We start from the raw sequence: 72,089 nt of genomic DNA, 5'->3' as shown, positions 1-72,089 counted from the left end.
TGAGAACTTCCATTTTTATGTTACCTTGTGCATTGTAACTTGCCCTCTGTTCCAGATTACCCCCTAAAATTTCTCAGGATTCTTCTTAAAAATAATTTTTAGTAAATTCTGAAGGGTTAGGACACCAACCTAGAATAAACTTATGTAATAGCATGAATGTCCTATTCATCATTCCTCTTTATTGTTTGCTATGGTCTGCAGAGTTAATCTCATTCTTCACAGGTTTAGAAGCAGTTAGTGAGCTAACTGCTGCTAGAGGTCCATCAGACTGTCTCAGTGTGTCTGTTATTTTACAGGAGTGATAGTATCAATTTGAAAATAGCAAGCATTATTTATCATTGCTTTACTAGAAAAGTATAATACTTCTTTTTATCTTCTTTTAATTTCATAGTAAATTTATTTTCTGAACTATTAAAGCCTGTGTTTTCCTTTTTGACAGAGAAACTCATTGGTGTCCACTGTACTAATGGAATTAATAGAACCGGCTACCTTATATGTAGGTAAGGGTTGTATAAAAGCAAAAATCAGTGTTCAGAAAGATAGTGGCTTTATAGTAGTCTGTAAGCCCTTTGGGACAATGATCTAACCATGTTTTTCTTCAGATATCTTATAGATGTTGAAGGTTGGGATCCAGAGGCAGCAATCCAAGGTATTTCACACACTTTGAACTAAGGCAAATGTCAAGTTGTAATTCACAATTAACTACAATTGTATTCACAAATACTATAATTCTGTTTTACTATCCTTAGAATTATCTCATGTGCTGACCTCCATAGAAGATTTCTCTGACTGTTGATTCTGTTCCAAACAAGTTTTGAGCTTAGCAAATTGCACCATAGGAGGATGTTTCAGCTGCTTAACATTTTTTTTTCTTTTGCTTTGAAGGGGTTTTCAGTCATAGGTTGCTGCCACTACTAGTTTTGGTTGTTTAAAATAATAAAAAAAATAAAATAAAAGCTACAATGATCACAGCTTGCTACACTATTAAATACTTCAGCATTAGTATGACTGCGAATTACTTTTTTCAAATTCAGAATCTCGCGGTCAACAGAAACCTGCCTTTTCATATTTTCGTGGATCAGTTTGCTTGCGTTTCATTAGACTCGCATCTCTTTTTCTTTAGCTTTTGGTGATGCCAGAGGTCATCGAATAGATGGTCTTGTGTATCTCACAGATCTCAGAACGCAACCAATGAGAAGGTAAGCTAAAGCTTTTAGTTGCATGCTTAAGATTTTCCTGTATGTTTACTGGTATTTTGAAGAATTCACTTACATTCATAAGCCAGAATTAACCCCCTCTTAAACATTTAATATACAACCACACATATTTTGCAAGACTTCTGATATGAATAACATGAAATACAATGTACTTCCTTTGTTTATCTTTTGAGGTTCAAAATAGTTTTGAACTAGTTTGTACTATTGAGCATTGTTGTAGTTGTATCGTACTATTCCAGCTATACCGAGTCTGTATTCTATCATTATAAATTAAAAAAGAGCCACTGCATAGATTTCATTACAAGCACTGGTCTGCCTGCTGTTGTTGGTAGAATCAGGTATTTAAAAAATAATATAACAGTTCTAAGGGGAAAATACAGTATGGGAAAAACTACTCAGAGTGGCAGATTGTTCTCAGCTCTGTTGCTCATAGTAGACTATCCTGATGCATAAGAAATATTTAATTTTTATCATATCCACACCCTACTGTACATAAGAACAGCTAACCTTTACATCTTACTAAGTTACTTGTACCAATGATATCTTGTAGCATTAAATTGATTTTAAAATAATATGTGAATGATCTGGGTTGTCCTAGTTTGATTTGAATGCCCTTTGTTCTTGTTTTAATGCTATCATTCCTTTATAGACTTAAATCATAAAGTTAGTCCCATATCATATTTTTGAATACGTATGGTGCTTGTCTCATATTTTGGATGTTGTTCCAAATGTATGAAGTTTAGGTATTCTTTTTGCTTTCTCTGCAGCCCTCCCCCAACTAGTTTTACAAGACTGAAGTTCTTTAAGAAATTCATGGATACCTGTAGCTTTAATTTAACCAAAAATTGCTGTAATTCTCAGATGAATAATCTTTGTTTTTTTTTTCTTCTCTCTCAGTAGTATGTTTAAATAAATAAATAAATAATAATAATAATAAAAAGCTTATATGAGCTGTTTTTATTCTTCCTAGTAACCTTGGAATGGATGTATGGGATTCAGATGAGGATATTGTGCCTCCTCCACATGCCATGGAAGGACCTGTGGAACGATTCCCAAATGAAGATTTTCAGGGGTAATAGGCTGAAATGTGAAATTAAAAGCCAAAACTCCCCAGAGTGGGAAAGATAATTATTTATTACTATGTGTTGTTTTTAAAGCAGCAATTCATTACAATATTACAAGAAGGTCAGCTGATTTTAACAACTAGGTATGGTGTTTTGAAACATTGGAAGTACTATAAATATTGTAATTTAAAAGACATTTTATGAATATAGCCTACTCACGCACATTATATTTACGGAATAAGAAAAAAATTGAAAAGATAAAGGGAAGACAGGGAATGTGTTATTAGAAGTTGCTGAGTAATCAGTTTACTTGGGAAAATTTTAGAGTTCCTTCTTTATTATTCTGCAGTTGTCTGCAATTATTTTTAGTTAATTTGGAATCACTGGTTTTGCCTGTTGAACAAGCACTATAGAATTACAATTGAATGCTTGTCACAGCTTCTACTATGACATTGTTTTAAAGTTTTATAATCTTTCTTACTGTTTAGATTCTTAGTAGCTGTGATACATATATATATATATATATATATTACTTGCAATGTCTTTCATATCAATTCTTAGTTAAAAAAGCTTACTGTCATTAATAACTTGTACTTAGGAGTATAGATGTTCTATTTAAGAAAGAAATTCTTTACAGGTCTGGGAAAAGATTAAGAGCTTATGATGAGCACTCTCAGAATGATTTGCAAGGACAGATACAATTGAGAGATTTCGATTTCATTAATAAAGGAGCTGGACAAAGACGAAGATCATTTAATGGCCATCAGACTCAAGATGATTTAAGAGCACCAATGCAGATGAGAAACTGGGACTACAATAGGGAACCAGGACAGCGGCGAAGGCCCTTTCCTGATCACCAATTCTATGACAATTACCAAGAAGATACGCAGCTGAAGGACCTAGACTTCAGTAACAAGGGAGCTGGACAACAGCTGAAACCTTTTCATGGACACCAGTTCCATGATGATTTACAGGCAGAGAGACATTCAAGGGACTTTGAATTTAACAGAGGCCGTGGACAAAGGCAGAGATCTTTCCCTGACCATCCATCCCACAACAATTTGCAGGAAGATATGCAGTCAAAGGAGTTTGATTTTGGTAGTAGGGGCCGTGGCCAGAGACGAAGGCAGTTCCGTGACCACCAATCTCCTGACGAATTTCAGACTCCAATGCAGTTAAAAGAGTTAGATTGTGTCAACAAAGGTCCTGGCCAAAGACCGAGACCTTTCCGTGACTATCAGTCCCATGATGCCTTACAGCCACAGGTGCAACTGGGAGATTTTGAATTTGTTAATCGTGCTCATGGACAGAGGTTGAGACATTTTCATGATAACCAACCGCACAATGACTTGCAAACAGAGACACAACTAGAAGATTATGATAATAAAGGTGCTGGACAAAGGCGTGGGCCTTTTCATGACTATCAGCCTTATGATGACTTACAGGAACAGCCTCAGTTAAAAGATTTTGATTATGTTAATAAAGGGCAAGGACAAAGGCCAAGACCTTTCCATGATCATCCTGGTCATGATGACTTGCCACGTGGATGGTGTTCAGACAGGTAAATCACACTTTAGTTGTAAGGCCAGGATTAGAGAGAAAAAGTGTAGAGCTCAGCACTTTTAAAATAAATTTCAAATTAGTTCTTTGATATATAAATATTAAGAAAATAATAATTTGAAACAATAATCCTTCTAAAATCATATATGAATGATCAGTTAATTACCTCTTTACATTTTGATTTATGGAAGGATCTGATTTAAGCTGGAGTGTTGTAATTTCGAAAGCCAATGTTTCCTAAACTAGAAGATTGTATTTCTTTAAATTAAAGCTTATGTTTTACCTTTTTCAGACTTAGCTTGAAACAAAACTTTGTCCCACTTTGTTTTGTATAGAAACTTAGATTTAAACAGCAATTCTCAAGACAGAAGAGGACACAAAATTTTATTTATGTCCTCAGTCAAACTGAGATAAGCACTAATACTAAAAGGAAGTCTTTCACTTATTTCATGAGTTAATAATTTCCTAGAAATCCTTTTGCTTATGAACTTGCATCATATTCTCCCAAATACATATACCACTTATTACTAAACCTGCTGGATTCAGTAGTTAAGTTTCTGACATAATATTTAAAAATACTTTTTTATCTTTCAGAACATAGTTCAGATATTTGCCAGTAAAGCCTGATTTAATCATTTTCATTGTACTGGTGAAACAGAGGACAGTGTATCATTACCAAGAAATATTTTGACATGGTGAACTAATAAAGTTAAGATACTTCTATTAAAATTTCATTTGAAGTAATTTTAATTAATACTTTTCAAAGGCCTGAAATCATTTGTATTCATCTTAATGTGCAATTCTTGCAATTATTTTCAGAAGTCAATCTTTTTCTTCCCATGAAAATGTACTGGAACCTCATTTTTCCTCATCTCCTTCACTTCATAGAGATTACGGGTCTGATAATGATGACTTTAACAGAAGCTATAGGTAAATAATGGATTTCATATGTTGTTTTCTGACTTACCTTTATACTCGAATCCCTTCAGAATCCAACCCCCCAAAAAATAACTGCACAGTGTAAAAATTGGGTTTACTTTTTTTTTTTTTTTTTTTTCTTAAATGCAATTTAAACTATTGAATCTGAACACTGAGCAAATGACGTGACTAAATTGTGGTCCATCCATATCATGCTTGAATGTCATTATGAAACAGTTTGAGAATCCCTAATCTGAGTCATTAGCATGAAAAGCACATCTCAAACTGACTTACTATAAAATACAAAAAAACTATTTGCAGTAAGCACGTAAGTTGAAGTACAGATGCTGTATTTAACTCTTAAGTGCTGTCTACCACACAATACTACCACAATATACTCTACCATAATGAGAGTATAAAATGAACTGTTTTATTTGTAAAGACTTCATTGTGCATGTTTGCTCTTCTTACAGTAATCGAACAAATTGTCCAGAAGACAATAGAAGAGTGCATCCTTCGGATGAATTTAACAGAGGAAAAAACAGATTTGCACCATATTCTTCACGTACAATGCATCCATCTTCATCTGTACACCAGGAAGGTAGTTCAATAGACTATGAAAGAAAAACTTTTCAAGGCGAACCTACCAGAGAGATTGAACAAGGCAAAAGATTACCAGTTGTAACAGTTGATTACAATTATGGTCTGCCATTAGATTATGGACCTGAAGAGGAAGAGAGAAATTATGATTTACCTCCAAAAGACTGCTACAACTGGCACTGAATACAAAGGACAATGTTTGCTCAGCTTAGACTTCCGTTTACCTATTTTGCTTTGTATGTGGACTTTTTTTTTTTAAGTTAGGAAAATGCAAATTTCAGTAGTAGAGAACTGGTCTCTGTTGTAAGATCAATTTCTACTGATGTTTGGTTCTTTATATTTATTAGAGTGTATTTGTTCACTGTGTTTGTAGACAAGGTCTCAGTACACACGGAATGAAAGTAGTCATTCCTTTAAGCAAAGTTGGAGCCTTGTACCTTAAACCATACAACTTTGAGTGATTGTAATTGTCTTTTGTGTTTCTTTTTTTCTTTAAAATGTATGTAATTTCAGGATGCAAGAGGCATAATAAAATACTGCACCGTCAGGTAGACTAGCACTGAGATTACAAAAAAAAAAACACTATGAAATGAATGAAACAAATTTATGTCAACTTCATCCTTTAATAATAGCAGTTTGTTATTGTTGCTAACGATTACTGCTAACCTTTGTGACATTGCAGTTTAATTCCATTTTTTTGTACCATCAACTGACGTAGGTGTGCTCTTTTCCATAGCAGATTTCTTCCCAGATTGCTAATAACTTGGAAGTAACTGGAGTTTGAATAGTCTAAATGTAAAACTTGCTTTTCATCATTCTGAATATCTCATACTAATTGTGTATTTTTTCCTGATCCCACAGATTATAAATGCTTCAGAATAGCCCAGTGCAGGTGAATTTCACAATTTTCTCAGCAACACATCCAAATGAGGCAGGTCATGTATCAACAGGTTGCCTGTCTCAACTGGCCAAGATTGCCTGTGCCTTTGTGTTTACACCTTCCTGTTTGTCAGTCAAATGTTTCACTCTCCACTTCTGTTTTCTACTGGCTTCTTTTTTACAGCACAGCAGAGTAATCAGAATGGAAGAATAACCTCTTTAGGTAAGTTACTTTTAGAGTCGTGCATTGGAACAGTCTCCTCTGAATTGCCATTTCTTTGGGTCTCAGGAAGGTAGCGCAACAAACAGTAACTGAATTCATGCCAGCTGCTGCACAGTAGCAGCAACAGCTCCTACTTTTGTTAAGCACATCTTAGTTCATAGGACAGAAAACAGTATTAATGTAATGCTTAAGTGAACCAAAATTTTTACATTTTTCAATATTACTCCATTTTAATAACTCAGATGTTTCTAAAATGATACAGGGAAAGCAGTCTAGGTTCATCCTATGACATTAAGATAACTGAAATGAATGCTAAATCCTCAAATTACACAGTTAAGAAACTGCCTCAAAAGCTATATAGCTGTGAAATGTAAAGCTGGAGGGTGGAAGTATACACTAGAAAATTCAAAAAGAACAGTGTTCAGAGCAAGAGCTCCACAGACCTTTTTTGCTTTTTAACTAGCACCATGAAACTCAGATTTCTGGTCTATGGCTACTAAGTAAGGGCTAGACTTGAGAAGTGTGGAACATCTGGCAATTCCCATTGACTTGTAACACATGCAGAAAGTTCCAAAAATCAAAGGATTCTGTGGATATAAATTCAAAGTGCAGATACTTCATTGCCTTTGCAACTGGTACAGCAACTTTACTTTGTATAATGAACAAAGCCAAATTGTTCCCTCATTTTCACAGCAGCTAGTCAATAGTATTTCCCATTAAATCTAGGATTGTGAGCCTCATTAATATGCTCTCAGGAATGAAGTTCTCTATATGTAACCCAGTTTTGGAACTAAGCACTAAATGTTAAGAAAAAGGAACTTTTTTCCTTCATTTACTCTTTTTTAAAACGAGGGGTAAATAAAGTCTATGCTTCCTTATTTTGGGGCAAGGAAGATCTGCAACATGGGTTACTATATTGCCAGATTAAAAATAAACCAAAATCAACCAAAAACCTTCCTGTTTTTTGTTTTTTTGTTTTTTTCCTGTGAGAGAACTGAGAATTAGGGACTGGTGTTACAAGCATTTGTTCTCTTCTTACACTATGTATGTTCATAATGTGAATAAAGAAGAGATACTTGCTCCTTATATTTTTGGTTTTGGATTTGAATTAAGCTTTTAGGATTGAAGTAACCCTACAGTCAATCTACACTTAATTCAGGCTGGGGCTGCTGGGACTCCCTGGATACCTGAAAAGCTGATGGACGCACTGGAAAGAAAGTTCACTGCAAAGAGAAATGTGGCAGGTCTACAAGGAATTAGGAGGGGTGTTAGCTATTACCAGTCCTTGGTCAGTTCCTGCAGGACTGAGAGTTTGCATGCTGCTCCAGTGTTTGGGAGCCTTTTAGCTATCTTCATCTAAAAGTTGAAGCTGCCTTCAGCTGTCCATCTGAAGAAAGCAAAGGGCTGTTTCAAGCCCAAAGCCAAATAACCTTTCTCAATCTCCACTTATGTTACTACATTAAATATATCTGGAAATGCTCCCAGGCACTGAGGCCAATTGATGTGAGATGAGTAGCACCTCTGTGCTAGTTAGTTCTAAACCACAGTAAGATACTTGCAATTCAGGGATGGTCCCTGAAATGTGTCTTATCTCCTGAAATATCCCAGGAGTTGTTGGGGAGAGTGTTAGTGGCACAGACCAAAACCTTCCACCAGTTTGCTAGTACTGAGTGTTGTATTCCATTGCGAGGAAACATGCTGTGATTACTAATACAGCCAAGACATCTTCACCAATGGAGTCTCTGGGTGGTTCTTAATGTAATCAGTGCACATGTAGCTGCTTACTAGTGCTCTGGACACAGCACCTACAGCAAGTTACACCAGAACCACATGTTCTATGTGCACAGTGCTGTAATTCAGAAAGCCTCCCAGAGCACAGAGAAGTGATCTACCACAGACTACCTTCAGTTGAAGCTTACGAGCTTGGCTGGAGTACAATTGACTACGTTATATGAAAAGAAGGTGCTAGGTGCTCCTAACGTTGGAAATTTATGTGCAGATGTACCTGAAGTGGCTCCCCTTGACAGGGCTCCATGCCACACGTGCTGCTTCCATCGCAGTATAACAGCTGGGTCCATGCTGCCCCAGGTAGCTGGATCTGCAACCAGATGTTGACAATAAAGATCATCTGTAAAAATCACATGATTGTGCATAATTAATAGTTTGGTGGCATGGTCTTCTTCAAACTAGGAGCCATTGGTACAGAAAGCGTAGAAAGTTAACTAGGAAGGATATTCTCCTTCAGTACAATGATGTGTGTTCTCTTTTAGGATTTACAAAAACTTTTAGACTTATGTAGTAAGTAAAAGATGCTTGTTTAGCAGCCCATGTTTTTTCTATAGAGTATAGTTGCTAGTAGTAGTTCATTTAGTGTTTTTTGTGTCTAAAATTATTTCGTTATAATTATTACAAAAATCTGTGGTTCTATATTTCTGCAACTATACTTGATATTTCTCATTCCAGTTATTTTCCCTAAAGGGAAATAATGAAGACTTAGATACCCCTGCCAGCCCTAATAGTACAGGATGTTTTATAGAAGACAGCACACAGGATCCTGAGCAGCTTCTCTCTGAACTAAGAGAGCATCTAGCAAGTAGGTATAATTTCAGTATCCCTGTGGAGACATACCGGGCATTTCTGCATCCCTGGTGTACTTACTCAGAAATTCTGCCCAACACCCACGGCACAAATTGAGTTTACTGTAGCTTGAGGAGGACTCTGAAAAGCCATGCTAATAATAACAAACAGATGATGTTTGTACCACATGATTTTACAAATGATTGCCCTAGTAGTTACCCAGCCATGAATGAATTATAAGCCTGGTGGTTTCCCCAGATAGGTAGAAATGGAAATTTATACTTGAATAATTGTGCTTACTTTGACAAATATGGAATCAATACTGGCTAAAATGCCCTTTCAAGACCAGCCATAAAGAGGGCAATGGATTTAAGACATCTGCCCTAAGACAATCTTTGAAAGTTAGCGTGGTATGATAACAGAGCACTTGAGACCAACCCTATAGATCCAAGCAGTCAGATGGTGTAACTCCTGCTATTTGACAAAATAAGCATCACTTTAATAACTATGTTGGATTCCTCTTTTCAAGCAAAAATAATAGATAAGATGTTTTCACAAATGGCTTTGAGATGACTACATGGAAATAACCAAAGGTGGTTTTATATATATATTTTTTTATAATTTAGGATAAGTCTTTTCTCCCCTATTGTTCCTAACAGAATGAGGCAGAGCTAAATCCACATACATTGCAAACTGCTACTGACATTTATCTCAAATTCCACAGTTGAGTCATCCCTGCATATTAGCATCTGTAGTATTCAATTACTAATTGATCCACATGGTAGAAAATGAAATTAAATGAAATATTTTTTTAACTGAATATTGTTTTACATTGGCAGTCATTAAAAAAACAAAACAAACAAAAAAAAAACCAACTTCTTCTCTTCTATCGTACGTAGTTCTGTAGTAACATTATAAAATCTTGTTGGACTCTTTTATGTATGCTCTCAATGAACCTAGAAATACCTGTTGTACTATGATGTAGCAATAAAAAGTGGGACTTTGATGGACAGGGTCGGTTTCCCACAGCATCAAGTGTGAAATCTTGAAGAACACAACTACTCAAAAAATCCAGAGGTAGCATACAATAATATGAAGGATTTGTAAGGGTTTTAGTATCTATAACTATTAAACTCTGACCTCACATAAAAACTCCTTTACTGTTACTGTCCTGAAATGAAGATTTAATTGACAGCCTGATTTGCATCAGGCAATGAAGCTAAGTAGAGTAGAGCTAGAAAGGCTTGCATGTGACTTTTTCTCTCAGCTGGAGCAAAAGGTAAATGACCTGCAAGTCACAAGAAGCCCCAAATGCAATTAGCATCCTTTACTGTTTGTAAAGTAGCTGCTAGCAAGCTGCAGACTTTTTTTTAATGTGTGAAAGTGATCAGTGATGTGATAAGATTCAAATTTTGGGTGAACGGCTACAACCACTGTGCCAATACTAGCTGTTCAATGACCTGGGCACTCACTTCTGAAAATCAGGTCCTTCTGTTGAGGTGTGTCACATGAGGCATGCAGAAATGCAAACACTCAAAGAACGTTTGTGAGGAAAGAAGGAATGAATTCTCTCAAAGGGGCTCAGCAAGGGGACATGAAAACCTGGCTGTTGAATAGCAGCTTACTTAAAACATTTGTGCTTACTGAAAGAAATTGCTTTCATGCTGTTACCAACCAGTGGTGTGTGTTTCCCCTCCAGGCCAACTTGTGTTTGATCCAGTTGTCAATGGACCGCTCTTTACTGGTTCCAGTTGCTAGCAAGTACCAAACCTGCAGATCTCTTTCTTCTGCTCATGGAACCAGTCACCAGGAAGCAGGTGGGGAAGCAACCTGGTTGCAGGTCACAACATTTCCCTTTCTCCTGAGGTGAGAAGGCAGTAGGGGTGGGGCGTGAGGACAGGAAAAAAAAAAGAAAAAAGAAAAAAAATGCAGAGGGAAAATGAAAATGTCAGGGAGTAGAGAGTTACTAGTGTGAGGGAAGAAATGTGCAAAAGGTGTAAAAAGCTCATGAAAGATTACTGAGTATAGAAAGAGGGTATGCACTAGAGAAGGAGTTCCTAGTAACTTCTTATCTGGGTCTTCTAGCCTGTGCCTTTTTATAAGTTCTGTACTGATGCAAGTAACAGCTATCAGAAACACACTGCAGCATTCAGACCTCTAATCCTGCAATAGAGTCATGTGGGAGATTAAAACTAATGAAGGCTTTCCTTTAAGCTTTAAATATAATCTAGGTGTAGTGTAATGTCCTGAAGATACGCCCTGCAGAATCCAATGAGAATTTCAGACAATCAAATATGAAAGTGTGCCACAGATCTGTTTCACCCATTAAAAACAGTCAAAACCAGACTGTTTTCTGGATATCAAGAATCCGATCTGTTGAGAAATTTGAGACTCCTATCTGACTTGTTTATTACAAATGCATACCTGACATTTTGCACACTTCTAGGGTAGTATCGAAACACTATAAAGTTGCTATCATTGTACCCATCACATAAATCTTACACTTATGAATTAGTTAAAGTGTAACATACAAATTTGAAGTAACTGCTTGTACAAAAAGGCCAAGAAGGAAGCCAGTGCAGACTCATACCGGAAGCAGGAGTCATTTTCTTCCTTTATGAGCAATGTTGAAGCCTGAATGTTCCACAAAGGAAGATGAAAGAGCCCCCAAGATAAATATACTTAAAAGCTGACACAGACAATGATGATTTTCATGCAGTTCTTCAAACAAGCTCTTTTAACATAAACACAGAAGTTTTCACTTTGAAAGTTACACTGCCAAACAAAAGTCTATAAAGGAACATTAATTCCTTAAGGAGAAGATGAGAGAGCACAAGCTAATGCTGATATCTGTTAATCCCATCTCAGCTGGAGTGTTTTCTGCTCTACGTTGAAGCTACTTAATAGCAATGGTAAATTCTGATTTTCAATAGTTAAACACCAGAAATCTTTAATAGGCCTAAAATATATTCTGAGAAGTTGTTTTTACAAATTAAAAGAAAAACTTGAATTGATTCATATCATTTAATATAGTAGTTAGAATAAAATAGAGAGCAAAGAGTATGTTCATATGTTCACCCAACTTGTTTTTAAATCTAATTTAAGCTCAGTAATTGTACAGAACTTGTGACAGTAGCCACAGATTAGCCTTCTTTTCTGTCTTTATAAAGCAACAGCTTTTGGAAAGAGCTGGACTAGATGTGAAACCTCTGTCCCTGTTTATTCAGCATTATAGTGTGGTTCTGCATCCTTATGTCCCTGATGACAGACGTGCTTTCCTATTTATGTTGTTTGTATTCAGTTTGTGCATGCTGGAATTATATGCACTCTTTTTTAAACTGCACAGGCTAGTGTCCCTCTTGCCTTAGCTCATGAAAAAAGAACAATTTGACTTCTGAGATTAAATAAAAGAAAAAAAATGTATAGCCACACAAGCATAAACAATGGAAGATCTAAATAAATGGTCACTTTGTAGCATTATTTGTTTCTACTCATGTTATTTTCATGCTGTGTAATTCTACAAGCCTACATAGAAAGACCTGCAGATTTATAGAGTTTGTCCTCATTTCCATTTCTTCTTGCTTCTGTGGCTTATTTTTGCCTGTTACCTTGATCAAAAAACAAAAACAAAAGAAAACAAACAAAAAAACACCACCCACCACTTAGATATTTGAGAAGAGCTTTTCTCCCCTTCAGTCTTCTTTCTGGGTATGAAATATTGTTATTTTTTATACATGTATGTGTGCATAAATGTATGCTTGAGTGTATATGTATTATAAATGTATATATTTATATATAGTGTATATATATAAATGTGTACATTTATGTATGCAAATGGAGATCTAGGCTCTCCTGAGTGTCCATAGTGAATTATTATTGTTAACCTTATAATACTTCAGAGCTCATAAGCCATGTTTAGTGAAGGTACATGTAGTTTAGTCACTTCAGTGACATAAGAAGAGGTGTAGTTACTAGTAACACTGTTCAGAGAGGGGTAAAGAGAGGGAAGATTTAAATGTAAACATAGAACATAAAAGTCTTTTTGGAAAAAAAAAGAACAACTCTATGAAATGCATAGATTATTTCCTAGAAGCCATGCCACAGGAACAATAAACTACCCAAACTATTAAATATTCATTTAAATCAAGAGCATGGATAACATCTAGACAAAACTGAGGAATTTCTAATCTATAGATATGAAGTGTGACCAAACAATATCAGTAATTTAAAGGATATGTATTTATCTATTATAAAATAGGGTGGAAAGTAGAGCTAATTTAGAAAATGAGAGATTTGAGATCATGGAGCTAACTGCTGGAAAAAATTACAGACCTCGGTTATTAAAAATGAGGTTACAGTCACTTGTACAGAAAACTGTTTACAATGGACAAAGAGCACCACTTCTGAGCAAGTCTATACAATCTCACAAGATAAAAACAAGTGGCAATGACTTTGCCCTAATTTGTCTCTTGGAATACCTCTCAGATACCATTTCATTGATATCTCTGCGGTGTTTTTTGGACTGCAAGCGCTATCAGTCAGCATCCAGTCTCTTGTATGACACCACTGCTCTTTGTGAAGAACTTCAAATGAAGACCATGTGCAAGCTGCCACATATTAAGGAGGTTTTCAAGAAGGCTGTGCAGCTAGTCAAAAATTTCTATGGGGTAAAAAATGAAGCAATTTAAATCACAAGTGTTGGTATGGAAACTAATGAAGTTTAGATGGAAAAAATAAATAAATAAATAAATAAATTGCAACCCTAAAACAATAAGCACAATGTTAATAAAAAGTGTTAATTAGCAAGAAATAAGAGATTATTTAACAAAAGTAAATATCTTTCAGCAGTCAGAAATCCAATGTTAGCAACAGCAGTAAAAGTGGGTCTAACCTAAAACCTATAAACCTATAAAACACACATTTTTTTTTTTTTTAAAAAAAGGAATGCTTGAAACGGTTAGATATCTACAAATAAATAAGAATTTTAAAGAATTTTAGAAATAGCCAAGAGGATAACTGGTTAGTTTGCTGACCTCAGAACAGAAGACATGATTAAGGAATGCATGTTGCAAAGAACCTGCATAATTCACCTGCATCAGGCCATAATACATACATTTATCTTAGAACAACATTTTTCCAGATAATAAATTAACAGCAGTGATTAAGACACAAGCAAAGATGTCTCCACAAACTGCTAAGCTTCTAATACTGGCTTCTATTCAGACAAGATTTCCAGGGGAATTTAAAAATCAAATTGAGAGCCACTAAAATACATGCAAACAATTACTAAAATCTTCTGTTTTACCAGACTAGGAAGAATCAAATGTTATATCTACAGCTACAGAGAGGTAGGTGTGATTCTAAGCAATACAAATCTTCAGGACAAGAAAAATGAGCTGGAAAAATAAAATCAGAAGACTAGAACATGGTATGTCAGGTCTAATCAGGAGGGATTCCACCAGTGACACTGTGCCTCTTTCATCTACTATTTGCGCAGCTAGAGCACTTGAAGACATGTAGGCATACATAGTAAATAAGGCAGTTTCAGTTGCTGTGGATGTGCAGACTAAGCAGAAAGAGTTCACAAGTCGACACAGTTGGCAGGAGGAGGAACACAAACTAAAAATAATTGAGATCAATGCAAGAAGTTATGATCGGAACCTGTGAACTGACTAGAACTGACTGAGTTTTATCTAATTTAGGAACTGGTTTTAGAGAGTAAACTGGCATACAGCAGATTTGTAGAGGGGATTCTTTTGTATATTCTTTTATGTATTCTCTATTATTTTATATATTCTCTATTATTCTCTACATATTTCATTTTTGTTTATATACAAAAACAAACAGGAGAGAATATGTGGCTACTTCAGAAAAATTGGTCAAAAGAAAACAAATGTGCAAAAAGAATTGGTATGTCTTATGGAGCAGGTAGTGGATAAAGAAGAATTGTTTTTCATAATTAAGTAAGAATCTGCTTTATACAAACATCACATCAAAATACAAAAATATATAGTATGAAACTTGAATCAGTTGTGTTTCAGTCCTGAATGCCTGCTATCAAATAAATAACAGATCATTTGTTCTGTCTGTTGCAGATCATTTCACTTGGACTGCAGTTTATCATCATTTCAGCAAGTACTCAGTCCATAAGACCCACCACCAATATTTTCCCTGCGCTTATTTTTATCAGGTAAGATAACTGCTATGGAGCTGTTCAAAACAAATTTTATTGTATTCTTGATTGGCACTTTGCCTTAAGTGCTATTAAAACAATGCACAAAATGTTTAAAGGAACCTAAGAGGAGCCAGGATGTTAGAATTACATGGATATTGGAAATAGCACCTGAGGGTCATTTCACTAACATCCATGGCAGGAAAGAATAGCTTCTGATTCCTGGCTAAATGAGTTTGGAAATATTATCAGGGATGTTTTTTATGCATTCTTGTCGACAGCATCTAGCATGCAAGAAAAATATGTATTCACTCCCTGAGTGGTTACTTCTTGGTTCTACATTGGCAGAGGGGAAGGTGTGAATTCTGATCCTTTTGGAGTACTGTAAGAGGTTCCTGGCCTCCACCTAAAGTCATTGTTGTTTTGTTTTGTTTTTGTTTTGTTTGTTTGTTTGTTTCGATATCCTGCTACAGGGGGCATATTGTACTAACTAAAGGTAGTTCTTACATCAGAGCCATGAGAGGGAAAAGGCATCTGGGTCACTGAGCACAGCACAGTGACAGAAACTGTCTCTACCACAGAAAATGAAGCCTGTGGTTTGCTTTGGCCACATTCTGTGATGCGGAGGCCTTGGGCTGACTCACGCTGCCGGTGCTTGGTGTTTCTGAAGTGGCCACTTTTAACGTCAGTTCCTCATCACCAAGGAGCTCCTGCCAAAGGACAGGAGAGGGAATGGGTAGGAAAGAGGTGTTCTGCTTCCTGGCGTCCATGTGTGTGGGGGGCAGGCTTGCTAAGGACTGGTGTGTAAGCTCGACCTGAGTGTGTAAAAGATTGAAGTATTACACAGCAACATCCTGATTGTGGAGCTATAAAGAGGTGGTGGAGGTGGAATGAAGTGTGTCTACTTGGTGTGTGAGTGTTCTTTAGGAATGGATGAGTGAATACATATTTGAAGAGTTAACTGCTACAGGGGAAGGCGAACCACTCATCGTGACGGCAGGGGGTGAGCACATCTCTACGGAAAGGTTTGGGACGCTCTGCGCACCTCGAAGGGGTTGGGATGAGAACTTCCCCGTGCTGGAGCATGATGCAGATCCGTGCATTTATGCAGGGTTATACCTAACTCCCAGGGCAGAAAACCCCACTGTTGTGTTTTGAACTTAGCCCACGGAAGGCTATGCGCGCGGCTCCCTTCGCAGCGCAGGCTGGGCCCGGTAACGCAGGGACTGCTCGGGCTTCTCCGGCCCCTTCCCCAGCTCCTTTCCCAGGCTCCGACTCGCGCAGACGCCGCAGGGACAAGGGCACGGCGCAAAGCGGGACCCGACGGGACGGGACCGGGAGCAGCGGCTGGGAGCCGCCCGCAACCACGGGGCTCGCTGCCGCCTCCGCAACCGTCGGGGCCCGAACGGGCCCGGGCCGGGCCTCGCCCCAGCCCCCCGCCCCAGCCCCCCGCCCCGGCCGCCAGGGGCAGGCCAGGGGAGGGTGGGGGCTGCCGCCAGCTGCGCCACGCGCGGCCCCGACGCGATGCGCGGCGCGCTGCACGCCGGGACTTGTAGTTCCCGCCGGGCCCGGCGGCCTCGCTGCAGCGCCGGGCGAAGGCCGCGGGGCAGCGCATGTCGGCCGGGCGGGGGGAGCGGCGTGAGCTCGCCGAGCCGCCGGCTGCCCCCTCTCGTCTGGCTGCCGGCCGGGAAGGGACGGCCCGCAGCGGAGCGGCACGGGAAGGCTCCTGTTGCACCTCCTCCTGCCTCTCTTCGCCCCGCAGCGAGGGGGCAGGACGCTCGCCTGCAGGCCTCCCCCCCCGCCCCGCCGATGGTACGCGCCGCCGGAGGCCTGCGCGCCCCCCCCGCCCGCCGCCGGCTCGGCAGCGCCATGGCCGCTCCTGCTCAGTCCGGCTGCCGCCTGCGCCCGCCCTCCCCGCTCTTAGAAGCGCCCTCCCCATTGGCTGCGGCGGGGCGGCCTTGCCAATCAGGAAGCGGCTCTCATGGAGGAAGGGAATAAATACAAGATGGCTGCTCGTATAAAACCAGGCGTTGGGCTTCGCCCCGGCGATGGGAGGCTAGAGCCTTTAACCCGCGCTCCGAGGGTCGCGCGCCGCTGCCGCCCGCGCCGCCGCCGCCGCCCCGGGGGGGAGCGAGACCCTGACCGCTGCCGCCCGCAGCCGCGCTCAGCCGCCGATCGCCGGCGGGGCCGAGGCCGGGTGCGGCGCCCGAGAGGCCCGAGCTAGGCCCCGCGCCCTCCTCCCTGCGCCCGCCGGGCCCCGCGCCGGGCGGCCATGGCCGTCTCCAGGTCGGTAGGGACCGGGGGGGACGGGCGGGAGGCTCCGGGTCCCCGTGCGGCCTGGCTGGGGCGGGGAGGGGACGTTGGGGAGCGCTGCCCCGTTTCCCCGCTGGGCCCGGCAGCCCGGCCAGGCCTCGCTGCGGCTCCTCCGCCTCGCCGGGCCCGGGGGTGGCAGCGGGCTCCTGGGCCTGGGTTCCCCTCCTGGGCGCGGCCCTCAGGGGAGCCCCCGTCCTTCTCCCTCCCTCCCTCAGCCCCCAGGGGCTCCGCACGGGGCGCCCCGGGCGGCCTCTTGAACGCGCCGCCTTGGTTTTGTTGGCTTCGTCGGGCTAAAACAGTGGGATTAGTGATACCGAGCCGCAAAAAACGGGGAGAAACCGGTTAGCCTTTCCGACCCTCTAGCTGTAAAGTAACAGGAATAAAACAGGCTTCCGTGGAAGAAAGTGGTTAGTCTGCTCTTGCTCTGCCCTCAAGATGTTGGGCAGTATCTGCTTACACACATGTGCGCTGGGGTGTGCCAGTGTTTGAAGTTATTCACTGATACAGAGGTAGGTCTTAATGGAGCTGTTCTATTAAAAAACACTGAGCTCAAATTCCTGCCATCTTTATTTTGTGTGTGAGATGGGCATGTTAAGCTTCCATACAGAATTGTTGAAGAGAAACCACAAATCCAAGTTAACCTTGTGATAGATTAGCCTCGAGTCACATGCTGGTGGATCCTCTGTTCTTCAGATACATCATAACAAAAATCAATTTCTGAAGCTGTGTGTGAAGCTTAGTTCTGTGTAGCAGAGTAAAGGTGTGCACCCTTAGAATTCAAGTCCATTATACATCAAAATGTGTAGTAGCAGTACACCTTTTAAGACTTCTTGTAGGGGTACATTAGTTTGAGCTTAGTAGATTCTTCAAAATATCCCTTTATCTTACTCTACTCATGCTTCTTATGAGCCCATTATTTGTTGGGATCTGCTCCTAATGCTGTCCATAAGGACCGGTAAGCGGTAAGAGATTGCTGTAACAAGACTACTCTGTACTTTAATACTGTAAGCAGTTGCGTAAAATAGAATAATATACTAATTTCATTAGATGTGGGGCAGTCTGTTTAAATAATGGTGCTGAGGTATGAGTGATATGGGGCTAAACTGGAGTGTTAAGATAGAACTGAAAAGTTTGTATGCTGAGGCCATGTCTATTGTAAAGATCAGCATCAAATCGAGTTAAAAATGTTCCCGTATTCCTGTAAAATTACACTGCTTTAGTGAAAAGCACTAGTGCTCTCTGCAAGAAGTTAGATAACACCTGTTTGGTCTGGTAACTGATAGGAAGACAAACTTCTGTATTGGCTAAGGTTCATTCTTAAGTCTTGCTGTGAAGCACAAAAAGTTGGTGTGTTAATAAGGTCATGTGATGCATTGCTTCAATGTCTAGTTCAACTTGTATCATAATTTGGTCTTAAAACATAACGATTTGAGCTTTAATAAAAGTGCTGTGATACTTGTGAGTTGGTATAGAATTGTTTTAATTCCGCACATAAATCATGTAAAAGAACTAATACTTCGGAATGCTGTAACATCTTGGCTCTTCCTGGAGAACTCCTAAGTTTCTCTATAATTTGCAGGTGTGGTATTGTGTAAATTTGGCCTCAGATGTGTTTTTGGATAGAGCAAAACCCATCCATATCCCTTTGAAGTTACATAGCAACTCTTGGCACATGAACCTTTGAACAGCTTGACCATTGATATTATAGTGTCAATATTGCTTTTGGTATATTCAAGGAATCTTGTCTTCACCTTTTATTTCAGGGCACTGAATTTCTAAGATCCTTTCTTTTCAGACTTACAAGTGTTCAGGACAATTATTTGTAGTATAACACATACCTATGTTACTGTAGAAGGTGTGGTTGTTCCAGTTTTTCTACCAGTTCCATTTAAATGTAGAGATAGGAATTTTTCCTTTAAGATGGTTACCTTTTTATGTATTTAAAGGAACAACGTCTTTCACTGCTGAGTAATTCAAACTACACAACTATGGGGGGAGTGAGGGAGAAGTTGATTCAAATTAATCTTTCTTCAAGGACCTTTACTGAGTGTATACCAAACTTTGATATTAAAAAATATATATATCAAAAAGACACACACAAACCTTCACTAGTGTTAAGTCTGTATTGGAACCTTATTAAAAAAATACATTTGGAGGTGTATGGGGTGTGTGGTTTTTTTTTTTTTTTACATTCTCAAAACAAATTATCAAGTGTTTTTCCTCCCAGTAAAGTTTAGTTTTTGCTCTTTAGTGAATTGCAAACCTTTTTTAAGACTAGTTTGGATCACTCTGATCAGACAAATAGAGGGAATTTAGAAATTCCCTCAAATAGAGGGCTTTGAAATACCTCAGAAAAACTAGATTGTGAATTTGCAGTTCTGCTGTTAATAAGGTCATCTTAAAAATAATTAAAGCATCACTTACTTGTAATTCATTGACAAAATGGATTCTGACACTTTAATCTATTAAATAAAACTGTTAGTTTTGTTTCATTCTGCTGTTATATGGACTAAAGATACACTCCTATGTAGCAATTCTGTGATAATACGCTAGAAAATGCACCTAAAAGAAGAGCAGTGGACACCTCATACCAAAAGATGTTGTAGACATCAGTTCCATGCTGAGAAGACTAAACTACTAACCTACCAAACAGCAGCCTCCCCAGAAGGAGGTACGGGTGGGTGGGAAGGTTGACGTTCTTTTTCTGAACATGCAAGTTAATTTGCATAGGCATTCTCTCCTGTTTCTGGTCTAAAAGTATACGTGAAGTAGCATCATATTTGCATAACTAATAAAAATAATTAAAATTCTTGACAGTGGAACTGAGAAGGAAAAAAAAAAGGAACTGAAAAGTTTTTGTTTCACCATCATTCCTATGAAGTTTACATGAATAAACACAATGCCTTACTAATAACCTTTAGAGTTACTTTTGGTGAAAAAGTAACTGCCAATTTACAGAGAACAACAATCATAGATTACTCAGTGATTGAGTTTCAGCAGATGATAAAGTGTTGATGGTACCTTTCGATATCCAATATAAAAATCTTCTCAATTTCTGTGATGTGTTTAAAGGCAGCTCATGTATCATCATCATTCTAACACCAAGGCAGCTAGTGGCTTTCTCATGTTTTTTGATGGCCTTCACAGTGTGGGGGGGAACAAAGATTTTAAAATACAGTGATAAAATGCATGAAGCTGGTAAGATGGTTTGGTTTTAATAGGCATGTCCCTAAGATTACCCTGAAATAAGTTTACCTGTACTTTCTTAAAGACAGCCCCTTCAGGATAACTTCAAGACATTCCTAAACAAGTATGGGGGAGCATAACAGCTGGCTGCTGTTGCAAGCTGTTCTGCATTTGGTCCATATGATTTTAATACTTGTTTCTAGAGTTTTCACTGTCTTCATTTGCTTGGATTGCTATATAACTGAAAGAGTATAGAACAGAAACTGAGTTTTCAATTTAAAAGAGAAAAACTCATGTCAGAAGGCTGTGCTAGTAAAGCCCCTAGAAAATAAGTGGGTCTCATATGTTGCTCTTGGCTTTTGAAGTATAGGGTGGTGACTACCCAGTAACAAAGGACTGCACTGGGTGGTATCGCTATTTATCTAAAATTTTAGGTTTGATATTGCATTGTTAGGGGGCCGAAGTTCTTAGAAAATGTCAAAATTATCAAGAACTTTTGTTATGGGCCCTATACACCTTTTAGAACTGTTCCTTTGGGCTTACCACAAACTTTTCCAGAGAAAGAACTTCTAGATCATTTGGAAGCTGTTACTTCATACATGGAAAGCAAGAGTTAGCCTGACCAAGAAGCAAGCTTTCACTCCTACTTAGAGGAGTATAACTACTCATTCTGTCTTTCATAAGCTCTTGTAGTCTGCATCATACCTACTCCCCTGCTACTCACCAGGCAGATACACTTAACCAATGCAATTGCCAGAGTTTGGCTATAAAGCCTGGGGGAAATAGGGAAACTCTTCTCCCATTGATGGAGGCTGACAGAAAGACCCTGACAGGGGAGCTGCCTTCCTGGCTGCAACATGTGGGAGGGAGGCAGTGTCCGTGCAGCCCTAGTGAGGGGGGAGCAGCAGTAGCATGTGCGCTGCTGCTCAAATGAGATAGAGCTGTAAAATTTCTCAGACACCTAACAGACTGACGTGAAAGTCGAAACTAAGGATTGCACACTGATAAGGACTCTAGCCCGTCCCAGCAGCCAAAACTGGAGTGCTTGCCAAGGTGTTCTGTCTATCACTTGGCAATGCACTTGTTGTGTTGTATTAGTGCATCCTTATGTGCCTGTCTAATTTCCAGTGCTATTTTCCCACTGTTTTTGTAATGGAAGTGGTCATATGTATTGCATTTAGGTAGATATGTATATAGTAGTTAACAAATGTGGGAAAAGACTTCTTTACTGTGCAGGTGACAGAGCAGTGGAACAGGCTGCCCCCAGAGGCTGTAACGTCTCCTTCTCTGGAGATGCTCAAAGCCCGCCTGGATGCTGTCCTGTGCAAGCTACTCAGGGTGTTCTGGCTTGGACCAGGAGATCTCCGGAGGTCCCTTCCCACCTCAACCATTGTGTGAAATAAAGCTTGTATAACCTAATAGTGCAGCTCATATAAGATATGAAATATGCATTCCTTAAGGAGTAGTACTAATTTTAGCATTTGGTTGGCCTGTGTGTGCAGTATATAATACTGTCACCAGTGATGATGGAGCCCTCATTTCATTTGAGCTGTTCCTTTCACTGCTCTGTAGGAATTGAGGATTTCTGTTCTCCACAATCCCACCTCAAAAACCATTTACTCCACAGTCTCTCACCTTTCAACTCATTCTTGATGTATATCCTCCCAATTTTTGTTCTGAAATCTGATGATTTTCTCTTGCTTGCTGACTGTATAATGGAAAGCTTTTCTTGATTATTTAACATTTTATATATGCTTTAACAAGGGGTTAAGTTTTTGAACTGTGCCAAAAAAACTGGCCAAGCTGGGACTGAATAGTGAAAAACTAAACAAAGGTTTATTAGGTCAACAAGAAAAATTAAGGCACCTACATTAATACTTAGGCTGAAGTTTGCAGTGAGTGTCAACCCCTGTCAAATCTACATTTTAGTTTGGTGAAATATTCTAGGTTTCTGGGCTATTTCTGTGCTAAGAAATTTCTGGCTCGTGAAATGCGATTTATAGTGTAAGAGTGTTCCCTTTCCTTCTGATGGATGCCAACTTGCAGTCTTGCAAAGAGCAAAAAGTTAGAGCGCTGCACGGATCACCCCATGAGGGTTTTTGTATGGTCACACAACTTTAATGGGTTGGAGGGCTGCTGGGATAGACACGAGCTGTTCTGTGCCCGTGGCTGTACTGTCAGTGACTGTGCCCTGGCATACAGGCCCAGACACAGATGTGGAGCCCTAAGCAATCACTTCATTGGCAGCAGTTATCAGTTCACTGTTTGTTTCAAGCCTAAACTCATTTGAGGTCAACAAATGAGAAGTCTTCCCATCTGAGGTACTGTGAGGACTGTATTCAGTCAGACTGCTTACACTGTGGTGATCAGAACCCTTATACAATTTAGCTGTGCACGGCGTCTTTTGGAAATATTTTTGAGATAATGTTAATAATGTCTGTATCTTGACCTCATAATTAACTGTCCCACTATTAGCTTTTTAATACCTCTGTAGCTGATGGGCTTTCAAATCCATGTTGGCCAACTCCCAGAGCAGTGCCATAAGGCTCACTTTAAATATTAGGCCAAGTGTCCATTCAAGTGGAGCGCACCCCTGTATTTGGAGATGTACCTTCAGGCAGCAAAGAACTGAAAATTAACATGGAATAGCACAGGGCAGTGGTTTGCACCATGTGCCTGCTGTGCCTGGGTGCAGTTATGTGTAACTTAGGTTAATGCAGAATATGCAAAACTCTTCAGAAAGCAGCGATGAGAACATGGACTGATTGTATTACCCGGAGGGTGCCTCTGAGTTGGTGTGGTGGTTCTTCTGAAAGTACTTGGTCTTGTGTTTGTCCATTGCCATTTTTTGTTTGTAGTCTTTGCTGCAGTAATAACATTGGAAGAGCAAAATGGTTGTCATGTTTACTGATCGGGGTCAGTAATAAAGTTTCAGTGTACTTCTGTTCACAACCCCCTGTGTAGTTAACTGAACTGAGCCTGCCTGTATAATCATTCTGCGTGACAGTGTTGATAAAGGGGAAATCTCTCTAATCCCAGCCAACCTTGCAGTTCTCGTGAACAGCAATGAAAACTAGATTGTTTACTGTTTTTCTTGCCTACAGTCTTCTTCGAAGAGCTGATTTTTGTATGTTTTTTTTTTTGTTTGTTTTGTTTTGGTTTGGTTTTTTTTTTGATTCAATAAGCCATTTGAGTGGTGGCAGTCAAGAGCAAAGAATCGGGTACAATTTGGGATGGCTGTTCAGTTGATCACAGACCTACTGCTTATTGAGTATTTCTCTCAGGCAGTTCCCATCCTGGAAGTCAGACCTTTAGTCTAAGACCAAAGACCTTTAGTCTTATCAAAACTAGTGCACTATAATGAAATGTTCTGGTTTTGATGAGTTGGAGTGTTTGTCTGGGGAGGATTCTCTTGCTCAATCTGGGTGTCTGGTGCCAGCTTAGATGGTGTAAAGGATCCTTGCCACTTGAGAATGACAAGGGTCTTCTATATCCCAAGCCATGTCTGCTGCCCTGTGTGCGTGACTCATCTTGAAGTGTCTCAACTGCTACTAGATGCCTGCTTGTAAGCACCTGAATCGAGGTCTTTGTGTCAGAAATATTTATAATGAACTCTGTATCAGTGTAAAAGCTCGTGGTATTTCTTAAAAGAAAAAAATACTTAATGTGAACGTAATACTGCTTGTAATGACATTGAATTGCTGTTCCAAGTTGTCTTGCTGATACTGAAAGCACTGATTGGAAAATCTCACATTTCTCAAATGAGAGGAGAAAAGTATCTAACTCGTGGAAAAATTAATGCTTTGTAGTGATCTTATGTAGCATGAGTTCACGTATGATTGCTGTCCTGTTGATGAGATGTAGTTGTCAGCTTGCAACTTCCATATGCTTAGAGCTACTTCCATACAGCCTGGGTTGAACTCTTTTAAATTAAAACTTGCATCTGCATTATAGAGTATTTCACTCTACTATATTGATTCTGACTTAATTACATTTGTGACAGGTGTAAGCCATGCTGTGCTACACTTGTAGCACTGTTTGGGGTGAGAGGCGGAACCACGTTTCATTATAGAGCTCTTGAAGTTCCTCTTGAATGTAAAAACAAGTTTAGAGACATAGTTTGCTCTGAGAATGAAAAGCTTGTCCGCAGGTTCTCAGAATTAATTCATTTAGAAGCTTTTATTTTTATTTTTTCATTCTTAATGAAACAAAGAATGCAGATTTTAATTAAAAAAATTAGAGCTACTGATCAGTGTGAACTTTGCCAATGGTACCCCTTCAGCTAGAGCAGGAGAGTGCAGGCTGTGCTGCATTCTGCTGCAGCAGCACCAAAGTGTAATTAACTTAAGAACCTTAATAACCCCCAAATACTAACTGGTTGGGAATTGCATGTCAGGGAAACTTGGGGGAGGGCAAGGAATAATGACTGGCATCACTAGGAGTTAGACATCATTAGCTGTATTTACCAAATCTATTTTATTTTGCTGGAATTGAAATCTATCTATAGGGCTGTAAAACAGTAGAAAGATGTTTTGTTGTTTTACTCTGCATTTGTGTGTGAATTAAGCATATTAAATTTTAAGATCACAGATTACAACCAAGCCTACTGCTGTTAAAAACAAACAGGTTATACTGCCACAAAATTTATGGGGTTTAGGAGTGAATGTCTAGTTTTGTAACTGAGATTGGAATTAAACTTGGGTCTTTCTGGGGGTAGGCTGTCAGAGCAGTTTCCTCCTGTTTTGTCACATGAAGAGTTTTAGCGGAGGAAGTGGTCTAACTTGCACATTCTGCTTGCACTTGGCAATTGAAAAAAAGATACTTTGATAGTTAAAGGAGTGGGTGGCACTAACCGGCAAACTGCTTGAGTATGGAACACCAAAGTTTCATGGAGAGACAAAGACCAAACTGGGTGAGTTTAAGAATGAGAGAGCAAGCAAGCTGTGGTTCCTGTGCAAGGCAGTGTACTTTGCAGTGAATAATACGGAGTGTTTCAAGTCAGGTTGTGTTATTGCTGTCAAACGTGTTAAAGAAAAAATACGGGTAAATAGCTAAGTTCCTGAGGGCGTGTCGTTATTTTTGACTAGTGATTCAGAAGACTTAGATCTCCAAAGCTTTTCTTTTTCCTCTTTGACTGTCTACTTGCACAAAACATCTAGTTTAGAAATGTTTGGATTTTTCTTTTATGTAACATTAAAACAACTCACTAACTAGTAAATCATAGCAATTGGAAATTCAGTTTTATCTACAGAAATTGAAATGGGCTCACCTATTATAGTAGTAGGAAGACAATAATGTCAAAGCTGGCAAATAGCAGAAGTGTGCTTAAAATACTAAAATGTTTTGAAATACTTTCAGTTAGAAAATACTTTTTTATTTAATGGATATCTACTTAGTATCTCTGGTTTGAAACTTGCATTTCTGTGATGTTTTTGCCCTCATTCTGTAGCATGGCTCTTCTGTGCATCAAATTATAAAAATTCTCAGGAATAAGTGCAGGTTAAGTGTATGAAAGAAAATACAATATGCAGTGATGGTACAGAGGGGTTTTTAAGTATTGGAAGTGATGTTAAAGGCAGTTCTGTGTAAATGTAATTAGTAGCAACAGCCTAGTGTGCCAGATACTCATCCTTTCCCTGTATTTGCTGAAACCCTGGGTATGTGTTCAAGGAAATGGGGTTGTCAGGTTGCCCGGATCCTTATTTTGTGAGGCTGATCTAGGTGAGCTTCACTGCTTTGTAAATTGCAGTTTGGTATGGTTGTGATATTTGGAACTGTATTTTTATGATTAGCTTTAAGGCTTAGAAGGGATGATTCTGATTGCACTATGCAGAATCTAGACTTGCATTCAGCAGTGAGCACATACTGCCCGATACCTCGTGGACAAACTGGGCACCCTGTGAAGAGAACTCTGACTTTCCCGCGTACAGTGGAGGGAGCAATGAACACTTGTCACTTTCTTCATTGATCTGATTGTCTAGATAGACTAACTATATTATATTTCAAGTGCCTTTTTTTTTTTTTTTGTGGCAGTTTTCTCATACTATAACTCTAAACAAAAAATATTAACCATTGTGAAGATAGATGTTTGGAGTCTTTTTCACTAATGTGAGGTTACTGTGAAAACAGATCTGCTGCTTAAATTCCTGTGTTTCATGGGAGGGCCAGAAACATCAGAATATTTTGAAGCTGTAAATACAACAACTGGTTTGGTCTTGTGTATTTCAGGTAGTTGAGGGAAAATAAGTGAAAAGTAAAAAATTCTGGTATCCTGGAAAAGCAGAGTTTGACACTACAGATCAGGTCTTCAAAATAAATAACTCACAGTATGAATAATGGAGCCCTTTGCTTTCTTTATCTGATAGAATTTGTTGAAGATCATTTACAACCTAACAATACTTGTTTTTCAAGATTGAAAATCTTCTCAGAAGAAGGAAAGAACCTATTTCATTTTCCTCTTGGAACTTGCATAATTTTTAGAACTAGAATTATTTTTTCTGCTTACCAGATTGCATGTGCTTTTAGAACAAGTCCGCTTACTATTAGGAAAATAGGTTTGCCAGCCTGTCAGTTGACAATCTGCAGGCAAACATTTCTTCTATTTGCATTAGATAAACTGGAAAATCTGGGGGAATATAAATAGAAATGGCCAGCTAAACTATGAACAGCTTAACTTTTCCGTTTTTTTGTCAATCATTTAGGCTTGATCGTCTCTTTATTTTACTGGACACCGGTACAACACCAGTAACAAGAAAAGCAGCTGCACAGCAACTTGGGGAAGTAGTGAAGCTGCATCCTCATGAACTGAACAATCTCTTATCTAAAGTAAGCATCTTGGGGTTTTTCTGAGCTTGCTATCAGCGCGTTAATGGTGAGAACAGAACAAGTTTTCTGGGGCGTGGTTTCTGTGGGTAGAAGCAGCAAAAAAATAGTATTCTTATGGAGCTCCCTGAAAAAAGGAGACTGAAGAAAAAGGAGACTGGTTCTTAAGCATGATGTTTTGTTAGCCCCTGAGATGGTTACATAGGTCAAGTTTGACTTTGTGTTCAGTATAGGTATTCAGTGTTTGCTGTACTTACAGATTTTCTGCTATGAAGAGAATCTCTACTACGTTTTAAGATTCTGCCCCTGCCTATAAAGATTGTTACTTGTGTGATACAGAATTAAAAATACAGAAAGCTGCATGTCTTTAAAAAGGCTGGAAAATATAAACAGGTTTGCATTAGTTTGAGACTGCAACCTGTCCAAGTCCAGTAAAAACACCAAAAATAGTTTTGTATCTGACAGCTGGAGATGGCTGAGTGAACTCAGTTCTGCTCTTAATGAACAGGTGCTCTCACCACAATTGATGGTATCAACAGAGTGGCCAAGGAATCATGAATATCAAACCACTTTCAGCACAATAAATGTTTTTTCCAGATTTGAGGCACAGTGGTAAATTAGATGAGCATATGTAGCTGCAAGTGACCCAAGTTGGCCCTCTTCTTGGATAAAATTTTAATCTCTATTTTTAAACACTTCCTTTTTGAAAGTTAAAGAAGTTTCAAACTGTGTCTGGTACGTGGAGGAAATAGTCTACATCTTATAAAGCAATGGTGAGATTGGCTGATGGAACTAAATATAACTTACAAGTTAATATTAATGTCTGGCTACGGCAAGTGTGAATGATACAGAGAGTTTTGTTTTCTTGGCCTTTGCTTTTGTTATTTTGAATCTTGTCTTGATCCATAGCAGTAAAAGTGTGTTATATAGAACTTAACTGATGGATGTTCTAAAAGTGTATTTTAAACAAATCTTGATTTTATTTGTTAATCTTTCTTTAAAGGTGTTAGTGTATTTAAGAAGTACAAATTGGGATACCCGTATTGCAGCTGGCCAGGCTGTTGAAGCAATAGTGAAAAATGTGCCCGAGTGGAATCCTGCTCCAAGATCAAAACAAGGTGCTTCTTAAATGAATTATGTAGAGCTTATTGTAGCTTATTATGTAGAGCTTATATATCAGATGCAAACTGTCTATGATACGAGACTTCTTGAGACAGCTGTGCCATTCTGTTTAAAATGAGCCTGCCCTTTTTTTATATGCATGGACTGTAGTAAACCTCTTTGGCTTGAGATATTCATATTCAGTTACAACACGGTACCTGACCTTTGCTTCTTCTAAGATTCCTGTGCTTCAGCTCTGTACACTCAGAATGCTTTACTGTGTATAATTAAGATGAATAATAACTAGTGAAACAGCAAAACTTCTAACCAGACAAGTTTGTCATGATATTTCTACACACTCCCTTCTTTTCTGTTCCCTTGCTTAAAGCACCTTTTTGAGAGAGGGGAAATGGTGGCTTGCAGGCAGTCTGTTCTGTTTATGCTCACTTTGCATGTGCAGCTGTTGCACGATTTTTGTAAACCTTCATCATATTTGCACCCCTCCAACAGGTTTCTCCTCTTCAGCTTGAAGAGTCGCAACCTCTTCAGTCTTTCCTCACAAGACAGCTGCTCTGTCTTTTGGATAACTTTATTTGTCCTTCTCAGTGCTTTTCTTATTCTTGTGTCCTCCTTGAGATGCACAAAACTGCATATGCATCCCTAGAGTACTGATATTTATAGTAAGTGGCAAAATGCTGTGCTTCATCATGTTTTCAGCGTTCTTCCTGATGATAGCCAGTACTTAGATGGCTGTTCTGTAACTGCCCAGTAAGCTGGTGAATACAGAAACTGACTGTAGTGCCTCCAAAATCTTTGACTGTTTACTCCCAGTTCTGAATTCAGTGTTGTTTAATCATGGCTTAGGTTCTTAATGTTGTACTCTAACTGCCATCTTGTTGCCCATCACTGCTCTGAGAGTCCTTCCTGGATTTCTTAGTGCTAGGGTAACACTGGGTTACTGGAAAGAAAGAGCTTAGTGTCACATACATGCTGAGAGAAGAGTGCGCAGTGAAATCTCCCTTCCGTTGCTAAAGACAAATAGAACTTGTTCCAACATTAATCTCTGAAGGAACTCATGGCTTTTATCTGTTTTTAACCAGCTTTAATCAGCTTTCAATCTGCATAAGGATGTTTTCCCCAACTCTGTAGTAAATTGCTTCCTTCGATTTTTAGTATGAAACCTTGCCAAAAGCTTTGTATGGCTGTTATGTCCAGTAGATCCCCTCTATCCACTTGACGAAGCTCTTTACTGATGTTGATGAGAGGGCTTTTTTCAGGAGTTATGCTGAGTCTTTCCCAGCAAACCATATTTATCTGTGTACTCAGTAGTTTTATTTATAGACTCTACCATGTATACGTATAATGAAACGTTAACTTCTTCAGGTCTGAAGAAATGTAGGCATTGCTCATTTTGTACAGTGATCTGTATACAGTTGGACTCATTCTACTGTAAATGAACAAACTTTCATAAATAAGTGTGGGGTGAACCAGTAAACTAAATGCTGTATTTCTTGTAGGTAACAATGGTATTTATAGTGCTAGATGTAATTCAGGATGTGAGCATACTGGGTTATGTAGGCATGGGCAGTTTTTTTGGACACTAAGCTGTGCGTGACTAGGAGCCACAAGACACTAATCTTCAAGAGGGGAGGGAATACTTTGGAAGTGAATTCACAACCAAGAAATAAGACACCTTGTGAGGAACAGCTCCCTTCTGTATCAGTGTGGAACTGTACTGTACCTGCAGCTGGACTACTCCCCGGCTCCTGTATCCGGGGTGCCTGGCTGTTGGTCAAACGCGGTGCAGTGTTGGCATGATACTTAACGTTTGAACTATTTGTGAACAATGTGCAGCTCAAACTGCAAGGTGGTCATCTGCGTGCAGAGAAGACCCAGCAGTGCATCGGTGTCCCAAGTTTTTAAAAGCTAAATTTATCAAGGGAAAAATATTAAAAGTTTTTTTCTTTATGAAATGGAATCTTTACATTTTACAGAATCACAGAATTTCTAGGTTGGAAGAGACCTCAAGATCATCGAGTCCAACCTCTGACCTAACGCTAGCAGTCCCCACTAAACCATATCCCTAAGCTCTACATCTAAACGTCTTTTGAAGACTTCCAGGGATGGTGACTCCACCACTTCCCTGGGCAGCCTGTTCCAGTGCCTCACAACCCTTTCAGTGAAGAAGTTCTTCCTAACATCTAACCTAAAACTCCCCTGGCTCAACTTAAGCCCATTCCCCCTCGTCCTGTCACCAGGCACGTGGGAGAACAGGCCAACCCCCACCTCGCTACAGCCTCCCTTGAGGTACCTATAGAGAGCGATAAGGTCACCCCTGAGCCTCCTCTTCTCCAGGCTGAACAAGCCCAGCTCCCTCAGCCGCTCCTCGTAGGACTTGTTCTCCAGGCCCCTCACCAGCTTCGTCGCCCTTCTCTGCACCCGCTCAAGCACCTCGATGTCCTTCTTGTAGCGAGGGGCCCAAAACTGAACACAGTACTCGAGGTGCGGCCTCACCAGAGCTGAGTACAGGGGGACGATCACCTCCCTAGCCCTGCTGGTCACGCTGTTCCTGATACAAGCCAGGATGCCGTTGGCCTTCTTGGCCACCTGAGCACAAAATATTGTGTGCCTGGTGATTCTTTGGGGGAGTGAAAATATTTCTTCCTCTACATAACTCTTATCCTACTTCTGCCAAAACTTTGAACATTTTCATCATGTTTTCCTTAATATTATTTTCAATGTTTGTTTAGATCCAGGATCGGAAAGTCCTATGGAAGATTCACCTTCAACAGATCGGTTGCGCTTTGATAGATTTGATATAGGTCGATTGTTAAAACATGGTGCATCTCTTCTTGGATCTGCTGGTGCAGAATTTGAAGTCCAGGATGATAAATCAGGTATATCTTTATATTTTACTTGTAAACTAGAGAACTTACTGGTTTGGAGAAGTATTTGGTGTCTCTATTAAAAGTCTAGTTATCCGTGGTTTCTCAGGATGCTAGGGAAATAAAAGGAAGAAAATATTGCTCCAACGGAACGGGTTTGTATTACCTTTCTTGAATTAGAGGGTGTTTGTGGGGGGGGGTTGTTTGTATTTTCTTTCTTTGGAATTATTGTGCATGTTGGGAGGAGAGTGGATACCTGAAGGAGTGGGACAGGAAAACTGGTGTTAAAGGCTTCTGTAGAGTTTCTGGAGAATCTTTTTCCTTTTTTTGACATGCAGGAACTATGACCACTTGGATCTTTATTATAACAGTGTTTCCAATGTAGCTAGTAGGATGTGTCTTATTGAAAAGCACCAAGGTTTCAAATATAGAGAGTGCATGAAAAATACTGGAATAAAACTGTCGAGGTCAGAAGGTCAAATATTTAAAACCTTCAGTGCATGTTAAGATATTTCAGAGCTATTAATTTCCAAGTCCTTAGAGGAGGTCTGCTCAATTGTTGTACAGAAGGAAATAGTTACTGCTTTTTCTTCCATCCAGTGGCCACTGTCTGCATTCATAGCATAATGCAGGCCTTCCTATAGAGTATATTGTTGGGGCATTCGAATGCTATACAGACATCAGTGTTTATGGTCTTCCAGTGGAAAAGGGGCAGAATAATCTTTTTCTGCAATGAGCATGGGACATTAAGCCAGAGTTACCTAGTATCAGTTAACTTACCATTTCTCTTAGAGATCTTGTTGCTGCTTTTTAATCAGTGTACTCGTAATTTTGGTCTCCTGTAAGCAATGTAGAATATTCATATAGCACCCGTGTGATGATACCTTTTGTTTCAAGTGACTTGCTTGATATCTTTCTGCAACTTTTTAGCTGAGTTGGTTTACATCTGCAAAGTGACATAGAATTATTTTTATCTATAAGATACATACATACATATATATATATATATATATATATATGTACTTCTCTGCTCTGCTTCCAGTCCATCTTTCAGTTCCTTCACCAAAGGAAATGGTGCTATAGATAAGAATCCACTCTGGCTGCATAGCCCTGATTCACTTATTCCCTGTGCAGTGTACAGAGAAGATCAGGGAGGAACAGAACCCATGGCTCCTGATGCTTACGGCATATTCTGTTGTTTTTTTTTTGTTTGTTTGTTTTTTAAGCTTCACTAGTATTTTGTTGTTTGTCATCTTTTATGCTAGGTTAATAAGGTCTTCTACAAATTTCATTTCTTCTAATGAAACCCTACCTGTTCAGAAACAAGTTTTGGTTTGCGTGTAGCAAACTTACTTGGCAGGTTTATTTTAGACAGGCACTGAATTCATCTGTTATTTTTAATATAAATGTGAATACCCCACAAATTCTAGGTGTTAAGTAATTCAAGTATCTGTTTACAGAACATTCTTGAGGTAGTTTCTTTTAACTTTCTAAATGAGCCTCACTTGGCACATGAAGCTTGAGGATTAGTTTATTAACAGAATACAGCACTCTAGGAAAATCATCCTTACACATCAGTCTGCCTTGCAATTGGTAGTTTGGGCAGAAGGAGAGGAGACACTTTAGTCCTGCGTGTGTGGCAAGGAAGAATGTTTCTTTAGAAAACAGGTTCTGATTCAGCTTAACTTAATGCAGAAAATTGAATGTTATTTGAGGGATTTTATTGGTGGTTCTTATTTCATAGATCTCTGTTTCCCAACAGAAGACAAATGTTTGGAGAATAAAAAGTTAAAATAAAAAATAATAATAATTAAAAAATCAACCTTAAACCTTATCAGAACCCACATGGATGCAAGTTGTGTTTAACAAAGCACTAGTTCTTGAATCAGTTGCTGGATTAATTTAAATGCTAGTTCTCTCCTTTCAAAGTGCACTTTCCTTTAAAAAAAAAAAAAAAAAAAAGTAAAACTTGATTTTTTTTTTTTTTTTTTTCTTCTGTAGACCAAGTGTAATTTAATTAATTTCATGGCAGCTACTTTCTGTTTTAAAAATATACTTTAAGGTAATTCTGTATTTTCCACAACAAAAAGGTCTTCCTAGGATCTATGATTGGGTTTGAAAGATTTTATTTATGTATTATCTAAATAGAATTTAATTCTGTGACTTCTGGTGTTATTTCATTGTGCAAGACTTCACTAATAGATCTGTATGGAAATCTGACACATCTGCCTTTTTAAAAAACTTTTTAAAGGTGAAATTGATCCTAAAGAGCGGATAGCGCGGCAGAGGAAACTGTTACAGAAGAAGCTTGGCTTAGATATGGGTGCTGCAATTGGGATGAATACAGAAGATTTGTTCAATGATGAAGATCTGGACTATTCTCCTTCTTCAGTTTCACTAGTAAACAAACAACCTGTAGGTAAAACCTCGGGCTGTTTGACTGCAAGGAATAATACAGTGGGTTTACTTTATTTCAGCTTATGCAGTTATAACTTCTATATTTTTAATTATGATAATCAACATCTAACATGGTATGCTTTGGCTTCCTGAACTCTTAAGCATCATAGTTCCACATTAGTACTATTTGATGTGAAACTGCTGCTCTGAGTTTCGAATAATGGAGAGCTGGGGAGGTTGAACACAATGTGGGTTTGGGGATTTTTCAGGACCTTTGTTATAAGAATTGCTGACAATGAATGACTTCTCTTTCAGACTCTTCAGGCTGCTGAGTTAATTGACTCAGAATTTCGAGCTGGTATGAGCAGTAGACAAAAGAATAAAGCCAAAAGAATGGCTAAGCTGTTTGCAAAGCAAAGATCCAGAGATGCAGTGGAAGCTAATGAGAAGAGGTATAATATTGAACTGTTTTGCTCTTTTTTCAGCCAAGCTTGAATTGTAATTTGATTTATCTGTTGACAAACTTCCTACAGTCTTTGCCTCTGTCGTGGTTTAACCCGGCCGGCAGCTAAACACCACACAGCCGTTCGCTCACCCTCCCCCCTCCCTCTCTGGGACGGGGGAGAGAAATGAAAAGCGAAGCCCGTGAGTTGAGATAAAGACAGTTTAATAAGACAGGAAAATAATAATAACAATAATAATAATAATAATAGTACTAATAATAATGTGCACAAACAAGTGATGCACAATGCAATTGCTCACCACCCGCTGACTGATGCCCAGCCTAACCCTGAGCAGTCTGGCCCCCCTCCCTCGGCTAGCCACCCCTATATATTGTTTAGCATGATGTCAGATGGTATGGAATACCCCTTTGGCTAGTTTGGGTCACCTGTCCTGGGTCTGTCCCCTCCCAGCTCTTGCTGCACCCCCAGCCTGCCCGTTGGCAGGACAGAGCAAGAAGCTGAGATGTCCTTGGCTCAGTATAAGCACTGCTCTGCAACAATTAAAACATTGGGGTGTTATCAGCACTCTTCTCATCCTAAGCCAAAACATAGCATTCTACCAGCTACTAGGAAGAAAATTAACTCTGTTCTAACTGAAACCAGGACAGCCTCTTCATATTTTATGTGGTAATTGTGTTGATGGTAGAACACAACTGTTGTACTCATTCTCCGTTGACTCTATTAAGAACCTGGCTGTAGAGGAGTCTTGGAATAATGCAATGGTATAGTTAAAAACTTATGTTTTGTCCCTAATAGTAAATATGTCTTGAGAATAATTCATAAAAATGGGAGAATTATGAAGATGATAATGAAAAATCTTAGACATAACTTTCCCATGAATGGTATGTTTTTCATCGCGGTAGTTTAGTGACACATTATTGGACCTTCTGTATTTATAATAAGCAGTAAACAATATTTTTCCTTAGTTTTATTTAAGAATTGCTGTATTTCTTGGAAATGGCTGAAAAGATTGTCAATTTGCCTCCACACTGAATTTTGTTACCCGCAACTGTACCTATTGTGCGTGTTTCAGGTGATAAACTTCTTTATTTTGCATTCTTGCCACACTTTATTGTATCTGAGACTTCAGTTGTAGAAGTAATTGTTTCCCCTAAAGCATACTTTCTGTTCGTAAACTTGTATTTGTTCCTTCTCAGCAATGACAGCACTGATGGGGAACCAGAAGAAAAGAGAAGAAAAGTTGCAAATGTTGTCATTAACCAACCTGCCACAGACTCAAAAACACTGGTAGAAAATGCTCCAGAAGAGGTATGATGTGCTGTTCTGCTGTTAGCAAAAATGATCATTCCGTTGTTTAGTAGAGTAACATTAAATAAAACTTCCTTATGCTCCCAAATTCTTTACTCATTTTAGTATTCTGAAAAGGAGTAAACAATGTCATTGCCAACTGTATGTAGTGAAGCTAATGGACTTTGAACTGTGTACAGCATTGACAGGAAAACATGTTTAATCTTCGTAATAGTCTATCCAAGTGAACCTGAGTAGGTGGATTACAGGTGTCAGACCTGGATATTGAACTGTAAAACTGTGCTAAACCCTTAGATAACAAGATCACACAGTCATAAATATTTTGATCTAAATGCTTGTGAGTTATATCTTCAGTAGTTTAAGACTTAAACAATTCCTTAGTCTTAGAAGAAATTTGCATTTGCTTCAATCAGCTGAAAAATTGTTGGAAATGCTATACCTGAATACAAATAGTGCATAAAAGTTTATTTTATAGAGACTTTATCTTGATTAAGTTTGAAATAAGGTTTTCCAAACACAGCTTAGTAACTAAATTCTTATTTGCATTTTCACAGCACTGTTTTGCATTTATGAAAGATTAATGACAACTGCAGACTGAGTACCTGCTGGTTGTTCACCTTTTAAATGCTTTATCTTTATGATGGCATGAATTTCCTCATGTTAGTATCATAATTTCTTTTCCAAAGCCTCGTCAACTTCCTTATAAGAAGTTTGGAGGTAGTGGATATACTCCTGGATCTCAGAAACGTGGAATATGTCTTATGAGGTGCTTATTAGGAGTGAGGATGGTGCTTACTACTTGATTAATTGACCTAATTAGATTATCTAGTGTAATTTCAAAATGGGATTTGTCTACTACACTTTTTAAAGGCAAAGTTCATAAATTTAGAGAGTCGCTAGAGAGGGTATGAGCCTTTAATCTTCTGCCATAGTGTGGTTCAAAAAGGAGACTGGATTCCAGAACTTCAAACTTAATTACCCTAGGGAAGAGGTTACACTTCTACCAGCCAAACTTTACAAAACTTTTAAAATATCCAGTGCCAATCAGCAAAGTTTCTGAAGAGTGGAAGAAGTTATTTTATTTGGTTAAGCTTTGGAGGTGTTTGTTACCTTTGTGTATCTACATAGCATACAGCGTAAGAAATGTTCGCCTGATCCCTTTCTTTGTTAGTCTCATACTTACTTTTTATGAATTTAGGCAAATGAATGGCCTCTCGAAAGTTTTTGTGAAGAGGTGTGCAACGATCTCTTTAACCCTTCCTGGGAGGTAAGACACATACAGTATCTGAAGTCTAAGTTTGAGGAAAAAGTAGATTTAAACAGAAGTACAGAAATCGTATGCTTAGGACTTGAGGATTTTGTTTTAGGTATCAAAAATTATGTACATAGTAAATATAGATGACAAAGTCGAGAGCAATCTGGTTTAGAGAAATTAACTGTTTCTTTCTAAGACTTATTTAAAGGGGAAATAACATGAGAATTTTGGAAATACTGAAATTTGAGCAAAAAAAGTTAATTAAAACAGGCTTGGATTTATCAAGAATTTGTGGAATACTGTGCAATTGTTGCTGACAACAGTGGCATGCATGTTTGTCTAATGTTCAGTTAGAAAAGGGAGAAAAAATCACTTTAACAGTGAGTAGAGTACAAAATTGTTGTTTGTTCCCTTCATTTATAAAAAAGGAATGTTTAAGTTTTTTTAAAAAAGCTATCTAATACCAACTACAAAAACTATGTATTTGGTTGCCTTGTGAACTTGTTTTCAAGATTCAGAACTGTTCTGCTCATGCTTTTATTCAATCTCCACTCTTTTCCACAAACTTTTCTATGAATTCTAAGCAAAAATATGAAGTGGCTGACAGCAGACTTTCTTCCTTGAACAGAAGATGGGAATAACTGTTGTGAACTAACCTCAATTTTGTCATAAGAAAGTTGATCTTTTGAAAGATTAAATATTAGCAGTAACTAACGTGCTTAGGCATTATCTGTATCACAGGTTCAGTGATATCAAGTTGGCTCTGCCTATCCTGACCTCAAACTTGGAAACACAGAGATAAGTCATACACAGCCTGTATGATTATTTTGGGCCCAGAAGAAGGGTAATTACGTTCATGTGGCACATCACTGCATCTAAACTAATAAACCTCATCCTATTTGAAAGCAGGCAGTTGAAGTCAAAGTCTGGTTGTCTTCTGAAATTCAGACATTCTTATAGCCTTCTTATTATATTTGATATAGGGCACGCACGTCTGAATTAAGGAAGTAGATCAATACAAAATCATTCTTATGATATGTTCTTGATGGAAAAACAGGTTAGGCTACCTCAAAATAGATGTTTATAAATGACCCTCTGGCATCTTCTTGCAGTGTCTATAGGCAGCCTAGGTGACTATTTTAGTGCCTAGCTTATAGGCAGGTGAAGTCACATGAGATGAATCCTACTACTGGTATTTCCTTTATACATTTGTCTTTCTTGCTGCTGTTCTGTATTTTGAGAAGCTTGAGAAGTTAACTAGCAAAGTGTTACTTTCGGTTTGTGAAAACTAGTTCATAAGCAATCCTGGACTGTATGAACAAGTGATCAACAGTCGAAATAAGTTGAAAAGTTGATTAACAGTTGAAATTTTAAGACTATGCTCTCTGGCTGATCTTTATTGTCTTGCTTATGAATTTTACCAGCAGCTACAAGCTGTGCATATTTCAGTTTGCATTTCACATAAAATACTCTGATACTTAGAGAACCTACCAACCACTCATCTCTAGTTGTTACTATCATGAAACGAAATGCAATAGTTTTCTACTAGCAACAGGCATGTATATCAAATACCCTTTGTTAAAGAAAAAATACAGAATAAGTCCTACGCAAACCTATGTAAAGGCCTCTCAATGAAAACCCAGTTAAAATGTTGCATACACAGAGGTTTAGTGTGCTGGCTTTTCTTGATTAGTCTGTTGTATCCAGTTAGGGATCAAAAATATGAGAAACAGGTATTGTTGTAGCATATCTTTGTACTGCTTTTGTGTAACTTCCAAAATTCTTCCTAGTGCATTCAACTGCTTGGTGGGAACATATATGTGGCTATAATTTTCTTTCTTGTGTCATTTGTTCACTTCTTTTTGTAATGTTTAGCCAATCATGGTAGGTTTGTAAACTATGCAGAAGAGTAATTCTCAGACACTCATTTTGTGGACCCCAGGATACTCACTGGGGGTCTAAATTTTGTTTAATAAATACAAAGTTGACTAAAAATGCTGCTTTCCTTTAGCTTATGAACTTACTATAAATGGTTAATTTGCGAGCAGTCCTTGTGCTTCTTCCTTCTCACAAAGTCAAAAATTGCAATGATTTAGAAACTAACTGCCAGAGCCTATTAGGTAATTCCTGAGATTCATATAAGGTGACTTCATTGATATTTGTTAATCTTTCTCCAAAAACTAGTGTTTCGTAACATAGGGAAGTAAATCTAAATGAAAACTGCCTTTACTGGCTACGTTACTGCAGATACGATAACATTTCTCTGTTAGAAAGTGGAAGCAATTCTTAATTGCTTCTGTCCATAAACTGACAAATATTTAATAAATACTAACTTGTCCAAAAACTTGGTTTTTGTAAGTACATCATTTTATCTAATAAGATACTACCTTGTCCACAACTCTGTGGAATACCACTAATTTTACAGCATTGCACGTGTCTCTATTAAGAAAAAAAGATGTTGGGGGAAAAAAAAGGTGTTAGTGTCAATTATACAGTGTTTTCAGTTAAACAGTGTATTTTTTTTATCTTCTGTTCCTAAGTATTTTAAAATAATTCACGTTTTATTTCACTTTTCTAGGTTCGACATGGTGCAGGTACTGGACTGAGAGAGATACTTAAAGCTCACGGTAAAAGTGGTGGTAAAATGGGAGACAGCTCTTTAGAAGAGGTGAGTTAAGAAATCAACATGACTGGAAAATTAGATTTAGCAAACTGACTTCTTAAAATACTTAATCTTTGCAGGAGGTGGGGGATATTGTGGGAATATAAACCATGAGATCTGTCTGATCAAAATAATATGGATCAAATCACTACATCCACTGATGAAATGCTAAATTCCTTTTAAAAAGCCTGTAGAAAACATTCTACTGCATAACCAACCATTAATATGTGGGCTGTGTGTAAATTTATCAAATACTAACTTCCATACTAGAAAAGTATTAGTTACGGGTCATGTTAGAGATGTGCTGAAACAAAATTCACTATTTAAGTTGATTATGTAACTAGGTTCAATGAAGTGTCTTAGGCCATCTGATTTTATTCACTTAAATAGTAAGCTGCATATCAGTCTGGTTACTTTATTAGGAGTGAAAGTATTTAAGCAGTTTCTATGTATTTAGAAGGAAAACACCTTTTTAAATTTCTTGACGGTAATAACTTGTTTGCTAATAATGAATCTCATTCAGATTCATACAGAATATTCATACAAAAGCAGCAGGGAAAGCTTATAGTTTAGAGAGTGTTGAAGAATGAGGAGATGTATTTTTCATATGCAGATCAAACTACTTTAGCATGCTTTGTGTATGGGGAAAGCAGGTAGAAGCTGTTATCTTTCCTTGCTTCCATGTGGATTGCGTTTGTTCCATGGAGATTGCGGAGTAATAATAACACATACTGCAATGATAAGATACTCTGATCAGTTTCTTATCTATTTATGGAAAGGGACCGTGTACTCCAGGCTAGCTTCAAAGGCTGCTGTGCATGTTACATGCAAGTTATAATTCTTCGACCTTATATATGAATTCTGCGATACAATCCATAATATGGTGATAATTTTGTTTATTAAAATTATAGTTTTCAAGGGAAATGCTGATCTAGTAGGCAAACAATGGAGATGGAGAAAGATGATGTCAGAGTAGTTCCTTTTATAGGGCTTCTGCTCTGGGGTTTGGAGTTACAAAGCTATAGGGCCTCTAATTAACAGATGCCAGAGCCTCAAGACAAGCTCAGGCTAATTACTTTAATCTGGAGGAGACTTGACTGAAATACAAGTTCTTTTCGCTTGGTCTCCCACATCGGAGGAGTCCTGCTTCATAGTTCATGTTTATTTGTAAACATTCTTCAAACGCATTAATTGATTTGCCTGGGACGCATTGACATTACTTTGTACAGATTATCTAAGTGACCTTACCTTTGTGTGTTGCATGGGGATAAAATCATCTGTCTGCCTTACATGGTGCTTTCCAGCCTTTTGATTAAAAGTACTATGTGTACCATTGTGATGTTTGTGATAAGTCAGGGCAGAGCCGAATTAGTGCTGACTATTCTGCCTTGATTATCTGTGCAAGATGACTGTATTCAGTCAATTTAAACATATGCTGGGATTCCTTTTTGATATAAATGTAGTGAATGCAAGCATGTCAGATATCCTCTACGAAAAAATAGTCACAGTGTTTGTTTTTTCCTCTTTTTACAGATGATCCAGCAGCATCAGGAGTGGCTGGAAGACTTGGTTATTAGACTTCTTTGTGTGTTTGCATTAGACAGATTTGGAGACTTTGTTTCAGATGAAGTAAGTTGTCTGAATGAACAGGTAGATCAGCAGACTTTGGCAGATTATACTGCAGCAGATCAGCTGTGCTTTGTAGACTGATACTGCATGTGCCTGCTTTAACTGCTATGAGATGCTTACTACAGAGTAATAGATATACAAATTTCACCTCATATAGTAGTTTTGCTCGCCTGATTCTACTCATTGATTTATTTTTAAGTCAAATTTCATATTGAAATACCCGTTTCCTCATTTATTTTATCCTAGGTGGTAGCACCAGTACGTGAGACTTGTGCTCAGACTTTGGGAGTAGTATTGAAACATATGAATGAAACTGGAGTTCATAAAACTGTCGATGTTCTCCTGAAGCTGCTTACACAGGAGCAGTGGGAAGTGAGACACGGTGGTCTCTTAGGAATAAAATACGCTCTAGCGGTCCGTCAGGTAATAACCTTCATGACAAATTGTAGAGAGCTTTGGAACAGAAAGCTCTGTTCAGAGATGAGGATGTGCCTGAACAATGGGTTGATATGATAAAACTACTTGTTTCCACTGGATTCTCATGTGGATTAAGATGTGTGACTGCATCTTTATCATCCATGCTGCAGAAATTTGCAGGTTTATATCCACACAGTTGTATTGTTACAACCTTATTAACAGTTACTTGCACAAAACAGATTATAAATAGAGGCTGCACCTGTCTGGTTTTGATCATGCTTTCATATGCAAGGTTAACAGAGCCCTGTGCTACAAGAAGTTTAGTTTATTCATCATATTATTCTGCAAACACTGGGTTTTGCTTACACAAAAAACGAACAAAGTTAAAGTTCATTCAAATTTATAACCTAAGTTTTATTTCATGAATGGTACCTTCAAATACTTAGATTGTATTCTTGGACCTGTGCTTTCTGGTTATATAACAAAGAGGTTTATTCACACACGTAAAGTACATTTTATTTGTTTGGTGCATTATGTGATTTTAAGTTTAAAGATTATTTTGATCGTTTTGGCAGGACATGATCGATACGTTATTGCCTAAAGTGCTACCTGCAATAATTGAAGGTCTCCAAGATCTGGATGATGACGTCCGAGCCGTTGCTGCAGCATCTTTAGTACCAGTAGTGGAAAGCCTGGTCCACCTTCAGTCTCAGAAGGTGACTGAGCTGTTTTCCATTGATTTTTTGATCAAAAATCGTTGCTTTTGGTCTGAGCAAAGAAAATAACATAATTAGCACTTGGATATTTTTCTTCTCTTTTTGTAAACTTTTTCTGCATACTTGTCTAGGTCCCTTTTATTCTTAACACTTTGTGGGATGCGCTCCTGGAGTTGGATGACTTGACAGCTTCCACAAACAGTATCATGATCCTTCTTTCTTCCCTTCTGACATATCCTCAGGTCCGCAAGTGCAGGTAACTTTTTAATTAGTATTACTCCAGTAATGTATACAGTATGACTGTCACATTATTTTCAGATTGGGATAATCAAAATTGCCTTAAATTACATAGAAGGAGATGCTCAATTTAAATCCGTAGTTTTATTTTACTCTGGCTTTTCCTCAAAGGGAAGGTTAGGACAGTGCTTCTAGTTTAATTCCATTAGTAATAGGCACCAAAATAATTAAAAAGTAATAGATATTGTTTATATGTGACTTTTTTTCCCCTCCCTCCTCTGGTTGTATTGGGTATTTCTGTAAAGCATATTAGCCACACTCACATGGTGGCCCTGTCCACAAACATGTCTGCTTCTGTTGACAAACTCCAAATAAGTGAGCAAACTATTTACATGAAAACACATGCACATGCCTGTAGAACATTACTATTAGAACAGTTCTAAAGAAAGCTACAAACTTAAAAAAATCACATCAGCAGTACAGTTGATGACTGATGAAAGGTCGATAAAGCAGTAGGTAAACTAAGTTACTGGAATGTTCACTGAAGAAAGCAGGGGAAGATATTAACTGCTTGTCATTATGTATGAATTCTTTTTTGCCCCTTTTTCAGAGGCAAGTGCCTTCCTTCCTTATTTCTTAATATTAAAAAACTTTTTTTCTGAAAGATAAATTCTTAATTGCCAAGAGCAGTTATTGTTAGCTTTTTGGAACAGTAAAACCCTTTAAGTTTGAAGACAATGCTGCTGTTCAGGATTGTCAAACTAAAGGAATTGCATGTTAGTATGTTAACATTTTTTATAATATATACATTAAACCTGCAGTATTTGCACTCTAGACATCTCGCCTTTCACATCCTGAATGATTGTCACTGCTGAAATTGTTTTTTGCACAAATACAAAATTAATGTGTATCAGTTAATGTACAAGTTCACACAAAAAAAATAAAAACAAGCTTGGGTCTTAACTCATGCCTAATAATAAATCTAAAACTAAAAATATTTTTTTCCTAAATATTTGAACGAAGGTCTAAGTATAATCTAGGAAACTTCCCCATAAAAACACATGCTTAAATCAGCTAGTGCTTTATACCAGTAAGAAAAACACTCTATGAAAAATAATGATGCTGACTCAAACTATTTAAAATGTTTAAGTTGTAGTCATTTGATCCTTCACTTAAAATTACCCAACATATGTGACAATACTTTTATTTTTTTCCCCTTTTCACTGCATCTTCATCTCTATTTCATGTATTAGCATTCAGCAGTCACTCACAGTGTTGGTCCCACGTGTGTGGCCATTCTTGCATCATACTATATCTTCTGTACGAAAAGCAGCACTGGAAACATTGTTCACACTTCTCTCTACTCAAGACCAGGTAAGAATTGGAGATACTAGCATTTTATTATGGTGTATATTGGAATCTTCTTGATCATGATATTCCTGTTTCAGAGCTCTTCAACATGGCTGACTCCAATTTTGCAAGACATGTTGAGACACATATTTCAATTCTGTATCTTGGAAAGCAACCAAGAAATTCTGGATCTTATTCACAAGGTATCTGTATGACTTATGACCTAGATATATACTGATAGTGTATCTACCTCTTTGTATCCTATGTTCTTTTGTGCCAATAAAGCATAATCTGTTCTTGTTAATTATTTGTAGTCCATCTATGCGATGCAGACTGAAAGGCAGTAGAATACAGAGTGAGCAGAATAGAGTCTGAACAGAAATAGAATAGAGACTGAAAGGGAGCAGAACGGTTCTGTCATTTTTATCAACATGTATGTGATCTTACAAAAAAAAACACAAAATTGTCATGATCTGCACTATGTTTCTTTTCCCAGGTATGGCTGGAACTGTTAAATAAGGCATCTGTACAGTATGTGGTTGCAGCTGCTTGTCCGTGGATGGGAGCCTGGCTCTGCTTAATGATGCAGCCATCTCATTTGCCAATTGACTTAAATATGTTGCTAGAAGTAAAAACCAGATCAAAAGTAAGTAAAACGTGGCCTCATTAAGTGTTATGGGGAAAACAGGGAAGTGATTACCAGGCACAGTAGTAGAGACGTTTTCTGAAAGTGTTAAGAGGGAAGTAGTGTTGCCTTCCCACAACTGCAAATGTAACTGATGTTGTAGACCCCGGTTCTGTAGAGCAAAATAGTTCTCAAGTTGTCCATGAGAATTCAGAGTTTGGTCATGTAGTATGCTAAATGGGGATCTTGTATTTTACAAGTATTTACTTGGTTCTGTATCTACAGTGATTTCTTCAACAACTGTTCATAGGATTAAGTCTAAAGCGTTACTTTATTTCTGAAGAAGATACTGGAAGAGACTTCCTTTTTGCTTTGTGTGGACTGAAGTTGTTAAGTTACATGTTAAGGATTAGTATTAATTTTCAAGTGAAGGGACAGTATCTTTTGTTTAATGGGACCAAACCAAAGTATTAATGGAGAAGGGATTTATAATAATTAACTACTTTCAGAAGTCTGTTATGGGTTATGTTCTGTTCTGGTTAAATGTTCTGGGTTAGTCCAATTTTTGCAGGGTATGATTAGTATTGGAAATGTTATGGAATATGAATTCATCTTTTCTATTGCTTTATTTACATTAAACCTTTCCCAACTTTATTCCGCAGGAAAAGGCAGGTACTAAACTGCGTCAAGGTCAAACCCAGAATAAGGAGGTGATTCAGGAATATATTGCTGGGGCAGACAGCATTGCAGAAGATCCAGCAACCAGGGATTATGTTGTCATGCGAGCTCGGATGATGGCAGCAAAGTCAGTTTACTGGAAATCTGAAAAAATATTTAAAAGCAATTTATGGTTTTTTGTTGCACAATGTTTTTGCTATAATCTAATTACATAGACTTTTTGGCATCTTCATTTTGAATCATTAATTGATGATTAATTATAGCATTGAAGCAACTGCTATTTCTCCTTTTGTCAGGTTGCTGGGAGCACTCTGCTGTTGTATTTGCGACCCAGGTGTAAATACCGTTACTCAAGAAATAAAGCCAGCTGAATCATTAGCTCAGCTACTGCTCTTCCACTTGAATTCTAAATCTGCCTTGCAGAGGATTAGTGTTGCATTAGTAATCTGCGAGTGGGCAGCCTTGCAAAAGGTAGGATGTTTCTGCAGCAAAAATAAATTTGACTTCACAAACTTAATCCATAGCTCATCATCTGCTACTTCAGCTTGAAATAAAATTTCAGTCTATAAGCTAAAATGGTATTTGTACAGCTAAATGTTAAAATCTTGATAGCTAGACAATGCAGGAATAAATTATGCCACTCTAGTAGCTAAATGCCAACTGTTAGAACTGTGAATCAGTAAATGTGTTCACATTTCTTCTACAAATTAGTCTATCCAAAATGCACATTATGAGGTCAATGCTTCCTTTTAACATGACTGTCTTTCCTATGTTCGCGATCACTCCAGTTCTAGTGACATACTGAAAGTTTTGTTCATAATCCATAATACTTTTAATATGGATAAAAGTGTTAATGGTCCCTCTGGAACCTGGATTTCTGTAGCTAGGTTCTGCTGTTTATTACTCAAATCTGAACAAAAGAAATCTTAATTACTCAAAAAAGCAAATTATATGTTTTTTCTGTTACAGGAGTGTAGAGCTGTGGCCATTTGTGTGCAACCTCGCTTACTTGGGGTCCTTTCTGAACACCTCTATTACGATGAAATTGCTGTTCCTTTTACACGAATGCAGAATGAATGTAAACAACTCATTTCACTATTTGCTGATGCACATATTGATATTGGAAACAGAATAAATTGCAGTGTATTTACAATAGATCAAGCAAATGATCTGGTAAGTAGAGGCATGCCTGCCCTTCATTCAAATCTATTACTGTCTTGAAATACATAATCAGCATAATTATTACTTTTAGAAATCGTATGATGATTTCATACTTCCTTTGACATGAGATGTGTAATAGATAGTACACCCCCACACACACACTGCAATGTTTACAGACTATACCAAAAATTAAGTAGAACACAAGTTTGACTATTGAAATCTACGCAGAACAAAGTAGCTGGAACTGTTGCAAACCATTGTCAAAAGACTAGTAAATAAACTGTGCAAATTCATGTGAAGGGAGCTTTCTAAAAGTTGTTGTATTTAAAAGGATTTTTATTTCCACCTGTCTGTTAAATTGCTCTTTTTTTAATATATCTGAAAACATCAGTGTTAGATGTGCTTTACATATAAAAGGTAGCTCTTGATGTGAAAAGTTCTGTAAGCAAAAACAGCTGATAATGTTGGGGCAACAGATTAAAAGGCTTTTGTTCCAACCCCAAAATGGATTCTTAAGCAAAGAGAAAAAAGACCATGGATAGATAAGGTAGGATATAAATGAAAAGCTTGTAGATTTGAAAGCCCACTAAATTAAAGGTGTCTGGGGTGGGAAAGGTGTGTAGATTTAGAGGAATGAATGAATGGGGATGGATGTGGTACAGTTTTCTGGGGAAAGAAAGGCAATCAAGTTCCTGGACGGAACTTTGTCTGTGCAACCGGGATGCTGGGGAGAAGTAGGAGAATAATGTTTAAGATTTTATGATTATGACCATGATGAGACTGTAGGAAGATGCTGGATCTTCAGATTCTCAAACTAACACTTTTGTAGCGATGTGTTGTGGTTTAACTTGTAAATCTCAACCAGTCTTTAAAGTTATAGACAATTGTGTAATGGGCTGAAGGGATTTTGGCAGCCAGTTTTATGGCTGCCATCTAAATTGAGTAGATTCCCAAGGTGAAGATGTAATCATAAAAGCTTGTAGTATGTGAAGTACAGGAGTTTTCATATACCTCACCTATTTACTCGTCAGTCTAGTAATACAACTGCTTGACTGATGTATGTATATTCAAAAGATACCTGTTCTGGATTTGAAGACTTCAGAAAGCGCATACCACACCTGCTTTCTTTTTTTTTTGTGGCTGTCTTCTGCTCCCATTTCAATTCTTCAGATTTCCTTAAAAAACACAGACAAAGTCAACTCTGTTGTAGTACGTGTCTTCATGAATTAAATTGAAAAATGCTGTGCTTCTCATAGCACATTTTCTGCATCACTTGGTCATTCCAGCCATCAGGGTCACGTGGAGTAGAACTTAAGGCTTCTACAGTTTATATATAAGTATTGGGTTCATACTGCTTCATAGTTTTAAAAAAAAAAAAAAAAAAAAAAAAAAAAAAAAACTTGACCCAAACGTTTAAAAGGCAATTAAAAAAACAAACAACAAACAAACAACTCTTAGACTAGTCCTCAAAAGCTGCCATATTTCATGTACTTTAGAGTCCAGCTTTCCTATCAGTAGAATAAGCTCGGTGTTTCCATGACTTCATGGTGCTTGTGATCCATTTCCTGTGACAAATTTAAGCAACAATAGTCATGCAGCTGGAGGGAGGAGGGGAAATAAGGCAAGTCCTGCAACTGCTGTACTCTGTTGACTTTTTCCTTAGATTTTATCTCAGCCTGTCTTGCCTCAAAGGAAAATCAGCTTAGAAATAACTTCTGCATGCACAGAACCTTACACATCCTTTCTGGCCTATTGTATTCATAGCATGTTCCTCATCACTCTTTTTCTTATTGATAAACCAAAATATCTGGATAGATCTGGTGGGTGTAGGATACATTTTGGGAAGTATCTAAACCTCTTCTAGCTTTCACAATCCAGAATTAAAATGTTTTTAATATGTGTACTTTTTTCCCTTGAATTGGAAGTTCAAGATTCCAGAAACTAAATTTTGGAGCATTTCCTGTTATTTGCTGGAAATTTTGAGATGAAAACACCTGTCGAAATGACTCTTCTACCATGAAAACTATGGTGTTCAGAGGTTATCCCGTTTTATAATGAAACAGATTTGTAACTTTTTCTTCCTCTTTATTAGGTTACTTCTGTTTTCAATGAAGTGACATCATCCTTTCCTTTGAATCCTAAACTTCTACAACAGTTGGACAGTAAAAGACAACAAGTCCAAATGACTGTTACAGAAACAAATCAAGAGTGGCAAGTGCTGCATCTGCGAGTCCACACTTTTGCTGCATGTGCAGTTGTGAACTTGCAGCAACTTCCAGAAAAATTAAATCCTGTTATAAAACCTTTAATGGAAGCTATCAAAAAAGAGGAGAATACACTAGTACAGAACTATGTGGCTTCATGCATAGCAAAGTTACTTCAGCAGTGTACAACGAGGTCTCCTTGTCCCAACTCAAAGATTATAAAAAATCTCTGCAACTCCCTCTGCGTGGATCCACATCTTACCCCACTGGCAGCGTGTCCTGCACAGCCTCAGAGTAGCCATGAAAATTCAAAAGGTATGATACTGCTGAGATCTTAACAATATGCCAGTGCTTGTCTCTGAACTGTTTAAAATGAGTGAGTCATGCTTTCAGTGTTTTTAAAATGCTATCAACTAAGTCTTCATTTATTAGTAATTACTTCATTCAGGTATCTTGCAGTTGCACAGAGTGTATAGGTTAATGCTGTATGTATTTTTCATAAACTGTGTATAAAAGACTAGTTCTGACTTTGTTATTTACTGTTGTTCATCTATCATCATCAACTTCATTTACGTGCGATACGAAGCTTTTAATTGAAACTGCATCACCATGGAACCAGAGAGTATCTTGTCAGTAGGAAAAAAAAAATCTGACTTGTGTTATGTTCTGTAGTCTAGTAGAAAGATGAGTGTTTGAAATGGACAAAAAATCCTGCACATACTACGGACATGGGCTTTCTTTAGATGACAGTTCATTGCCAAAAATGTATGGATTAATTGAACAATGCAAATTAAAACCATTAAAAATACAACGTTTTTTAACTAACTTTAAGGTTTTACCATTATACATTTTATTTTTTTCATAACATATACATCGTCATCTCAGAGGAGTAATACATTGATATCTGATTGAAAATTAAACCAATTAACTTAAATAGAAACATCAACAAACCAAAAGATACTGATGGCATCAGTATATTTAAAAATTTGTGCAAAGGTTTCTTATTTGACTGAAGTCTTACTCTGTTTCTTGATGAGCAAGAATTCATCTGGCAGTTTGCACACAAATTTCCTTGTCAAGTCTTTAATATGCTCTTAACAGAGTAATTCTACTCTGTACTTGTTTTTTTTCTGTCCCTGAGGATGATGATGCTTATCCATCTTTTTCAAAGCATGCTGAGATCTGCAGATGATTTGTAGGTGGCTATCGCTTCCACCTACTTTTTTAACCACAGCTTAAATTGTTGTCAGCTATTCTGTCTTCTGTTGTAGGGCCCAACTCCGACAAAGATGGGATGCATCATACAGTTACTAAGCACAGGGGAATAATTACACTGTACAGACACCAGAAAGCTGCTTTTGCCATCACAAGTCGACGAGGCCCTACTCCAAAAGCTCCAAAAGCGCCAATTGCAGACCTCCCCACCAGCAGTAGTGGAAGCATTCCTACAGAACTTGACGAGGTGAAGTCCAAAGACTTGCATTTTCAACTTGCATGTCCACCCCTTCCCTTTATTAGTTTGAATTCAGTGAAGTCAATAGCATTACAAAAAGATTGTCCAGGATCTTTCCCTGAGAGGATGTAATGTTGATGAATAATTCTGTGATGCAATCAGTATGTATTACTTGATGATGTGTGTCATTAAGCAAATTAATACTTCTGAAATATTTTACATTTAGTACACTATATGAGTTTCTCTGTGAAAATCCATTTGTATGGATTTATACTATGATTATCGCAATGGATTTCCCCAATGCTGTGATTGCATCCTGATACCCACATTAAATTTTGGTCATCGTGATGCGTAGTGGAAACTCAGAAGCATTAAAAACTACTTCAAATTCAACTAGAGTTAGGATGTACATCTGACTTCCATACCTGATGTGTTAAACCTTTTTCTGTAGCTGTTTTATTCATAGAAAACTACAAATGATCTAACGTGATCCTAATTATAACTATGATTACTGAACACCATTGTTGATTTTTTGCTTAATTATTAAGGAGATTTATACCAATTTCAACTCTGAAGAGGGTGGGATCGGGAGAAGGAGTTAATAACACGTCCAATATTGCTTTCGAAAGTTTAGCTAATGTGTTGCTGTTCTTGGTGTCCTCCATATTGGCAATATCTGAAGTTCTGGAACTGGAACCAGTTGGAAGGCTTAGAGATGAAATGGGTTTGTGTCAGCAAGAGCCACATGCCCAAATGTATAAAACTTAATCTGGTATAAAAGACATTCATTTTACCTGCATTAAAAAAAAAAGTGAAGAAAAATATCAACTTGCATGTTATAAATTCCCACTATCAAAATCAAATGCCTGTGTAACAATGGGAGCTTCCTTGAAAATAATTATCATCCAGAAAAATCAATAGCGTGGTTGTGTATAGAATGATATTTTTGCTTTGTTTGTTTTGTTGTTGTTTTGTCTTTTTTAACCATAAATAATAAAATAGTCTTACAGTTTAGGGCCTGTGTAGCAAGTGTCTGTATAACTTCTGAATGCAAAAACAATGTTTCTGAGTTTGACCTTATGTTAATAACCTGACAACGCTCCTATGTAAGCACTCTTACCAAACTTACCAAATGAGCAAACTTAATTTTCATCATCTTCTAAGTTTGTTTAGAAAATGAAGCTTCTTTGAAGCAAACCAAAAAAATGGACTTCATTCTTAAGTGAATCTGTCCTCACTAATTTACTGAATTGTTTAATTCTAGGCTCAGAAACCATATGTTGTTCAGAGAAGAGGAGCTGAGTTTGCCTTATCTACTATAGCTAAACATTTTGGTGCTGAAATGGCAACGGGATTGCCACATCTCTGGGATGCTATGGTTGGCTCATTAAGGAACAACATTCACATAAACAATTTTGGTAACTATACTTTTGATTTAAGCTGAGGGACTACCTAGGATGAAGACAGCATGTTAATCTGAAACTGAACACCTTTTCTGTTTTTTAACAGACCGAAAGTCCTTGCTGGAAAAAGGAGATGCACCTGCCCAGGAGCTAGTAAACTCTTTACAGGTTTTTGAAACAACAGCAGCTTCAATGGATGTTCAGCTTCATCCTCTGGTAATCGTATTCCAAAGCAGCTTTTTGAATGAAGCAGTTTAGTCTGTTCATTGCCACTGTTTTAGGCCTTCATGTCCTTCATTTTGCCTAAACTTAAATGGGGCCAGTCTAGGACAAACTTGCAAGCTGGAATTAAATTCAACTTCTCTTCTGAAAGAATTTTTCAGTTCTGAAAATTAGATCATGTGAAGGAGCCATCTTAACCATTCTTTGGGAAGCAACAGTGATTTAAAGAAACTGTTTACTTCAGAATAATTTAGTAATTTGCTAATAGCTCATGCTAACTTCTTTTTTTTTCCCCACCTTCTATTCAGTTAATTCAGCACTTGCCTCATCTTTACATGTGCCTTCAACATCCCAGCACTGCAGTGAGACACATGGCTGCTCGTTGTGTAGGTGTTATGAGCAAAATAGCTACCATGGAAACAATGAATATCTTTCTAGAGCAAGTTCTACCGTGGCTGGGAGCAATAGATGACAACACCAAACAAGAAGGTGCAATTGAAGCACTTGCATGTATCCTTGCTTGAGTATTCAAAAATGCAAAAGACTCTTTTCATTTGTATAATGTGGGGAGCAAAAGCTGTTGTCTAAAAATAATGGGAAGAGGAATTGAGGTAAAATGTCTTCCTCCTGTAGACAACAAATATAAGAAACTTATTTCCGTTGCTTTTCTTATTGATGTGGAAAAAAAAAAAAGTGAAGTTTTACTGGAGACAATTCAGTATTTATTTTCCATGTTACCCTCTGAGAACAAGCTAAAGAATGAATAAAACTGAAAAACAGTAATGTCAATATTTTGTGCCATCAAGGTGCACTGAGGTTAGTAGTAGAATTCTACTAGATCTAACTGGGGTAGATCAGACAATTTTATTTTTTCATTTCTTTGTTCCAATCAAGTTCAAACTAATCTTGTTTCTCTAAAGTAATGTATTAATGACTTGCACCTATTGTGAGTGAAATCTGCCAGGTATGTAATGATGTCAGACAATCCCGAACTGGTAGAAACTATTCCTTAATAGCTGATCCAGGTGTAATGGAACAGCTGGATGTAGGTATTGTTCCATACATCGTTCTTCTGGTGGTTCCAGTTCTGGGTAGAATGAGTGATCAGACGGACAGCGTACGTTTCATGGCTACTCAGTGCTTTGCAACACTAATTAGACTAATGCCTCTTGAGGTAAGCTGAAGTTTTAAGTATATGGAATATGTGAACTGTTTTGTCTCCACTTTTCTACCAGCCCAAGTTTCTGGTTTGTTACATGCTGAGTAAAAGTTGTCTCTATACACTTTCAGTCCATATCAAGTAACTGACAATGTATTCTTTATAATGTAAAATAAGTAAAACTGGACCCTTTATGAACAATTTTCTAAATTAATGTTAAAATAAAAAGGTATGTTTGTTGTTCATTGTCAAGAAACACATACAAACCGATACTCTGATTTAAACAGAGTAAATAAACAGCAATGGTAGAAATAGTCTGGAGATGAGTACAGGTACTTATTCTACCTCTTTTAAAATCAAAAGCCACAACCCACAGCTTTTGGTAGAACGCGAAATATATGATCCAGTGGTGTTTAATCAGTACAGATCTGTTTCTGTTTTTCACTCTTCCTACAAGATGCATACATCAGACACTTTTTAATACTGCACTTCAAAGACTTTAAGTCTTCCAAGTAACTTATTTTCACCACCAGATGGTAACAGAAGACAGTTCAGAATTCATTTGCATGTTTTAAACTGGAAAGAAAAAAAAAAAAAGCCAGTTTACTTGATTTAGTATCTGTTACTATCTTGATTTTTAATGTAGTGTAATAGAACCTTAGAATCTGATAATTAGCGACCTGCCTTAAATGAAGCACTTTACGTATGCTTAAACTAAAATGTTTAAGTTGAAAGTGAGAACAGCAAAAGCAACTGTCAAGGTGAACAATCTGACTGGCATGCTGCTGTTTGTTCCAGTGCCATTCACACTAGTGCTTTTCTTCATACATTTTCTAAATACAGTCCTATGGGATACGTAGCTTGCATTTTTTTAAAGCTATTTTAGCACTCTTTACTGAGCATCTCTTCAAAGTGTAGAATGCTTGTTTTATTATCTGCTTACATACGTATGTATGATAGTTCATGTTTTTTCTCCATAGTTAAAAACTTTGTTTTCAGAAATGCAAGACCTTATTTCAGATAATGGATAAGTAAAGGTACTACACGTCTGAATATAATTGGGAGTTTATAATTTGTATTGTCATATTCATTTCTAATTGAGAAGAATAGAAAAGAATTTGCAATAAATGAATTGAGAACTTACCTATGCTCAGTTTTCTGTATTTTTATTCTCAATTTCATTGTTCATTCTATTGCACCAGAAACATTTTTATATCTGACTGAGAGAAGGATTATTATATAAATCATTCATCTTAAAATATATTTGAACCAAATTAACTGGCATGAGACTCGCACTTAAGACATAATTCTTTTAAAAGGGGAGGGTAGGAGGAGCACTTAAAGAAGTAGGCTGTTGTCTGTGTGTATGTACTTAAATACCTTACTAGAACACTTACAGCGTACGTAATCTGGGTTAGTTCCCTCTTCCTTTATTAAACACACATATGGTGGAATTACTTGACAGACCTGAGGTGGTATTCTCAGCCAGGAGCTCTCCCTAAGCAATAGTAACTTGAGTTTTCAAATTTCACATTCCTCAAAGTGGAGGTGGCCCAGGAAACTGGGATTAGAGATGTGCTGATGAACACATCAATGCCTCTTTTGCTACTGTATTATTAACAAGAAAGAATGTCTGTTGAGCATACTTGCTATCCACGGATACTTTCTTTGGGCTTCTGGCCTGGTATGGGAAATACCTAGGAAGTCATGGTCTGCTGCTACGAAGCTGGGGGGGATTAGAACTTTCTTTTTTCTTTGTTGTTTTCATTTGTTTGAATTTGTCCTACAGACTTCAGCGTGTAAATATAATCCCACTAAGATCTGTAGGAGAAATCCATCTAACTTTGGATGGTAGCTTGTGGCTAAGAAGTAGGTGTCAAAAGATTCTCCAGCCAGAGAAACTGCCTGGTTAGAGGAACAATAGCTCAGCCATTATAAAGTCTTACAAGCATGACCAGGATTTCCCCTCTTCTTCGCAAGTTTATATAAGCTTTTCATCGTGCCCATTGGAGCACAATTTGTGCTGTGCATCATACAACTCTGGATGAGTTGATCTGCAAGGAATCAAACAGGTATAGCACGGAATATGGATTTATACAGTTAAGAAGATTGCATATCTTTGCTACCTATTTAAAATATCTAAGCTTGGATGAGGTTTTATTTCTTATCTATGTGAGAATTAAGTATTGTAGCCCTAACATTGCTGCTTTAAAAAAACTATTTTAGGCTGGTATACCAGATCCACCAAACATGTCTGAAGAATTAATACGAATGAAAGCTAAGGAACGCCACTTTCTGGAACAATTACTGGATGGAAAAAAACTAGAAAATTATAAAATTCCAGTACCAATCAAAGCAGAGCTCAGAAAATACCAGCAGGTAACAGCTTATATTTATATTTTAAAATAGTAAGTTCTGATCTGATGGGATTTTATGGAAGGGTAGGAGTCATTTGGGCGTTGGGTGTTTTGCTCGGCGATGTGCATTGTTTTTGTCTGTTTTGTTTGTTCTTTATCATCTGAACAATGTGCATATTAGACTCTTGGGTAAGGAAGACCAACATAAGAAACACATTCAATTTTATTTCTTCAATTATTTGTTTCCCCTTTTGATTCTCTTAATTTTTCTCAAGGAATGGCCAATGGGCTCTGCCTTACTTGGGTTGCCTGTGGTAGCTCACCACTGCAAAGCCAGGCCTCCTTGTTCTGTTTGGCCTTTTATGTTTCTACCTTTATTCTCTGATTTGAGTGAATGGGATGTAGCATATGCATCTATGAGGATCCTTGGTTGTGGTGGTTGTTGTTGTTTTTGTTTTGTTTTTTGGAACTTACAGACTCTGGTGCAACACCCAGTTGTACTTTGGGAGTTTATATATGAAGGATGTAGGGTAGGGAAATGACTCATAACTTGGCAGTAACAGAAGATAGAACACGCTGATGTTTGAAGTGAAGTTCAGCTAGCCAAAAGAGTTATTTTTTAATTCTGAGTCACTTCTTCATTTTCTGATTTCAGGATGGAGTTAACTGGTTGGCGTTTCTCAATAAATACAAACTTCATGGAATTCTTTGTGATGATATGGGCTTAGGAAAAACTTTACAGTCCATTTGTATTCTAGCAGGGGATCATTGCCTCAGGTAAGCTTAAATGAATGTTCTATCTTAAGGATTTCAACAGCAGCAGGTTTTATCTATGGTTATGATTCTGGACATGGTCCTGGGCAAACAGGTGTAGGTGGCCCGCTTTGAGCAGGGGGATTGGAGCAGATGACCTCTGGAGGTCCCTTCCAGCCTCAGCTGTTTTGTGACCACCACCCCAAAGACAACTACAGAAAACAAACACCAAAACAAACACATGCTTTGGTTTTGATATTCTTAAAGGGCTCAAGAATATGCAAGAACAAAACTGGTGGACAGTGTTCCTCTTCCTTCCTTGGTGGTGTGTCCTCCTACACTCACGGGACACTGGGTGGATGAAGTGGGAAAGTTTTGCTCCAAGGAATATCTTAATCCTTTGCACTATACAGGACCTCCTACTGAAAGAGCAAGGTAAGGCATTTTGCACTTTGCAGTGATGACTTAAGCAGAGTAAAATATCACAGTTTTGTAATTCACTTTACAACAGAAGCATAGTTTGTGGACATAGTACAACTTGTGACAATACTTTTAAAGGCTGCAGTATAAGATGTATGTAAGGAACACTTCAGTTATGACTTTCTCTTTTTTGTTAAGATTGCAACACCAGGTGAAAAGACACAATCTCATAGTAGCTTCATACGATGTTGTGAGAAACGACATTGATTTCTTCAGGTAAGAATTGGTTGGTTTTCTGAGGTTTTCAATAGATTAAAACTTTAATCTATGCTACTTAAGTCTATGTTCTTATTTTCTAGAAATATTAAGTTTAATTACTGCATTCTTGATGAAGGCCATGTAATAAAAAATGGAAAAACAAAACTATCAAAAGCAGTAAAACAGCTGACTGCCAATTACAGGATAATTCTTTCTGGGACACCAATCCAGGTAACTGCTATCCTTTTTTTCTATGGAGCTGGGTGAACAAGAAAGCTAGGGAGCTAGGAACAAGAAAGAGGATCTATTTTGCATTGTTTTGTTGTGCTGCTGATCAGAGTTGTCTAGTTCCAAGTAAACATTGTAAAATAAGCTTTTAATTACTAACTGCTTGAAACTCAATCTTTTTCCTTTCCCAGTATGCCCATATACTGGGGTGAATGGGTGCAGGATCCATGGTATTGTTTGCAACAAGACTACCACTTTTTAAGTACTAGGCACGATTTGTCTCTGGAGAATCTGTCCCATCCAGGATTAAGACCACTGGCAACCCAGGAGGGTTTTGTTGCCCAGAAGAATTCAGGGTGTGGCTTAAGACATCAGACACAGTAGAAAGTCCATTTAGGTGTTAAAGAGTGTGTGATTTGGGATGATGAAAAATACCCCAGGTTTTAAGCAGTTCAGAATTGTGTTGAGATGTTACATTTGTAATCTTCTAGCAGTGTTAAATATTTATTGAAATGTTCCTGATAATTTGGAACAATTCATTACGTTTGAAAATAATTTAACAAATGTTTCTTTTATGTTCAGAACAACGTCTTAGAGTTGTGGTCATTGTTTGACTTCCTTATGCCAGGATTTTTGGGTACTGAACGCCAATTTGCAGCTCGTTATGGCAAACCAATATTGGCAAGTAGAGATGCCCGAAGCTCCAGTCGTGAACAAGAGGCTGGTAAGGATCAAATATTAAATCCTGGTTTTCTTGTATTTGTAAATGAGAACTGCTAACAAAAAGAGAAAGTGTAGCCAGTTTCAACAAAAGGGTTTATTTAGTGCTGAATGTTTGGAAGTATTTTCTACAATGCTTACTGCTGCTGTTTCCTTCACTTAGGGGTTCTTGCAATGGAAGCACTGCACCGCCAAGTTCTGCCATTCCTGCTAAGGAGAATGAAAGAGGATGTTCTGCAAGATCTTCCACCCAAAATTATTCAAGATTATTACTGTATTCTCAGTCCTTTACAGGTATGTTTAAAAAGTGGTTGGAAGCCTAGCACTTTTTTTTTAGCACAGATACAAGACCAGAAGGGAACTGCTTGCAGTTCTGTATTCCTGTGTCAATTGGATACCGCGTCTGACATTTCTCTTGTGCTACAATACTAAGACATTTTTCTAGTAGCACATTCTGAAAACTATGTTATGTCCAGTAGAGTATTTCTTTAACTTAATTTGTGTCTAATTCTACAAGAACAATTTACAGGCATCTGTAGAGTTTCTTCACAAATACCTTCCAAGTTGAAAGAAACTAACTTATAAGTGATTACACTGTTAATGTTTATATGCAAAGCAAGATCAACTAGCCTTCTGGTTTTCTGCAAATTCATTACCTGAACTTGAAATTAAATTTGAAAACTGACTGTTCATCTTATTTCTCTTGGGGAGGGGGAAATGCATACTTATTCTTCTGTCTGGTTTACAGGTTCAGCTTTATGAAGACTTTGCCAAGTCCCGTGCCAAATGTGATATTGATGAAACAGTTTCTTCAATTTCAATGAGTGAAGAAACTGAAAAACCAAAGCTTAAGGCTACAGGCCATGTATTCCAGGTACATTTTACTTGAATATTTGTGACTAACTCGTTCACTTATTCATGGTAATTATATTTCTGTGTTTAACTAAAACTGATAATGATAATAGTTAACTTAAACAACTGTGGCCATACAGTCTAAGAAAAATATTTATAATTTTGGATTAGTTTGCCTCAGTAGTGATATATAGCTATTATGCTTAAATTATGTATTAATGTCTTAACAGGTTTTCTTAATCTAAAGGTGTGACTGCAATTGAATGAAAATATACCTTAAAGTCTAACTTGTGGAATGTGGCCAAGTAGCTTCAATACTTACCTGTAATTATACTGTTGCTAACAGTTTCTTATTATTCCTTTAATAATCAAAGGCATTGCAATATTTACGAAAGCTATGCAACCATCCAGCACTAGTGCTAACAACCCAGCATCCAGAATATAAAAGAATTACAGACCAACTTGCAGCTCATAATTCATCCCTTCGAGATATCCAACATGCACCTAAGTTGTCTGCTTTAAAACAAGTAAGTAGACTTCTACATTGTGCCTTAATATGTCTCTATTGATGTTACAGCTTGCTGTTTTAAGATTCCATCAAATTGAAAACTGATAAAAACATGAGTTAAGTAGCAGATGAAATAAAGTACAAGGATTTCCTTTAAGGTTTATGCCCTATTGTGCTGTTTAGCCATGGAAACTTGAAATGAGAGGTAGAACAGAAAGGGCAAACTTGTTTCAAAGCAATGAGGTTTACATAATATTTGCTGCCTTGTCAGAAGCCGTACTTTTATTCTGCTTCTTTCTGCAATGTGAGAGCAAGGAGTAACATTTTTCTCCTATTTACTATACAGGAGACTATTAACTTGACAAAATTAGATGATGTTAAAGACTTTAATTTTCTTCATTTTGTTTTATTTACAGCAGAATTTATATTCTGACAACTCTTGAAAATTTATCATAGTCTGACTCCACAGTCCAACTGTCCCCTATGTCATTTGAGTGGCTGTCATTTACAGACTTCTTTCTGTCATTGACTGGGTTTCTGTTTTACTTTTGGTAGTCCATCCATGGCAATATTTACATGGGATTTACTGTCACTTTGACATACCTTAATTTAATGCTCTTTTACTTAAAGCTGCTGCTAGACTGTGGTTTGGGGAATGGTGGATCTTCAGAGAGTGGTACAGAAGCTGTTGTGGCCCAGCACAGAATACTTATCTTCTGTCAACTTAAGAGCATGCTGGATATAGTGGAGCATGACCTTCTCAGACCTCAGTTACCTTCAGTTACTTATTTACGGCTAGATGGTAGCATACCTGCTGGCCAGAGGCATTCCATTGTTTCACGGTAAGCATGTGTGTTCATGACCAATAGAAAGACAATTGCAATGAGTTATATTGTTTGTGGAACAAAGCTGTTCTTGCCCGTGGGACATTTTCTATATATAGAAATACTGAAGTTTAGCATGCCTGTGACTGATTTTGTATTGTACTGTCAGGTCATCACTGCCTAATTTACTTAATAAATAAATAAATACAGCACTTCCACAAGTGAAAGCTTATGTTAATAGCAAGAGACTGCAACACAACTGAAGTATTGCCTATTTTGGATGACTTTTAAAAACAAATCTTAAAGTTGAATCTGGTAAAGAATTAAAACACATCTTCACTATGCACATTAACTGAAATTTTTCCCCAAAACTTCCATTCAGTTAATGTGTATAGCGAAGATGTGGTTTAGGGACGTGGTTTACTGGGTAATGGTGGTTGGGGAACGGTTGGACCAGATGATCTTGGAGGTCTTTCCCAACCTTAATGATTCTATCTGCTCTTCCTCTATTACTTCAATAGTAAAGACATAACCAAATTGAAGGCAAAACAGGAGTATGTGGGTATACTTGTGACAAGTGGTATATGAAGAGGTTTATATTAAAAACAAATGCATTAACTTGTGAAGCACCTCGGTGTTCTGTGTTATCCTTTGTGTATATTATGCTGATCCTGGAAATGATCAGTTTCGTTTTTACAGTCTTTTGCTCTTGGAGACCTTTTTTGTCTCTGTAAACCTTGGTTAAACCAGAGGATCTTAACTGTAAGATAATCTACTCCTTGTTGGAGGAAGAGCCCTAAGAGACTTGGTATATGGGAACATTAGAGCTATTTTCTACTACATGCTTACCACGGCTCTTGAAGCATATGCTTGGATCCTTAGAAGCTTAACTTTTACTGTAGTAAAAATTAGAGAAAAATCTGAGTGTGCTGCCAGAAGAAATGAGAACACTTAAGTGTCTGAGAAGGTGGGGGAGATGGCGACGATGGGTTGGTACAAAATAATGCCAGAAATATCATAGTACTTCTCTTGTTCAGATTATAACTTTTGTTGTTTTTGACCACTAAACCTGTCAGCTTTTTTTATTTAGAACTTAATTAGTAATCAGCTACTTAATATTTTTGTACTTCTTACTCAGTATTAGATCAGCTACCACTGAATACAAAGGAACCTTAAGCAGTTGAGGTTTGTGATTCCATTATGTAATTAATTAATTATACCATGCTTAACTTTATTATTTTTTATATACAGGTTTAATAATGACCCATCTATTGATGTTCTGTTGCTCACCACTCATGTTGGTGGATTGGGACTTAACTTGACAGGGGCAGATACAGTAGTGTTTGTGGAACATGACTGGAACCCAATGAGAGACCTGCAAGCCATGGACCGTGCACACCGAATTGGGCAGGTAAACAACTCATAATTTCCCATACATTTTCTCTTACTGAACCCTTCTTTCTTCAGATTTGGATAAGGTTGTAGCTTATAACACAAGTGATCTCTGGTGGTTTCAACCTAGTTAAATGCTTCCACTGACATAGCTTCATACTCATTCTTTTTGCCTAACATCAGTCAAAATTGAAAGTACAATTACTGAAGGGTAAATCTAAGCCAAGCTGCTTCCAGGCCATCTGTGACAAATATATAAAAAGGTTATGCTTTCTTGAATACCAAAGATACTATTTTTTTTTTTACCTTGTTTTTCCCCTTTCAGAAACGTGTTGTTAATGTATATCGCCTGATAACCAGGGGAACTCTGGAGGAGAAGATTATGGGTCTCCAGAAGTTCAAAATGAATATTGCAAATACAGTAATCAGCCAAGAAAATGCAAGCCTACAGAGCATGGGAACAGAACAGCTTCTTGATCTGTTCACTCTTGACAAGGTAAAGAGCCGTTTTTACAAATAGCTACCAAAACTAGAGAATGCTTAGGGAAAAGGTTTGCTTTGAAATATGAAAGTTAACTAAATGAATACCTGAAATAGAATAATGAATAGAAGTTAGCTCTCTGAAAAACAGGAGTAAGGGAGGTGTAATGTTCCCAGTCAGACTTAAATAATTTTGTAGGAATTACTTATAAAGGGAAAATTAGGAATATATGGTCACAATCAGTAAATATTTCTGAAAAAAATCTTCTCTATATTGATTTTTTTTTGAAGGATGGAAAAACTGAAAAAGCTGATACCTCTACCTCTTCTGGGAAAGCATCAATGAAATCAGTACTCGAAAACCTTGGAGAACTATGGGATCAAGAACAGTATGATACTGAATACAGTCTTGAAAACTTTATGCATTCGTTAAAGTAACCATCATATATTTGTAATACAACTGCTGCTAGTTCACGTATTTTTTCTGCTGATATTCAGCAAACTTCAAAGCATATATAGTGAACCTCTAGCTTAATGTGTAAATAGATTTATTGAAAGAATTTTCAAAAGACTGGCACTGACTAGTGTCACCTGTTTCACTGGGGAGTTATTCTGTCTTAAACATTTGCACTGTATAAAAGAACTTTAAATGTAAACATTGCAAGGTGGTTTGAATTTTACTTGTTCTGAATGGCTGCAAATTCTTACTTGGTAGAAGAATAAAACAAAGCAGGTTTTTACATACATTAACAAACGTTACTTCTGTTTGACGTAAGTCACCATTTTTTCTTTCTGTATCTGTAATAGTTCTGTACAGTTGTTTCAAGTGAGTACTTCAGGTTGTTCAGTGTACATTTTTCTTTTAAACACAACTTGCTTTTATGATGTATTAAAAAATGTTTCAACTTAAACTTTCATTCAGATCATTTCAGGACTTGTATCACCAGAGGCAAAGCCCAGAAGCCTTGAAAGTATTAAGTAATTGAATGGCACTAGGTATGTTCACCCACCTTTGTATATTGATTATAAATACACTCTTCAGTCTTTTGACACCATCTTGAGAGAACAGCTGACTTGAACTTTTTACTGTAATGAACTATACTAAATACAGGTAATGGTCTATTTGAGGCCCTATTTGCATCCTGTTAGCAGGGGTGTACTTTTTTAATTTATCTATAAGGCTAGAATATAGCCACTTTGAGAGATGCACGTATTCAGTATGTTTCAATCCTATATATTTTTTTGTAACTAAAAAGAAATTAAATATACAAACATTTTCCAGAAGTAGATTTTACACTGTCTAGGATTCTAAAATCCATGCTAAAGTGATGACTGTTTACTAAACTGATGCATGATTTAAAGCTTCTTACAGGAATAGGGCAGATTTTTTTTCTTTAGGAAAACATATACATAAAAATACCTACATTCAGTTTGAGGGAATTGAATAGTTAAAATCATGTAATAAAGATAGTAAGAGACTTATAGCAGTGAGTGAAAATAATATGGCTGTATGTTAAGCAGCTTTTTATAAAAGGGAGGCAGTAGCAAAAGTGTATTTCTAGATGTGCATATGTACCAATATATGCACTTTTATAAATATTTAATTATAGATAACTTACAGCAGTTGTCTGAATACATAGACTATATGTATAAATATAAAACCTAAGGTTTGTAGCTTGCTGTGTGCTTAAGCATCAGAGCTTAAAAACCACCAGAGACCTCAACTATGTAAAATAAGATTGTTTTAAAACAATATATATAAATCAAAATTGTTCTGCAGCATTGGAGATGAATTAAATGTCACATTTCAGTAGTTATGAACTGCCATACTGTAACTAAATTAGCATTCCATGAAAATAAAACTAGGAATATATAACTTGTATGTTGTGTATGTGCATGTTTAGGGTTTTGTTTCTGTACAGATGACTTTTTCATTGTAGATGAATAGGCATTTTAATGCTTTTGGAAATTATGGCATTATATTAGTTTATTTTAACAGTGTGCTACCTTCATACATAAAATATTTCTGTTGTGCTTTCAACTCTAATTATCCAAGGAGGAGAAACAGGATGGGGTTTGGTTTTCTATAAGCAGAGAAATTATAATGCTTGAATACTTGGTACTTTAAGATAACATGGTACAATAATGTCATCGTATTGCCCAGAAATAATAAGGCTAACTCTTGTTTAGTCATAAAACATCGCATGTTTTTCTTCAAGACTTTTATTAGTTAGTTTAGTAGTAAACAGTTGGGTTCCCGCAGTGTTCTTGTTGTAAAAGAAATATACAGCAAAGGACTACTTTACACTAGTTATTTATCACATTGAGGTTGCTATGCAACCATAATACTCATAGTGATAGCTCTCTTGGTTATGACATTAAAAAGACATCTGGAAAACTGGGGTGGGGAGAAACAGAGGGGAAAACGCAAACTGTTCCAGGATTGTGTATGTACTTATGGACCTTAAGTGCTCCATGAATTAACATTTTCAAAATGGAAACTAGCAGGAACAGAGCACAAACTAAATGTTTTTTACATATTTAGTTAGCTGAATGCTAATTAGAGTTTATCTATGCTTTCCAAGCAAGCATATCACTTACCATGCTCTAGTGTGCACTGCAAGAGGGTTCACAATGTACAAACTGGATTCATTTCCAATAAAATGAAAGAAAGAAGTCTGCTTTTGGGATGCCTCTAACTGCACTCTGCCTGTTAAAGGGATATTCAGTAAGGCTACACTACACCTACACTGAAATAAAAGCTTCAACGATGTCAGATGCAGAATGGCTTGGGCTGGAAGAGACCTTAAAGCCCCTCCAGTTCCACATCACATGGGCAGGGACACCCCAACCCTATCCAGCCTGGCCTTGAACACTGCCAGGGATGGGGCATCCATAGCTTCTCTGGTCAACCTGTTCCAGTACCTCACCACTTTCTGAATAAAGAACTTATAATACCTTATCTAAATCTACCTGCTTTCAGTTTAAAGTAATTACTCCTTGTCCTACCACTACACCCCCTGACAAAGAATCCATCCCCAGCTTTTCCATAGGCCCCTTCTAGGTACTGTAAGGCTGCTATACGGTGTCCCCAGAGCCTTCTCTTCTCCAGGCTGAACAACCCCAACTCTCTCAGCCTGTCCTCATAGAAGTTGTGCTCCAGCCCTCTGATTATCTTCATCACCCTCTTCTGGGCTCACTCCAACAGGTCCACATCCTCCTTCTGTTGGGGGAAGGCCTCCTGGATGTAGTATTCTAGTTGAGGTCTCATGAGAGCAGAATAGAAAGGGAGAATCACCTTCCTCAGCCTGCTAGCTACACTTCTTTTGATGGAACCTGGGATGCAACTGGCTTTCTGGACTGCAAGCATGTATTGACAGCCCACATTCAGTTTTTCATCTACCAATACCTCCAAGTCAAGTCCTTCTCCACAGGGCTGCTCTCAATCCACTAATTACCCAGCCTGTAAACATGTTTGGGATTGCCCTGCCCCAGGTGCAGGGCCTTGCACTTGGCCTTGTTGAATTTCATAAGGTTCACATAAGCCCACCTCTCAAGCCTGTCAAGGCCCCTCTGGATGGCATTCCTCATCTTCAGCATGTTGACTGCACCACTCAGCTTGGTGTTGTCCACAAAGTTGCTGAGGGCACACTCAATGCCACTGCCCACGTCACAAAAGACATTAAATAACATGAGTCTGACTACAGGCCCCTGGGGGTCACCACTCACCACTGGCCTCCACCTGGACTTCTCACTAAGTTCTAATTCAATTAGAAGTAAGGCAACTTAACCCATGTAAGGAAAGATAGAAAGCTTCCAAGATGGAAATACATGTATATGACGATTAACTCGCTTAAGAACTGCAAATTATGTAGCGTAAATACAAGTAGGCATCAGTGTTAAACAGAGTTTTGGCAATAGGCAAGTTTTCAGGAGTTTATGGACCATAGCAATAACTGACTTGGCTGGTAATAAATCACTTTGTAATCAAAAATTTGGAAGTTGTTTTTTTCTTTAAATCAAGCAAGGAGATGGTTTATACTAAATATTAGTTCATATCTTAAATCTTGTTTCAGTGATTTACTTCAAGGTCAGCTCTCTACATCTAAACACTCTTATTGAAACAATTCATCAGAATTCTTCCAGTGACCCTAGTAGCAGGACCTTTGAATTTCTGTCAGAAACTCTATCAGTTGGCTTCAGGCCCCCAGCATGGGCTTTTCTCCATAGGCTGCAGCTCTGGCCTGGAGCCTACTCCTGCACGGGCTCTCCATGGGCCTCCTTCAAGCCATATCTAGCTGCTGCACCTTGGGCATGGGGCAGCTCCCAGGCTCTCCTGCTACCAAAATCTTGCCCAATAAATGATCCTTTCATGAGCATTTTCCTCAGAGCTCTACCTTGACACAAAACAATCAAAATCTTAGGAATATCTTTCTGTTAAATTTCTCTTCAGTAGAATTTCCATTTTCTAAAGATAAATGTCTCAGTATTATGATAAGCATTCTGATAGCTTAAATACTGTAATAAGTTGTTCCAGTTTGGATACTTACAACTGTTCAGTCACAATGGTCCTATGCGAAGAGAAAGTTATGAACTGTTTCTGTCCTTGTTCAGTGTCAGAAAAAGATGCTTCCAAAGCACGAATGCTTCAAACTCATTTTTACACCAAAAGCATGATGATCTATAATGAATTCCACAAATGCATACACTTCCAGCTCCTACTACAAAGAGCTGTAATTTAATTACACACAACTGGGCATTTATTTGCAAGGCATAGTACAAGAACCTTGAAATTGTTAGTTTTCACATTTTTATTCCTCTTGCCACCACAAAAAAAAAAAATCACAACAAAATGTTTAAAAAATATACTTTCTACTTCTTGTACACAAAAGGATCCAAATTTGCAACTTGACATCTCAGTTAAAATTGTACCCAGTCAGCAGTGCCTCTGCATAAACCAGCACATGTGAACATCAGCATATTGAACGCTTAGAAGTCTTTTTCTTCACCTATTGGTACAGCGATGTGAAGTATTTTATAGATCCAGTACTTACAACTTAAATGAATTTTTAAGAATCATAGAATCATTACAGTTGGAAAAAAAACTCCAATATCATCTGGTCCAACCATCACCCTACCACCACTGTCTCCCACTAAACCATATCCCTAAGCACCAAGTCCAACCCTTCCTTGAACATTCCCAGGGATGGTGATGCCACCATTTCCCCAGACAACCTGTTCCAGTGCCTGACTGCTCTTTCTGAGAAGAAATGTCTCCTCATTTCCAACCTAAACCTCCCCTGGTGCAACTTGAGGCCGTTCCCTCTAGTCCTATCGCTAGTAACCTGTGAGAAGAGGCTGACTCCCAGCTTTCCACACCTTCCTTTCAGGAAGTTGTACAGAGCACTGAGGACTCCTCTGAGTCTCCTCCAGACTAAAAACCCCAGTTCCCTCAGCTGCTCCTCACAGGAGCCTTCAGGAGTTCCAGGCCCTTCACCAGCTTGGTAGCCCTTCTCTGGGCATGCTCCAGAGCCTTGATATCCTTCTTGTAGTGAGGGGCCCAAAGCTGAACACAGCACTTGAGGTGAGGTCTCACCAGAGCAGAGTACAGGGGGATGATCACCTCCCTGGTCCTGCTGGCTACACTATTCCTGATACAAGCCAGGATGCCATTGGCCCTCTTGGCCACCTGGGCACACTGCTGGCTCATGTTCAGGCAAGTGAAGTGCATTATACCTCACAAAGTACAATTTCAGTAAAACAGAAGTCTATCGGAACTAGTTGAAAGCAGTTAAGACTATGAGGCCAATCACTTAAGACTGAAGTATTTTTGAATGATAATTTGTTAATTTTCATGGCAGTAAGTATAAAAATAGTTTTCTGACACTTCATTGCAGGAAACTAAATTGTAAAGACTTGTCTTTCCACTGCTTTCACAGAGGAAGACCAAGGTACAATGAATACTATCGCTTCATCTCACAACGGATTTATAAAGAAAGTGAGATACTCAGAAACTATAAAGACTGGTACCAGAAGCAGGCAGGAGCAGAGGAATCTATCTTCAGAGGAAAGCTTGAATAATGTGCAGTAGAAGGTGTGCTAAAGTCTTAGGGCCATACTTTGTAAAATAAGAAAAAGAAATACAGACTGTATAAAGCAAGTAGGATTAAGGAAAAACTACCATAATCTCATGACTGGTGCACCACTGATCTCATTAAAATAGACAGGAGGAATGTACAGCTGAATAGGATGAAAGACTGGTTTTCAAGATTCGAAGCTTACACATAAATGCACATCCTGAGATTCTATGGACACATAGCAGATCTGCAGCTTTAACCAACAGGGATAAGACTCAATTTTCACTGACTAAAGAGTTGCCACTTAAAATCCAGTTTAGTATCTAAATATGTACAAGACTATATGAATTCTAATACTAAACCACACCAATTATTGAATACTTTAAATGGAATAAAGGAATGGTGGAAGCAACAAATTACTCCAAGCCTGATAACACTAGGGAGCTCAAACATGGATCTAGGAACTTTGTTAGGTTCTCCTCCCTTTCATCCCACCAAACCTTAAAAAGGTCATGAACTCAAAACTTGTGCTATTTTCTTAGCTCTACATCACACGGACAGCTGGCAAAACTCAGTGTTGGGTGTCTGTCATTAATTTAGCAAGTAAACAACCAACATATACTCTTACAGATGCTGGCCTGCAGTATTTTTTTTCTTGAGTAGAATTCAGATGAAGATTTGCTGAGTGCTAAGAGGAGAATTCCACATGCTAAAGGACAATATTTACTGTTCAATTTCCTTTTTGAAACAAGGGAATGAAGTAGATCCAGAGAACAGCACCTTCAAACCCACACATTCAGACACACGTACAGAAAGTGCAAGTGTAGGGAGGCATGGAGTTTTGAAACAGGGAGAAAGGAAGAGTAATAGTATACTGCATCCTGCCAAAGGGCTGTCCCAGCATCATGGTAAATTGAACTAACCTGCAGCTCAGTCAGAGGCTCAGAAATAACTGAGCTATCAGAACATGCTGCCTGTGTCTCCAATACACTTTCGTTCCAGGGGCTTTTTGAGGGACAATGCTACACTGTAAATGCCTGCCATTGATTTCCCTTGTCAGAGTAATTACATTTCATAGTTTACGCAGACTGGCTGCTTAGATACTCCACCAAGAAAACAGAAATACTTACCAGTATACCTGCAGTACCTGAATCAAGGGGTTAGCTGTGGTATGTTTTTTTGTTACAGTTTCTATATGTTATTCTCTTTGAATAAATATTATTATCTCCAGATACATTAACATATTCTGACTCCACTTCATAAGACTCATGTTGCATTTATGGCAATTTAATTATCAATCACAGTCTGGTGTCCTAGAAGTAAAGAATTTAAGTAGCAAACTCTAACAATAAGCCAAGAGGGAGAGTTCATGCAGATGTCCAAATCTAACTGTTTTTGCAAGTTAGTAAACAGAGATGAAAAAAAAAATTCAGTCAAATGGTCAAATACTCTGTCATAGCCAGAGAAGGAAGACGTTAAAAATTATCAACTCATTGAAAGCAACACATTCCTGTATCTCATCTCGATCAGAAATGCTTCATTTAGGAACAAAATCAACTTCTGACTCTATGTAAACAACTGTGGCTTTACAAAAAAGCCTAAAGCCTTTGATCTGTTTGTACGTGCTGCCCACATCCCTCACGCAGTCTAGATTATAAAATGCTTCAGGACACTTGCAACTGTTCATCCTTGGTGCCTCTATCATCACTCATGAAACACAACAATTTTGTAGACCATACTGCAAGCACTAAGGTGCCATTTCCTGTTCATTTTGGAGCTTTGGTGACCTGTATAAGTAAGGTTTGGTGACCTGTATAAGTAAGGTTCCTATCTGTGCATAAAGTCAAAATACTGCTCATACCCCAATTGAAGAAAATTATCTTTACAACAGACTGCACAGAGGAGCATTGTGCACACCAGCCAAACCAACAGTTAGTCCCTGCCCTCCAGTCTTTGTTTAGAATTAATTTAATGCTCACCCTCTTAGGCATCTTATCAATTAAATTATCAGTTAATTTGCAAGCCAGAAAGGACAGTGTGGCAGAATTCAAAGCTGATATTTCTGATTTCTCTGCTGCCCTGGTAAAAGCTGCAAGATGTGATCAGCATTTCAGGCTTCTCACAGCTGGTACAGTCAGCAGCAGTTAATTATTGTTTATAAAATGCAGAACTGTGTGTTCCTGCAGTCACAAGTTACATCCCTCTTTGGCTGTGCCTATTACTTATCAGCTGAAAATCAGGGCAATGAACAAAGCAGGAAGAGTAGAGAAAAAAAAAAAAAAAAAAGGAGAAAAAAGGAGAAAAGAGAAAAAAAAAAAAACAAACAAAACATGACAGTTTACACAGGATTGTGTGCTGTCAGGGAGTGACAAGGAAGAGCAAGAGGCACGCTATGCACTTGCTATCACCCATACCCCTAGCTCAGTTTGATTTGATTTTCTAAAGATTCTTTCAAAGATTCCCCGGTCAGTGTTTTTGGCTCCAATATGGGGTACATCCACTGCCTCTGAAGCCGCCACTGAAACACCAAGGAAAGAGAAACATCATAGAAGAGATTTGAAACCCCTGCCCCCAGGAGCCTGCCAATTCGTGGTCTTCCCCATTGAGCAGGAAGTGTCCCCGACCTGCAGCAGGAGGCCGGGCACAGCACCGCCAGCCGGGGCGCAGGCACTGGCCAGCCTGGGGACCCCAGAGCCCATGGGGCAGGCGGCTACCAGCACCCGGCACCTGCTCAGACACCCCCAAAACCCACACGAACCATCTCTGAGGCCCAGCAGCATCCACGAGGGTGCAGCAGCCAGCTTGCCTTCCTGCTTGAAGTAGTGATGAGAGAACGCTAAAAGGCCTCAAAACCACATTACACAGCCGGTCCCTGCTTGTCTTCGAAGCTTCGAGCTCTGCAGGCTCAGACGAGGGCAAGTGGCGCGAGGCGGCGCGCGGCCGTTGACGACCGTTAGCGGCCGTTAACGATCTCGAGGGCCGTTGGGCAGCATGCGCTGCCCACCCTCTAGCAGGAGCCGCCTCAGCGCTGCGCAGGAACAACCTCCGGGAGCAGCCAGCAAATGGCGGAGCTCTCCGATCCTGCAAAGCCGTTATTTTCATTTATATCTTGTCAGTGCCTGCTTCTTGGAAGGTGAGGAGCAACCTGGATTTCGGGCTGAGCCTTACGAGTAGCATTTTCATGCATTTGTCTACTCAAGCTCTGCACAGATAAGGAGACCCCCGCTTTTTATTACTCTGCTGCTGGTCTGCCATACGTTATGACTTGCATCTATGGAGGGGATCTATTCAAGGCTCTAAATGCGTTTTGTAATTATCAGTTGCCTTGATCAGTTTTGCTTTGGCATTTAATCAGCTACAAAAGCTATTTATTGCCACATAAAGTCCTTTGCAGCAAATGTTATCCTTTAATTAATCCCTGAAAAATATTAAAGCTGATGATGTAACCTGTTTTTAGCACCACACAATTAAGCTTAGGAGAGTTTGTTGATGTTCTCCCTTTCATTCTGCTTTTAGACAGTTGTTAGCTGGTCCAGTCAAAGAGCATGTTAGGACAGGTAGCAGCGATTTCGCAGTAAGGCACAGGTAACGAGTATTGACAAAATCACTGAGCTATGAGGATTATTCACAGCTGAGAAACCCGGGAGAGGAGTAAAAGTTAAACCCTAATTTAACTCCCATTAAAATGAGAAGGGCTATCTGAGCAGCATGTGGCTTCAGTACTGATAGTACAGGCTCATTAAAAGATTGGAGACAGCTGCTAATTAGGAGTATTTGAAACTGAGGACACAATAACAAAAGTAGATCTCTCACATCCAGAAAATGATTCAGCTGAATATTTGCTTTGTGTGTCATTAGTTTTTGTATGTTGTCATTTACTCTATTTGAAGCAGCTGAGAAGCATCAAGATCTGTCTATGACTAGAACAAATCAATACCTTGAGATACCCACTACAATAATGTTTTGTAGCATGGATAGAAGGTTCTTTACAGTGTGGACGCAAACTTTTGTATTTCCATATACTCCCACCCATTCCTCCACCAGAACTGGACATTAGTTTTAAAATAAAGAATATCACAAAACAACCAAAATGTTAGGCATTGCGTTCTCAAAATTATCTGGCAATTTTAGCAATATGAGAACTGGAAACACAGCAGGAAATTCAGGTTATCTTGCATAAACCTGGAGATCCCAGTAGAGAGAGTTATGGGAGAGGTGGCGTGGAGAAGAAACAATCCCCTAAATATTTGGAAGTTGGCAACCATAAATTCTACCACATTGTTTGCCATGAATGACTGATTAAAACTGTTGTGGAATTGCCTGCTTGGAAACAGGATGTCAGGAAAGAAGGTATTTTTGTGTA

At 38.1% G+C, this 72,089-nt stretch overlaps 2 protein-coding genes across 5 annotated transcripts in view; both read left to right on the top strand.

Annotated features, from left to right (window-relative positions):
* The window catches only part of LOC311211465 (uncharacterized protein), a gene marked incomplete at its 5' end in the record, with an annotated part of 19,830 nt that extends 12,490 nt beyond the window's left edge, over window positions 1–7,340 (top strand). Inside the window, 7 exons of the mRNA XM_084290198.1 lie at window positions 440–500; window positions 603–649; window positions 1,124–1,199; window positions 2,188–2,289; window positions 2,919–3,842; window positions 4,661–4,771; window positions 5,233–7,340. Of these exons, the coding sequence (XP_084146324.1) occupies window positions 440–500; window positions 603–649; window positions 1,124–1,199; window positions 2,188–2,289; window positions 2,919–3,842; window positions 4,661–4,771; window positions 5,233–5,542 (1,631 nt within the window). The 3' untranslated portion in view covers window positions 5,543–7,340. The remainder of the gene's footprint in view (window positions 1–439; window positions 501–602; window positions 650–1,123; window positions 1,200–2,187; window positions 2,290–2,918; window positions 3,843–4,660; window positions 4,772–5,232) is intronic.
* A 9,893-nt stretch (window positions 7,341–17,233) lies between these two features.
* BTAF1 (B-TFIID TATA-box binding protein associated factor 1) lies at window positions 17,234–64,265 on the top strand. Of its 4 annotated transcripts, none has more exons than XM_084290306.1 (38): window positions 17,234–17,496; window positions 27,411–27,534; window positions 28,535–28,649; window positions 31,383–31,529; window positions 33,769–33,917; window positions 34,230–34,366; window positions 35,575–35,686; window positions 36,885–36,953; window positions 39,520–39,609; window positions 41,137–41,232; window positions 41,479–41,655; window positions 42,225–42,365; window positions 42,497–42,621; window positions 43,856–43,976; window positions 44,051–44,155; window positions 44,449–44,598; window positions 45,240–45,382; window positions 45,552–45,726; window positions 46,225–46,428; window positions 48,509–48,935; window positions 49,892–50,082; window positions 51,338–51,491; window positions 51,583–51,692; window positions 52,007–52,208; window positions 52,724–52,872; window positions 55,084–55,236; window positions 55,870–55,991; window positions 56,235–56,402; window positions 56,586–56,663; window positions 56,747–56,876; window positions 57,456–57,597; window positions 57,757–57,887; window positions 58,342–58,467; window positions 58,820–58,972; window positions 59,584–59,795; window positions 61,029–61,188; window positions 61,495–61,665; window positions 61,941–64,265. In XM_084290306.1, the coding sequence occupies exons 1-38, from the start codon at window positions 17,483–17,485 to the stop codon at window positions 62,085–62,087; spliced, it is 5,520 nt and encodes a 1,839-aa protein (XP_084146432.1). In that variant the 5' UTR covers window positions 17,234–17,482; the 3' UTR covers window positions 62,088–64,265. The 4 variants fall into 4 exon arrangements, 3 of the variants coding, with proteins under 3 accessions (XP_084146432.1, XP_084146431.1, XP_084146430.1); XM_084290305.1 differs by having other exon boundaries at window positions 33,769–33,932; XM_084290304.1 differs by having other exon boundaries at window positions 33,769–33,974.
* The last annotated feature ends 7,824 nt before the right edge of the window (window positions 64,266–72,089 follow it).

The sequence above is a fragment of the Netta rufina genome (genome assembly GCF_964035555.1).
Source record: "Netta rufina genome assembly, chromosome: 7".
Lineage (NCBI taxonomy): Eukaryota > Metazoa > Chordata > Aves > Anseriformes > Anatidae > Netta > Netta rufina.
The sequence above is the reverse complement of the archived record's forward strand: the minus strand, read 5'-3'. Positions and strand labels throughout refer to the sequence as shown.

Coding starts and splice junctions, on each gene's coding strand:
- BTAF1 (XM_084290304.1), top strand. Junction 28,650..31,382: donor TGCTCCAAGATCAAAACAAG/GTGCTTCTTAAA, acceptor ATGTTTGTTTAG/ATCCAGGATCGGAAAGTCCT. Junction 45,383..45,551: donor GCTCGGATGATGGCAGCAAA/GTCAGTTTACTG, acceptor TCCTTTTGTCAG/GTTGCTGGGAGCACTCTGCT.